General features: G+C 41.1%; 6 protein-coding genes and 1 non-coding gene across 7 annotated transcripts in view; 4 read left to right on the top strand and 3 right to left on the bottom strand.

Annotated features, from left to right (window-relative positions):
- The first annotated feature begins 337 nt into the window (after positions 1-337).
- On the top strand, positions 338-4461 carry c1qtnf2 (C1q and TNF related 2). The gene is made up of 3 exons (XM_053428928.1): positions 338-1236; positions 1548-1805; positions 2136-4461. Exons 2-3 carry the CDS (start codon positions 1556-1558, stop codon positions 2774-2776), a joined length of 891 nt encoding a protein of 296 aa, XP_053284903.1. The 5' UTR covers positions 338-1236; positions 1548-1555; the 3' UTR covers positions 2777-4461.
- Positions 4462-4945: 484 nt separating this feature from the next.
- On the top strand, positions 4946-22487 carry ccnjl (cyclin J-like). The gene is made up of 6 exons (XM_053429565.1): positions 4946-5236; positions 5975-6083; positions 9744-9954; positions 17529-17828; positions 17941-18100; positions 18530-22487. The coding sequence occupies exons 2-6, from the start codon at positions 6006-6008 to the stop codon at positions 19050-19052; spliced, it is 1272 nt and encodes a 423-aa protein (XP_053285540.1). The 5' UTR covers positions 4946-5236; positions 5975-6005; the 3' UTR covers positions 19053-22487.
- Positions 22488-26770: 4283 nt separating this feature from the next.
- LOC128446033 (gastrotropin) lies at positions 26771-27447 on the top strand. The gene is made up of 4 exons (XM_053428984.1): positions 26771-26837; positions 26916-27079; positions 27187-27276; positions 27394-27447. The coding sequence occupies exons 1-4, from the start codon at positions 26771-26773 to the stop codon at positions 27445-27447; spliced, it is 375 nt and encodes a 124-aa protein (XP_053284959.1).
- An 895-nt stretch (positions 27448-28342) lies between these two features.
- LOC128446032 (gastrotropin) lies at positions 28343-29402 on the bottom strand. The gene is made up of 4 exons (XM_053428983.1): positions 29230-29402; positions 28974-29134; positions 28800-28889; positions 28343-28673 (listed from the first exon to the last, which is right to left on the bottom strand). Exons 1-4 carry the CDS (start codon positions 29294-29296, stop codon positions 28614-28616), a joined length of 378 nt encoding a protein of 125 aa, XP_053284958.1. The 5' UTR covers positions 29297-29402; the 3' UTR covers positions 28343-28613.
- Positions 29403-31151: 1749 nt separating this feature from the next.
- Positions 31152-31223, bottom strand: trnaw-cca (transfer RNA tryptophan (anticodon CCA)). Its single transcript has one exon. It is a non-coding gene; the product is annotated as a tRNA-Trp (tRNA).
- Positions 31224-31817: 594 nt separating this feature from the next.
- LOC128446069 (alpha-1A adrenergic receptor) lies at positions 31818-43496 on the bottom strand. The gene is made up of 2 exons (XM_053429024.1): positions 42202-43496; positions 31818-33015 (listed from the first exon to the last, which is right to left on the bottom strand). The coding sequence occupies exons 1-2, from the start codon at positions 43181-43183 to the stop codon at positions 32450-32452; spliced, it is 1548 nt and encodes a 515-aa protein (XP_053284999.1). The 5' UTR covers positions 43184-43496; the 3' UTR covers positions 31818-32449.
- Positions 43497-71009: 27513 nt separating this feature from the next.
- The window catches only part of LOC128446209 (tripartite motif-containing protein 16-like), a 2432-nt gene continuing 2319 nt past the window's right edge, over positions 71010-71122 (top strand). Inside the window, exon 1 of the mRNA XM_053429201.1 lies at positions 71010-71122. This exon is cut by the window's right edge and continues 2319 nt beyond it. Coding sequence (XP_053285176.1) covers positions 71086-71122 — 37 coding nt within the window. The 5' untranslated portion in view covers positions 71010-71085.

A 71122-nucleotide genomic window follows, 5' to 3' on the forward strand; every position in this document is an offset into this window, starting at 1 on the left:
GATCAATCCAAGTTCGTCTTTTGTTGTTTCTCCGTGGAGTCGAACCAGAGACGAACCAGAGAATATGAAGGACATATTTTAATATTTGGGATAGCAGCAGAAGCATTGAGAGATTGATTGATTTCATTAAGTCATCACACATTAAACAATATGGACGGTTTAAACAAAGTTATTCAGACGACGAAGATGAGAAGAAGGAGATCGATAGATAGATAGATACTTTATTAATCCCGTGGGAAATTCAGAAGGAGAAGTTGAAGAAGGTAAAACCTGGGTTCATCTTTGTGTATCTCTGGTCTTGGCTCATTTCTGAGACTGACCTCCAACATCTTTCTCTCTGCCAGGCCCTCGAAGCAGAGGACAAACACAGAAAGGACATAGATGCGATAATGCAGATAGATGAGAGGAAGAGGCCGTACTCCAGCCTGCAGGAAGTGAAGGCGGCCACCGAGGAGGAGCTGGAGGCCTTCCGCATGAAGCGCGGCCGGTCAGATGATCCCATGTCATCCTTCCTTGCAAAGTTACCACCTCCCCTCCCTGCTGACTCTCCTAAACTCTCCCCCTGGGATTAATGCATTTTCATAAATAAAATGTATTTGACTACATTGTGTCATGAAAGAGAGTTAGTGTTAGGTGCTTATTTGCCAATATCGTCTCATAGAAACCTGCAACCCGAGAAGCGCTGATGTCATTTCTGTTCACACTGTGAACTCAGGGCACTGCCTCACCCAACAGCTGGAACATTTTTATGTCTCTCTGCTCTTGGCTCTGCATCCCTGAGATAAACATAAACACATTTCATACACTGCTGCAGACCACTGTATTGTGCTGTTAAATGTGCACTTGTAAGTTTAACACACCTCTGGTTAACTTATTATAAAAAACTTAAAAAGATTAAACTTAACTTTATTATCATATACAAGAAAACCTGTGGCTCTATTCTCTTTTTTCATAATATCTGATATGTAACATTTATTTTCCCATCGTATGAGTTTGATGCTTCATCTGTGCAAAACAGTCGCACCGACATGAATACAATGACATCATGGTGAAAAAATGTTCTGGCAGTGTACTTGCTTAAACAGGGCGGATGTTGTGGACTGTGACTGCACATTTCTCTTCAGTTCTTCTCTCAGAGACTTATCTCACCCGACACTGGAAAGTCATGTAGAGCGCCTGTGCTCTCACATGCAGAGAAAGGACTTGGATAGTGATTGGGACATAATCTCTAAACTGGTGAGTTATCTGGGGGTTTTTAAATGTCATGTGCGATCCCTGTTCTATAACATGCTGCATTCTTTGCCTTTTCTAACCCCTGCGTGATGACCATATCATTCTGCTTTGTACGCATGCAGTCGTTGCATGAAAAGACGATTAAGAAAACTGTTATTGTTAGTGCACTGGATTTCAACTGTGGATTATATGCATGTGGAGTGCAATGGTTTTTGTTTCACATTTATCTTATCTGATTGTGACCTGCACACTCACCCAAATCAAATCTCTTGTTATAAACAATGACTTTCCCTGTTCCTGTCGTGACTCCACAGTTTCCAACATGCTCCAGATGTGTGTGTTGCTCTGTTTGCTGTCAGTTGTCATCCCCCAGTCAACAAATTCCTCATCCAAGAAAGGTCGCAACATCACCATCCACTCCTCCCAGCTGGTTTGCAGTCTGCCAGGTCCAGTGGGGCCTGCGGGGAACCCAGGGGCCCATGGATCCCCAGGGGCCATGGGACCCATGGGGCCGCCGGGGAAGGATGGGCCAGATGGGAAGGATGGGGAAAAGGGAGAAAAGGGAGATGGAGGTAGTTATCTGACAACTCTTTTCTATCATAATGTTTGAATCAGTTCTTTTATTCTCTTTATTCTGGAAGAATATCTGTTCTGTATGACACACCCCATCAAAGCCCCAATTTCCAACATCCAGGGCTGAAAATTTGTTTTTGTTTGTTTCCGAGCATAAAAAATCATGATTTACAATGACAATCAGGTCCACTTTAATGATAGGAAGCAACCTGTTCCTGTCATGAGACACAGCTTGACTGATGAGCAGTTTTTCGACTTGTTATATTGATTTGTGATCAGTAAAACATGTGACTAACTTTGATTTGTCCTAATTTTGTCATGATTGTCAGGGGATGCAGGAAGGACTGGGAACCCAGGGAAACCTGGTGTCAAAGGCCGTGAAGGTTTTATCGGCAAGGCCGGACCCCGGGGGCTGAAGGGGCTTCGTGGAACACCAGGGTTGGCTGGAAAAAGGGGACCAAAGGGAGTGCTGGGTGACATGGGCCAGGAAGGGGCCCCTGGCGGCTGCAACTGTAATAGAGCGGCCCGCTCAGCTTTCTCCGTAGCCATGACAAAGAGCTACCCCAAAGAACGAATGCCCATCCGCTTCAGCCGGATCCTGCTGAATGAAGGAAATCACTACAACGTCAGCAGTGGGAAATTTGTCTGCATTATCCCTGGAGTCTATTATTTCACTTATGATATCACTTTGGCAAATAAACACCTGGCCATCGGGCTGGTGCACAATGGAAAGTACAAGATCAAGACTTTTGATGCAAACACAGGAAACCACGATGTGGCATCTGGCTCTACGGTTCTCCACCTGCAGCAGGGAGACCAGGTCTGGCTGCAGATCTTCTACTCGGGACAGAATGGACTCTTCTTTGACCCTTTCTGGACAGACAGCACCTTCACTGGCTTCCTAATCTACCCGGACCAGGACTTTCTCAATGAAGCTGACACCAAAGCAAATGCTAAGGATGACAGTTAACCCTGAACAAGGTTTTGGATTTGTTTTGATTTTATAATTGACTCTTTCCATTGACTTTATTTCATTTTTGAATGGATAGGTCCCCTGCTGAAGGCCTCAGTGACGTGTTGAGTTCTGACACTAGGGGGCACCCAGGGAAAGAAGAAACGCAACAACGTTTGGGAAACCACCCAGCAATTATGTATCACTCATGAAATCACAATTCTGTCAAAAGATCTTTTCAAAAATGTATTATTCAAGAATGGAATTAATATTTAAAATTACTTTGTTTCATTAGATTAATGCAGTTTACAGGAGCTGTGAGACTGCTGTGAGTTTTAAAAAGTGGCACAGAGCCATAGTCTCTGATGCAACCATGTTTTTATCCACTACAATAAAACTCAAATCAGTAAAAATTGTATATCCCAGTCTAGGGGGAACCTGAGCATAACAGAAAGTTGGCTTCTCTTGTTTCTCCACACTTTTAGATTTATTTTATCTTGTAGTCTGTCCATTGTTTTACCTTCTGCTCTGCATTTTTTTCACCCTTGTTTCATAGCTAGTCTCGTAAAACAGTTAGGTTTTAAGTTCCAATTAAGTACAAGCCAAAGCTGTTGTTTAAAGTTACATGATTTGATTGTCTGAAATGTAAAGTCCGCAACAAGTAAATAATTTGACATTTTAAAAACAATGAAGTATTGAATTTTCTTGTTGAACTAAACTTAATCAAAATTCGTACTCATTCAACAGCTCAACACATCAATATTTACATTGTAAATCCAATACAACACAACTCCAGGATTGTGTTGCACTTGTAGTCTGCTTTGCTCCCTCTGTCCAGTGGAGCCTGATGGGATTTAAATCTGGAGACTGTACTGCTCTTCATAGGTTAAGACTTCTTCATTGGGTTCATTAGGGCCCGAGCACTGATAGTGCAAAGCATTGCTTTTTGATTGATTATTCAGGAAAATTTATAGAATTTTTTGACAGCTTGAACATACTAAAAAAAAACACCAAACTTTGTGTGCGCATCAGGCCTGATGAAAATCTACGTATTGTTGTGTAATTCGAAATTTGGTACATACGTGTATCATGCCCGGACGAGAATTAGTTCCTGCCACCATTTGATTAAGGCAACAGGAAGTCGGCCTTTTTGGATTTTGAGGCCACTTTGGCCGTTTTCAACGAACTCCTCATTGAGCTTTCATCTGATTAACTTCAAATTTGGTGAGTGGAGATTAAAACTTACTCAAATTGTGAGTTTTCGTCACACGGCGTGACCTGGGCGGAGCGTCACAGCCCTAGTTTCTTCTTGGGATCAACCCCTGACCAACCAGTTCGTCTTCCATTGTTATCCTTTTGTGATTGCAACATACAGCCCATCTTCTTACAGTATTGTTGTTGTTACGTATCAGATGGTGTGATAACACTATTTACTTTACACAGAAGGAGTGTTTGCAATCAGCACAAATTCTTGCACTTATTGGAGCTGTTTACATAAACTAATGTCATTCATTTCCACCACGGCTGGAAAGCTGTTTATTAACCAATAGCGTAATCCCCAAAAAGGCCTATTTTCTACAGAATCCTATCTGCAATTCTGGAGGAAAAAAAATGGATCAATTTCACATTATAATGTAAAATGTATCATGTTTTAATGTGATAACTTGTGGTTTAACAATAAAACTAACAATAGAGAGTTATAACATTTTCACATGAAATTTTTTATGTTTCAAAATAAGTTATCACATTTTAACATGAAACGTTTAATGTATTGACATGACTGTTTTATGTTTTTTCATGAAACGTCTTATATTTTTTATAATAAGTTATCATATTTGAAGGTGATACTGGTCAGTTGTTTTCTTATTCTAAAGTGGCAGCAATATGCTTCTGTAATCTAGGGTCAGGGTTAGTAATGTACACAATTACATATGTTGTGACCTAACTAACCCAGTTTAGTATTGTACCATTTAAATGCAAAATGTCAATGTTTACAAATGTCAGCACAAGCCAGCAAAATGAAAAAGGAAGAGATTGGGTGTTTGTAGTTCCGGCGCTGACCTCTAAAGGACTACAACTCCCAGGCTGGAGGAGGGACCTTCACGTCGAGGCGCAGGAGCCTCGTCTCTCCGCAGCAGCAGCAGCAGCAGCTGGTGCAGCCGAGGAGGCGACTGTGTTACCGCGGAGCCACCGGAGAGGAAGCGGCGGAGCGCGAGCTCTCGGGGAAAAAGTGTCAACAGTTTGGGGGAGACGGCTCGACCCGACGCTCGGCTCCGGGACTCGGTGGTGGCAGCGGCTCAGGGAACTTGTCAGCGGCTTCTAAGTTTGCGTTTAAAACCGTGAGGTTCGTCTCAAAGTTGAGCCGAGGTGGAGTTCTCTCATTCAGGATGTCGGACTGAGACAAAGGGTCTGGGGGGACATTCCCGTCGGAGCGGTGAGCGGCACATGTGTGGACCGCGGCGGTGCAAAGTTGAGCAGGTTCGTTGAGCTGTAGCAGGGATGAGCTGAGTGTTTGTGGGGAGGTTGTGAGGTTTTACGTCGCTGTGTGTTTTTGTTCTGGAGCGAGGCTACTCTGTCTGTGTGTGTGCGTGTGTGAGAGAGGACAGTTAAGTTGTGTAGCCTCACTGTTTGTCTCGAGCTGCATGCGCCTTCTGAATGATAACCCGTATAAGATGGTGTTGGTTTTGTTCGTAAATGTGAACAATCGTGTTAAACTGGCTTCAGAGAAACGCTGCGTTGATTCATTTGACCAGTAACGTGGTCCAGCGAGTCTTTCAACTGGGCCATTTAAATTCCCGAGCAGAGAAAATGGCCTGTGCAGCCAAACAGACCTGTGTGAGATCAGCGAGATGTTAGCAAACTTTGTCAAAACCTCTAGATTTCTTTAAGTTTAGCTTCAAACCATGGCCTTGCTCTGACTAACAGAACCAACACATAGCCGATGAAATACAAATTAAAACATTTAATAAGCTATTCCATACAAAACTTAGATTCAGAATCAGAATTCCTTTTATTGCCATGTATATTTGCACATACAGGAAAATCGCCTTGGTGTGGTTGGTGCACTGTACGAACAACAATATAAAAACAACAACAATCAGTTTGGTTTTCTCAGTTATGAACTCTAAATTCTCTAACAATCCTCACATTCCTCATAAAGTCACTGAGCGGAAGTTTCTGATCTGTGTCTTGTTCTGGACTTGTCTGTCTCCACAGGGAACCAGTTGACTCTTGAACTCTCCTCTGGATGGGAAAGATGGAGAGGGAGCTGCAATGGTGGAAAGGCCAGCTAGCTGCAGATATCCACCAGTCCCTCCGCATCAAGGTGAGTGTGGCGATACAACAACAGTAATGATCTCAATATCATTTTCAACAATTGCAACACAACAAAAGTTGATTTCACATACGGAATGCTCAATGAGGAGGTATAACACATAATTGATCCACCGGTTTTTAAAGTGTTTGACATTCTCTAACCATAAAGAAGAGTTTAAAAACATTAGGAGGAAAAATTAGGCCTTTAAACTTAACACAAATAATAGTGTGACATTTATCTTGATAATTATCCATATCGATTGATATGAGAATTTTAACTTTATTATGTTTGGCCATGTTGTCCGATTTTAGCCAAACGTTTTTTCACTGTGTATGTGAAACAAAAACTGAGTTACGTGAAATTAATTTAAGGTATGACCAGCTGTACCCAACACCAACCTGATAATCAGTGTTTTTTCTGCTGTAAAGTATATTATTGTGCACCTAAACTAGACCAAGCTAAATGACGAGTGGATTAATCACTTCATTCCCCCCTGACCCCCACAGCATCCTTCGGCCTAGTTTTCTGGTAATACATTTTTTGTATTTGTGTTAAATTGTTTACAGCACACAAACAGACAGGGCTGAAAACATAACCTTTGTGGCGCAGGCGATAAAATACATCTAAATCGGATTGGTTGATTTCAAGTCAAAAGGAAAAGGATTTAATACTAATTTAATTATTCTTATATCAAAAACAAATCAAATTTCTTTGGGCTTTGGACATTTTGTTAAAATTCGTTATGGACTCTGCGAAGATTGTGATCTTTTTAATTGATTAATCCAGAACATAATTGGCTAATTATGAAATGAATCGTATCGTCATCCTATTTTCAGATTTACTATTAATCTATTAACATTTTAATGATTAATCAAGAAAACATTTGTAAGGCTGTCAAAACAACTTGGACATTGTGAAGCCAGACATCTTTGTTCCACATATACCACACAGTGTATTCAAAGTTGGGAAGTTAAAATAATTACACAGGCCTGTTGTCTACTTAAACATGGTCTAAATTAGATTACATGGAGGAGTTAAGGCTCATTAATTGAGAATGTCTTAATTAACCTCCAAGCATGATCATATTTCTTCCCATGTGTCCCCTTTTTAATGGAGACATCTGTCACTTGACTGGTATCATCTAGCTGAGGCTCCGCTGCCAGCTCAGCACACAGGGAGCTGAATACAGATCAGGTTTGAGACGTCAGGCGCCTGAACGTGCGAGAGAAGTTATGTGTATTTATGTGGAGAAAGAGAACTGTAGTGAATCAGATATTTGTGAGCCTCATAATGAATCATTCACTTACACACAGTTTGATTCATTTGTGTTCATGCTGGACAGTGTCTGACTCAGAGCGAGCTGTCAGTTAGAGTGAGGATCTGTACGCAGAGCTGGAAACTAAACAACACACCCACTCTTTCCTCCTATGGTGTAATGAAAGAGGGTGATAGTGTCAGTCTAATGTCAGGTTTGATCTCCTTATAACAGAAGTTTGGTTTAAATCCTGAGCAACAGGCTCGCGCTGCAGTTAATGCTGTGTAATGAAATCTCCTCAGTGTGAATTCTGCAAAGTTAGAAAAGAGAGCCATACGATTCATGTGGTGAAGTGAGAAATGCCAGAGACTAATTAGAGAGACAGATAAGGTTTGTTGTTTTTATTTAGGAACTGGTAGAAGACAACACACTGTATAGTTGTTTCACAACTGATTATAAAATTACACTCCGCCTAACAGAAGTTATGGCCTGTTTCTAAATAGATTTCGTTTTACTTCTAGATATAATATAAGAAGATTTTAGGAGGTTTCTGGCATTTTGTAAGTATACCTCAGATACTTCTGCCACATACTGACTTTTACTTACTTTTTTAAGCCAACGGAGCATCTTGTTTTTCTACTAAAGTCCGAAATATTTGGATTTAAGGACTGATAAACCAACGCGAACACATTTTTATTGTGTATGATACGGTTAATTAATTTGTTTTTTGATGGCAATGAAGCAGGGCTCATTTATTTAAGGTAATACAAAATGCTTTACATGGAGTAGAGAAACATGATGCAGTACGAAAAGCAACAGGATTTAAAAAGAGCAAAATAAAATACGATAAAAAAACCGGAATAAGATCAGAGAGGCCAGTGAAGGTTATTGCAGTTCATGATACGAGAAAACAATTCCAAAACTAAATTTTACTCCACATCAACTTTTCCTTCTTCTCAAATGTGAAAATTGGTCTTTTCTTTATGAATTTAAAATGGCTTTGGGTTTTGGTCCCCTCAACTCCTGTGGAATTAAGAGGAGGTGAAATGGGTGTCTCTGTTAACATTTCCTGCTTGGTGCCTGATCCCCCACTGTCTCCTCCAGCCTTAATGACGTTTGCTGGAGTGATAATGCCCTGATGTGGGAGATAGCGGTGGTGTGTAGCATGTGGCAAATTATCAGACATGCAAATCAGGCGGAGGCAGCTGTGGAATCCTTAATTATGGTGCGGGTCCCCCACAAAGGCACCTCTCCACCCACCCACCCCCTGGAGCCCCTCCAGACTTCGGCAGCAGCCCCCTCCTCCCACTGCCCTTGTACCCCGAGACAGACAGATGGACCAGAGGCAGAATCTGAATCAGTGGGAGGAGAGGAGAGTTTGGGGAGGACTGGGTGCCGTGGTCGGTTGTGGCACCGGGGGTGGAGCTACTATATGTGGATTTGGGAGTGGGGGTACTGTTTATATTTGGATTCAATTGAAGTGTCAGTCTGAGCATCTTTGTTGTCTCAGTTGCGTTCAAAATAAATAGTGTCACCCTCAAAGTGAATTGTTACACAGAGTAGTTACTGTAGCATTGAGATGTTCAGAGCCCTAAAGGCAGGGATGTTCCTCAACAACTGTCCTTACGCGATGTGTGTGTATCTGTATAACTCCTCTGATATAGGGACCCCTCCCTGTTTGATCTAAAGGAGATTAACCAGGAAATCCCCAATCTCATATTAAATCCAAATCAAAAGCCCTTTTTTTAATCCGGATTCAGAAAAACCATCATTTGAAAAAAAAACATTTTTGGAAAACAACTTTATTTTGGGGGGTTTAGCGGCTTAAGAAGTGAGTAAAGTAAGTTTGTGCGTCCATTGTTTCACGGACTGAGGCCGATTCTGAAACTGGAGCCATGTGCTCTCCTGCTCTCTCCAGCTGATTGGGGAAGAGGCTGATTCAATGCTAATGCCCCGAGTATCTTCCTTCCACTTTGAAACACATACAGCTAATTGAACATGAATAGGAGATGTGCTAGGGGTGAAACCTAATCCTATCTACTACTCAACCTCCACACCCCGCTCATCCTCCCCCCGCCTAAAAATCACACACACACACACACACCACCGCCCTCAGCCCATCGAGACCCCTGCAATGACCCAGATTAGCTCCAGTTCTATGCAGCGATGGTGAATAAAGTTTGTATTTTTTGGTGTTAAATTTAGTTTTATTCCTCACATGAGTATTTCAGCAGCTCTCCGGAAAGCAGTTTAACACAATCAGCAGGAGAGATGCATTGCTTACTATTATTATGCATATTTTTTTTACAGCCCCTGTGTTTCTTAACCGCTGCTTCCTGCCCACCCCCCCAACTGCCGTCATTTACATCCCTTCTCATTCCTCTTCTCATTCCTCTTCTCTTCTCCCTCTCCAGGAGCTGAAGTTACCGGTGTACCGGGCTCACTCGCCACAGATTGGAATGCGACGGTACTTCGCGGACTTGCTGGCCATCCTCAGTAATCGGTATCAGCTATGTCCTACAGCACGCCACCTGGCCGTCTACCTGCTGGACTTGTTCATGGACCACTATGATGTGGCCGTCAAGCAGCTCTATGTGATCGCCCTCTCCTGTCTGCTCCTAGCCAGTAAGTCCCTAAACAGCCTTCCAGCTTCTTCCTTGACTCCATCTACATGTCTGTTTTACACTTCAGGTGGTTTTTGACTGACTAACTCTTCATGTTCCTTGTTATTCCGAGACGTGTTGAAATTGTTGCTTTGGAAACTGCAGTTCTCAAATCCAAATATTGAAACAGTTCAGCGGTAGCTTAACTAAGATTAGATTTTATGTTGTCATCATAACGTGTAAATTCACAAGAGCTGCTATGTAAATACTCTGAGCTAAAGAAGGAGCCGTGGCTGTGGTTCATACCCAGATGGCACAAGGCCCCTGACAAGGCTAATTTGAGTTACAGACCATGATGATTTTCTTTTTCCGGCTACACTGTTAACGCTGCGACGTTAGTTTTCCAAAAGACTCCTTGTTAGCATTGTAGTGGAATGACTATACCATTGTTTTAGTGGAAACTGCAGAGCGTTATCAGTGTAGTTGATTCTAGCGGTGATAACATGTCTGGGGCTGCTGCTGTTATTCTAATCTTATACAGTGAATTTCAGATGAACCAGTTTCATTCGGTTAAAATATCCTCTTATTAAAACATGTTTCTTTCCCCCCCTTTTCATTTTTATTTTTTAAAACATAGTTGAATGCATTTCATCCAACCCCCACACTAATCCTCTGGTTAATTATTTATTAGCACTTTTCTTTGCGATCACTATGTTTTCATACCTAAAAGATTGATACATACCTACACTTCTGTGGAGTCTGATGTAGTGTATTCCTCTGTGTCACAGACCTCTACTGCATCAGTGTGCCACACCATTGTCCTGAATGACGTGCATTATTTGTATTTACTTTTGTGTAAACATTATACAAACATTTGCTGTGATGAAATGATTGAGCCTTTCCACATGTGTGACCAGCATCGGGGGAAACAGACAGGACGGAGAAGTTTGACAATATGATAGTTGGAATAAGGATTGGTTCAGTTAGGTCTTTTCATGGAGTTTGTTTTAGTAAAATATGTAAAGAAAAAATACCAGCGTTATCATTTAAATAACTGTCCCTGCATAAAGCATTTTACAGATCTGAATCAGTCTAGTTAAAACTTTGTATTTTACTATGTAACCTAGTTTGTAAGCCAGTTTCGATTGGTTGTTGTTGTTCTGTACTTGTAGCTTCTTTTCTCAAGCTGTCAATGTTTCTGCATGAATTTCTGTTTCACTGCTTTGGTGCGTAGACCAGTAACCATGCTTCTCTGCTGCGAAACAGAAAAAGGCTTTATTGCAAAAGCAGGTGTGTTAATCTTTGTCTGGCTGACGCATGGTGCGGCTTGCGTCTTAGTTATTAGTGTCTCTGTGTCTGTCTCGTGATTCACCGACAGAGGTTTTCTGTGCATTGATGCAGCCCTCGGCATCATGGGTAATTAGACTAATGATAACGTCAAAGAGGGAGTCTGGAACAGGGTCCGCTCACTTGGGAGGGCTCAGCATGTGTGCGTGTGTATGTATAGAGGCACAGAAGCCATCTCTGCAATCAGAGTAGTCTCTGTGGTGCAATAGATTTGAATATGACACTTGAAAGAGGTTTTATTTAAAAGCAATCTCACTAGGATCCAAGAATAGTTTTGAGAGTTGGCTCATGGAGTGATATATATATTTTCAACCTAACCTGGACAGAGGTTATTCTTTAACTCTCCTTTATGTTTTTTTTTTTGTAGAATCTTTTGATTCTGGCGTTCAGTTAGTTTGCCTCACTCCTCTTTGCTCTCCTGCCTCTGACTCCTCCAGGACTCTAGGGAGTCTCTGCCATGATGGATGAAGGCTTGAAAGGGTGTTTGATTCAAAGTTGTCTTGGGTTTTTATCTGTCCTGAGGTGCTTTGGAATCTGGCCTAGTTATTGAACGGCCTCCCCAGATCCCTCTGCCTTCCTTTGACAGGCACATACATTGTCTTTCTTCAAATATTTCTGGCTTCTGCACTCGGTTAATTAATCGCTACCTCTATTGTGCCTCTCAGCAGTCACTGCTTAATCCTGTTACTCCATTGTGGCTGTGTGTTTTTGTGGATGCTTGTGTGTGCATGTGTTTGTTCATGGATGAGCTCCTTTTCATTTGCAAGAGGAATATTTTTGTCAGGTTTTCGAACCCACAGGGACCGAGTGTTATTGACTGTTGGGTACTTATTAAGAGACCTCACTTTATTCCAGAGAACACCATTTTTCAAGGAAAGCAAAATCCTGGAAAATGAAATGTAAGCTTCAGTGAAGGCTGTTTATCTATACACTGCATATTTCCATTTGAAATCACTCTACAAACTTAAATTTCTATTGTGTTAAATTCCATGAAGTCCTGCAGTGATCACATCAGTCTTCCTGACAGATCTTGCTCCCTGGAGTCAGACCTCTGCATATTGCAGCTATTTGTTATGGTAAATGAGATTGTCGATGTCTCTGCTGCCTGCCAGCGCAATACTCCTATGGATTTTAGTTGTTGTTGCAACACTTCCTAATATATTTATGTATTTAGTGAAGTTGGTCTTTGGATCCTGATAATGAACGGTAGATGCTCTAGTGATCTAATTTGTCATGTCTCCACTGTGACTTATTATTCATGCTAGATCTCTTCTATTTTGTTCAGTGAACCTGATCCAATGAAGGTTCTCTAAAACAAAAAAGAGCATCCTGTGAAATGCACAAGAAGCTCAGTCACCAAACAGTACACTTACATAGGACTCAGAGCCTGGGGGTAGGGGAGGGGAGACTGTGTGCTGAGGGGCACCTGCCATATGCTCTCTGAGTCAGGCCTCAAACAAAAGCCTGTCAATGCAAGCAGGACAGCCAGCCAGACGCTTCCCAGAGAGGGGGAGGGGAGCAGAAACTGAGGGCTGGAGGTTGAGTGTGCAGGCGTGTGGTCGTGGTAGAGACTTGCCGTAAGCTAACCTTGCTAAATAAGGAGATGGTTGCCGTGGCAACCTTTCCTTAAACCTATGGATTTTCCCCCATCCTGATCACCCTAATTAACATATACATTCAAGTCTAAATTTATTTCCTATTTGAATGGACATTGTTTAACCACTGCACAGCAATTGAACTGACTGGGTTCTGCTTTTTCTGCGTTTAGCTGCTAGCTGTGTTTCCTCTTCGTTCTCTCACCTTGTCAGGGACAGGGGGAAAGAGCTGGTCCTGGGACAGGGCGGCCAGTAAAAGCAGCCCCACATCCCTGGGGGGTTGGGAAATGAGTGGAGCGATACTTCAAAGCCAGGTCGGCTGCTGATGTTAAACGGGGTAGAAAGGGAGGGAGAAGGGGTGGCCTGCAAAATGGGACATATTAGAAGTGAACCACTCTGCAGGGTGCCCTGAAATGTAGATGAATAGGGAACCCACTCCCACTTTTATGCCCCTCTGAGGTTTGACAGTAATTCTGATGGAACTGTTGTCATGTGCAGCCCTCGACATTAATGAAATTATGTAGAGATGTAGAGATGGGTGTGGACATATGGGTATCATAAATTATTATCAGATGCTACTAAAGCACCAGTTCATCTTTTATGTTGGGGAGCTTAGATACATTTTGAGATGTAATAATATTACTTTTCAAAATTTAATAATATTTAGTGTTTTGTTGTATAATGCATAAGGCTGTGTTTGCTCACATTCTCCCTGTCGGCAATCATCACCTATATGGCAAGACCCCCCCCCCCCCCCCCCCCCCCCCCCCCCCCCCCCAACACACGCACACAGACATAGGGCCAGTTTTCTAGGATTCTCTCTGGTCACCCAGGCATTAGCATCAAGGGTCAAGGGTCAGCCTGGGCCTACAATGCTTGAGCCGCCAGGGCCAGGGGTGGCAACACAGAGATTCTGTGAGGGAGCTGTGAGCGATTTCACACTCCCAATGCAAGATGAACCAGTAGATAAAGGGAGTTTAACAAGCAAAGGAAATTCCTCTATTGGCTGTCAAGTGAAAGAAGAGGAAAGTAAAGATTAACTTGAGTTATTACTTATGAATAAATATTTTACTTCATTTGGAACAATCAAAACTGAACTAGAAATTCTGTGTCGTTAAAATGGGGATCAGCACAAAACAATGTTCTTTGTCTCATGTGAGAACGCAGCTCTCAGGTTTCCTAACGGCCCCTATCACTCTTAACCACTCCGCACCCTCACCTCCTTCCCCAAGCAGCACACCTGGGAGGAGGCGCTGCAACCCAGGCTTACCTCTCCCTAACCCCTGACCTGTAACCCCTCCTGTGTGAGTGGGCCTCCTGTAGTGTCAGTACATGGAGAGGATAGCTTGTGTAGATACAAAATAAAAAGCGAGGCTGTTTTTGTCCGTCATCACTGTGTCTCTTCCCTGCTCGCTGACTTCAGATAGGATCATCGAGTCGCCTGCATTCCAGGTAGTCTGATCTCCCAGAGCAGGAATTCAGTGTTCACATTCAGAGGGCAGCAGAGGTGTTTGCATGTTGCTACAGGGTATCAGTGAGAGGATGGAATACATTTGAGGAAGTCCAGATTAATGACATTGAAGGAGGCTTCATATTCTTTTGAAATGGGATTATTAAAATTGTGAGACAAAGAGTGAAATTCTAAAATGAATATGTCCCTCTTTTTTTTTTTTAGCTCTAGAGATGAAACAATTAGTAGCTTATAAAAGAACACCAACAGTATTTCTGGTAATAAATAAATAATTTTAGGTGTTTTTCAAAGAAAAGCGGGAAAACAAAAATATTCTTCAGTTTCTCAGCACCTATTTCTATCAAATTCCAATGAGACCCGGCCCTGACACTGTATGATGTTGATTGTGCTTCAGGAAAAGTCGAAGCAGGAGGATTTTTTTTTGTTTTGTTTAATTGCTGGATCCCTCTATAGCTGCTCTCCGGCTGTGGCATCTCATTGAAATGAACGAGAGAACTGTTTTGTCACACAGGCTGTGATGCGCACCGGAGTCATTTATTTTTTACAGTGAGTTATACCGCTTTGTGGCTCAGACTCCTACTGTATTTCTGTTGGTTATTTTTTATTTTTCCCAGCTGCTGGGGCATCCCATGTTTCTCATGCGCCCAGGCACCCACAGTAGTAAACCAAAGGAGTAATCAAAGAGCACAATGAGGAGATTGACTTCCACTGTCTCTCTTAAGATCAAAAAAAGGCTGGGGTTGTGTGGAGATTGGGGGCATTGATGGCTTTTTATGGCAGCGTCTGTGTGGACACAGCAGTCTGGGAGCAGACAGGGGCCTGATCCAGAGGATATGAGGGTGAGAGAAAGGGGTAAGTGTGGACTGGGCCGGGCAACTAGCCCTTAACAGCCTTGTTTCACTGTGCTTCCTGTTCTGCCGGAGAGACGCCATTACTGCCTCTCTGCTAATTACCCCTCTAGCCTGTTGGGCTGCAGATCTCCCCACTCCCCTCCCCTCATGCTCTCTCAGCCATTCCCCCTCTCCTGCTTTGTTTAATGGCAGGTCGCAACATCTGTGGTAAAACTCACACATGGTGGGAAGATGAGTCCCCTTACTGAGAGGAAGGCATAAAGAGGTACGAGAGGTCCATCAAAGACAACCACTGTAGCTGTGGCATGTCAGACAGTCGTCTTTTGAAGGATTCACTAAAGTTAATGCAGGACCTATTTATAACGTTCAGTTGCCATGGTTTTAGATAAGAGGCCAAGAATTTCCTCAACAGCAGGCTTGTTGTTTTTCCCAGCTGGATTTATATTTTGAAACATAACATTTCAATCCTCGTCTGAAGATATAATCTCAAATAATTCGACAACAACCCCCGAGCAGTGTATGATGAGCTTATTTGTATATTCATGTGTGGGTTTGTTTGTATTAGGTGAATTTTCCCTGTCATTTAATATAGTCCAGCTTTCAGTATCTTTGAAAGGATACAGACCAGACTTTTTATTTATTAGAATCTAACCCTTTGAGATCTATCATCCCGAACACAACAAGTCCCCGTATTTAGTGTTTATAAATTGCGCACATATATATATTCCTTTAATGTTTTGACACATTTAGGTGAAGTATTTGTCAAAAATTTAAACATGAAGACTTCTTTTATATTGATACTTAACTGTTTATACACCAGCCTCCATATGGGGGTGTCCACAGGCAGAGTAATGGGTCTTACATATATTAATAAGCACCCATGACTACATTAGTGGTGGAATACATTTTTATTTAACGTGTATATACTGCTGGTCGAGGAGATATTGGGGCACATAGGTTAATTAAATCAAGACTAAATATTTGGTATTTTATAAAAAATGTCTATGCATCAATATTGTATTCTCCTGTATTAATGTTACTCTGAACAATTCAGTAACTGTGGAGCTACAGTTCTGGGACAGAATCAGTTCCATTGCAGGTCTACACCGTTCCCCCACTTCTTCCTACTTGAAGCTATGAGCAGTTAAGGCACATGCTTCAGAGCAAAGCCTGTATCAGTGTAACCTGACACCCAGCTCCTGCCCTCATTCTTAAAGTTTGAGCAGAGGCCTGTTGGACCTGTGGATTAAAACCAGAGTCACCCCTCTTCATTGGCCACATGGACCCCAGAGGCCTCGGGGCTGTTGCTATGGAAAGTATGTCTTGGGATGGCGATTGGGGAGGGGGCTCACCATAATGGTACTGCTGTAATGTCGGGATGTGGAGGGAGAGGGACAGAAATCTCAGGGATCGAGATTACTCGCTTTTTTCATAGAAAATAGTCAGGCTTGTGTAATCCTAAGTAAGTGCTGCATGCTCAGTAAACCTATATAGATGCTTCCCAATGCTTGTTAGTGTAATGACTTAGCTTTATGGCCAGATGTTCAATAATAGTCAACTTAATTGCTAATGCTTAGCAGGCACTTGTTAGTTTCTGTGGAAGCAGGCTCTTTAGAACTGACCATAAACCGCTTACATGAGGGTGCAGATAGTAGTTATTGTAAAAAAGAAATAAAGTAATTTAGAATGAAATATTTTTTAATATTCATCATATCAAAAATACTGGGTTTAGAGTATCCGCAGAGATGTTGGGATTGTACATCCGTCTATACAATTATGGCTTTTTTAAGCTAGGATTTTAATTGTTATATATTATCAGCTTTCAGGCTCATGAAACTCTTAACCTAACTGTCTATTTCACATCTTACTATGATTCCCAGACTTTCTCAATAATAAATATTGGCTGCAATTAATGATTATTTAACTGTCAATTGAAATAACAATTGTCAATCTGTTTTATTTTTTATGATTGTGCAGTCTTTCATTTTTTTGGAAATAGTGAAAAATCTCACCATTTCCTATACAATGAATTAATTATTGAAATTGTTGCATGTTTTGTTGGATCAATTGTTTATCAAATAAAATAATATTAATTCAAAATATTGTTTCAAAAGAGCACAGTCAATCGCTCAGGGGTTTCAAACTGATTATACAACTGCATCAATGACCTCCACGTCTGCTGCTGCTATACCATTTTTTTTTTTTAAACATCTTGCAAACCAAGTACATTCAAGGATCTAAATGTTAAATGTCAATCTTGGACAAATGGCCTTGCCGAATAATCTGTAAATTGCAGTAAACTCTAAATCCTCTGTATGTTTTTTGTTTCCAGGTAAATTTGAGGAGAAAGAGGACCGGGTTCCCAAACTGGAGCAGCTGAACTCTCTGGGTTTCATGTGCAGCCTGAACCTGGTTCTTAACAAGAAGGATCTGATCAAGATGGAGCTCCTGCTGCTGGAGACCTTTGGCTGGAATCTGTGCATGCCCACACCCGCCCACTTTATTGACTACTACCTCCACGCCTCTGTGCAGGAGGGTGACCTGTACAACGGCTGGCCCCTATCCTCCCTCTCCAAGACCAAGGCTTTCATGGACAAATACACTCATTACTTCCTGGAAGTCTCATTGCAAGGTGGGTCTAGAGGTGGAGGGTGACATTGCTTAGTTTGTTCATTAATATATTTTGCGTGTGATGTAAGTTTGAGGGAAGGATTCATAAACCTCTTGTGTCTGGACTTTTCTAGATCACGCCTTCCTGAGTTTCCGACCGTCTCAGGTCGCCTCTGCGTGTGTGGCAGCCTCTCGCATTTGTCTGCAGATTTCCCCAAGCTGGACGACAGCTCTGCATCTGCTAACAGGCTACACCTGGGACCACCTCACCCAGTGCATTGAACTTATGCTGCTGTAAGAGATAAACAAGACACACACACACATGTACATATAGAGAAAATAAATCCAAGCAGATGAGCCTCTGACTTGAAGGCCACTCTTAATAATCTAATTTAACAACTGTAATTAAGTTTGACATTTGTTGGGCAGCAGGAGGCAGTGTATGTTTGTTTGTCTGCTCCCCTATAAGTACAATTGTTTGGACATGTTCAGACTAATTGTGTGGGAGTTAAAAGGGTTGTTTCACACTGATCTCTGCTCCTGTTAATGGATTTCTCTGAGCACTGGAAATCTTTGCAGGGAAATGTCCCTGATGTGTTCACACGTTCTGTTTCTCCCTACAATACAATAATGGGATTAGTTATTTTTCATTACTTAATATAAAGTATTTATTTTTCATCTTCATGATGATGACGGAAATATTTGTCCCTCTCCCCTCCACAGTGCTCATGACAACGATGTAAAGGAGGCCAACAAAACCAAATCCACTCCTCCTCACCGTCCCTCGTCCCTGCAGTCTCAGCCCCATATCTCTCACCTCTCTCCAGTGTCAGCCATCCAGAGACCGACCTCCTCCTCGTCCTCCACCTCTTCCACACCACAGCTGCTCTTTCAACCTGATGGCTTCCCACACCTCTCCCAGCATTCCCCGTCCCTATCCCATCTGCAAGCGCTTGCTGACTCCCAGGCTCTGGGGCCCATGGGAAACATGTCTCAGGATTTCCTTCAGACCCACAGGATGGGTTTGTTAACTGGGGTTCCCTCCCTGACTCCTGGGAATGGGTTCGCCTCTTACCCAAGCCTGACCGCAGGTCTTCAGCCGGTAACACGTGCGCTGCCGCTCCAGGGCCCGATTTCTGTACAGATGGCTCTCGCAGGTGAGCCACGGCACTGTCTGAGTATGGCCTACAGCGGGGGCTACCTGGGGGCTCATCACACCTTTGCAGCCGGCTGCTTTGACAGGTGACGCCAGGAGACGGAGAGAGATCGCAAACCGCCGCGGGAGTGCACTTCTGTGCTCTCATCCCGGCTCCCGACCCTGAAATATCCACTCACAGACCTCCTCTCTCTCTCCGTCGGCACGGCAACACCGTCAGCACATCCAGCCCCCCCGCCCATCTCACAGACACGCCTCAAACGCAAGCAAAGGTCCAAAGGCAAGATGGACCCGGTGGAAGTCATCACACTGTCGTGACAAACGCTCCACTGGCTCATGAAATACTGAGGCATTGCAAAAATGTTATTGCAATACTCTGAACTGGTTTTTCTAGATCTGTGTTATTGTTGACTGTCATCACTGTGAATGAGATGAAAGCAGCAGTGTGATCGAACACCCACCTCATTCAGTGCCTGAGCTCAGTTGTGTGATAGCTGAGCCAATTTTAGAAGTGCACAGAGCAGCAGTATCTGGGATAAGGATATCTTGCTGCTTGACATGTTTTCTTTCCTTCATTTCCTAATCCAAATTTTTTTTTTACAAATGTAAGGGGACAAATTGGCTGGAATTGTGTCTTGAGCCGTCATTTAGAGGCGAGGGAAGAAGAAACAGAGGCTTGTTGCTGATTTGTCAAGAAACGAGGCTATGCACGTTACTGAAATGTTTAGGTTGCGTGTCCTCAATGTCAGCAAACATTGATCTAATGTAAGCCCTGTTTGAGCTGAAGGGCCCCTCTGGGAATTCCTCACCACATAAGACCTCAGAGGGGACGAAGAATTCATTGTTTTGTTCACAGCAGGTGACGTCCGCTGCTCGAACGTGCCTGTGGTGTGACTTCTCTCTCTCTCTCTCTCTCTCTCGTTCCTCTCCTCACTGTCATTGTCATCTCTTCTCTCCCACCTCCAAAGTCGAGCCTTGTGGCAGAGCCATCACACACATGTGTGATAATGTGGCTGGCTTGAAGCTGCAGGCTTTGTCGCACTAAAGTTTGAATTTCTCCAACATCCGCCGCTCAAAGACTTGAACACAAACCTATGTGACTGGACCAGCGCGGTGAAGGAGACGTGGACTTTGGTTGTGTATTGTACATATGAATTGCTGCTGCCTTCTTATGACCTGTTGGTTCTGTGTCTGTGTTAATGACTCCAATGTTTACATGAACCACTAAGTATCAGGGACTTTAACAAGATTACTTGAATATGATGCCATTGAAACATGCCATAGCTTTTATTTATAACGACTCTTTTTTTGATTTATTTTTGATTTGTATTCATTTTGTTTGATGTAGTGTAGCCTTTTTTATACCAACATAGAAAAAAAACATTTGTTAATAATATTTTTTGTACCTTTTCATAGTAATTGTATTTTCAGGCTCAGGTTTATGGCTGAATTCGCAGCCCACTCATTACTCTGTACTCTTATGCTTTAAAGCGGATGCTCCTGCAGCATCTGTGGGGTCTGAAATGTCCCCTTTTTCATCACTGGACCATACACTGCTGAAAACTCAGTAAATGAACGCACAAAATGGTGCGCTTTGCATGGCTGTGGAACAACCTCGTGGAACAACCTCGTGGTCACTGCGTTCACACAAAAACGTCTGTAGCCGGTGTAATTGCTTCCAAGATTTCTAAAGCTGCGATCCCCACTCTTCCACTTCCTGTCAGAGTTTAAACGCATCCAGACTCGCGGTGCCAGTAGCTCACTAGTTACCATGGCAATACTTTGAATGACTATCCCAAGTTCCGGGATGTCGTTAACTGAATTGGTTTTGTAACTAACCTTCTTTTCCGCCATGGTTATTATCTTGATTTAATGGTCTAAATCTCAAACATTTTATTAATTTACTATCATAGTCCCTAAAATAATGTAAGCATGTGAAAGTTTCAGGTGCACCTGTGATATCTGTCAGACCACAGTGCATTTCAGCTTGTTATGTTTCTGTGTGGAAATGAGAGAACAGGAGTTGGTTGACTGTGGTAAACTTGGAAAGACATTTACAGATTTTGACGTTACAGATTGATAACTAAAAAACAAAACATCCATAAAACACAAGCCAAGTCTCCTTCCAATCAGAGTATAATACACAACCAGCTACCGATTTATATCACTTTTCCAAAGTGAGAGTTGTATTCGGTCCAGGAGGAGACTGTTTATATGTGTATTGATTTGGGTGACTCTGCACTCTCCAGCATTGATCCTTATTGAATATTTTTACATGTGTTTTTGGCCGGTTGTGTACATTAATCTGATTTGAAGGAGGATTAGCTTCTGTTGTATGACAGATATCAGATGCCCAAGCAAAACTTTTTTTTCCCCCCCATGTCCCCTTATGGGCTCTGTAGAATTCTACATTCAACACTTGATAAATTTTCTCTCAGTCGACAAATCCATTAACCATTTCAGCTGGAAAATGGGTTTAAACCAGCACCTGCTAAGTGTTGTTTGCTTGTTCTGGGGGATATCATTCCACAAAATATGTTGTATATTTGTTGCAATTCCTCACAGACCTAGCTTTTCACATATACAGATCTTAAGTTGACTCTTACATTTCAAACTGTTTATTTTGTAGACTCGAGACATCTTACAGTGTCACAGCTGCCATTCACAGTCGGACCTGTGCATCTCTTAGATAACACTACATGAACCCCACTGAACACTATGACACTCTGAGTAATATTATCATTAATCGCCAGATGTTTTACAGCCAGATGTTTTTTCCCACCACTGAAAAGGACTAGCTAATCTGCTTTTCCAGTGATGGGAACTGATATACTATGCCTTTGTTTTGCTAGCTTTTCTGTACAGTTTTGTTGTATATTTTTTTAACATTCCCTTTGTTTTATTTGTACTTTTGTTAAAAGCTTTTTTCCAATTCTCTTGACAAATGATGTGGTTGTGAAATAGTTTTTTTTTTTTTTTTCGTCAGAGTTCAACTTGCTCTTTTTTCCTCATCATCCATGAGCAACTTCTCACTGAGGTGTCAAAGGTGCAATAAGTTGTTTTTGTTTTCCTGTTTAAACTGACCACAGTCATCACTGTCTCGTGTGCACCACTGGTTCATCTTTTTAAGTTATTTTTGATAATTGTGTGATTTGACTTGCTGTAGCTTGGTTTCCTCGACAGGGCAGAGGGCTCTGAACACAATGAATATGTTGCATATTGCAGCAACTTCCTTTTGAGTGATAGTTATAATTGAATGCTTTTGTCTTTTAGCTAGAGATGTACTGGGCATTTTTCCGTCCCCGAAAGGTGCTGATGTCACCCACACCAAAAAAAACCAACACTTGTCTATTGTGATAGTAATGAAACTACACCACAAACTCCCACTAATATTTTTGTATGATATTACTTTTTTTCTTTCTTTTTTTGTCAATCTGTAGTTTGGCTTTATGTGACACTGAACGATGGAAGGAATTCCTTTATCATAATGTGCCATGGAAAAATAAACCACACCAGTGAACCGAGTTTCTGAGGGGTGTGTTTTCTTGTGACGTGCCTGCAGCTTTCAGGAAAACGATGGCCGCAGTTGGCCCCAGATATGAGACCCAGCAGACTTTTGCAAACAAACCTCCAGCTGTGACCACATGCTAGGGAAACTACTATTTCATCTTAGTTTGCCACTCGTTGAATATTATACCCAGAGGGGACATCTCTCAGCCTGAAGACAAAGTTAGTATTCAATGTTTGAGAAACAAGTTCAAGTCTCTCTTCTTCTTCTTAACTCCGCCTGCACAGCTCAGTCAGGGCTTTCTATGTCTTCTGGCAGTTTGATATATAGAAATCTATTCCGTGACGATGAGGCTTTCGCTCACACACAGTGCATTAAAATTCTTGCAAACAGACCACCCTCCTTGTGTTAGACACAGCACAGTGGACTCTTAGAAATGTCTGAGCTGAGGCCTCCTCCCATGCAGCAGCATATTTGTTCTGTTATGAATTGTGTTTGAAATCTTTAGTATAATCACATGCAACTAGCCGGCTCACAGATCTTTAATTAGCAGCCCGACAGTCGCCTTGTATTCAATCTAGCTGCACCAAGTTACACAAACTTAGATGTCGGCCCCTAAACAAGTCAGATTTTTTACCATTGAGATATATGAAGTATTCTCTAGGAAAATTTATATTATCGGATCATCTTAAAATGTTAAAGAAAGAGCAAATCCTTGATCCGGTCCTCCCCCCCAAATGTAATGGCTTCTTTCCTGACCTACACCACAACTTTCCACCAAGCTTCATGGAAATGGATTCAGTAGTTTTTGTGTAATTGTTTGACAAACAAACGGATGTAAACACTAGAATGTCACAGAGTAGTGCACATTCCTCAGTCAAGGCCAAACTGTCGCCTCATGAAACCACATTTAAATTCACTACATCCAGATGCACCAAATTTCACACACTCATGAATATCAAATCCCTAAGCTTGTTTTATACATCAAGGTCCATGAGTTATTCTCTGAAAAATATTTTTATTTTTTTTAAATAAGTCATAATGAGTGTGAAAGATGAAGAAGGTCCTGGATCCGCCCCTTGATCCAAATCTGGGGTTCTTCTCTCACCCATTCCACATCCTCCCATGAAGTCCAATGGAAAAGAAAGTCCAGTTTTTTAATCCTGTTTACTAACGAACGCAAAAATATATTAAAAAACTAATTTCCTCCACGCGGGCCAGTTCCAGATGTGATTAACTTGGCGTATAGATTACAGAGGGATTTAACAGAGGTTTCACATGCACAGTATTTATATGGTTTCTACAACATTTGGTTAAGAGATGTATTATTGTTGAGATTAAAGGGCGTTTTTTAAACTCTCCTGTGTTCAGTGGCCCATCTGTAAAGCGAGGAGGAGGAGGAGGTGGAGGGAGGCTGCAGTGCTCAGGGCCGTCACTTTAATAATGGATCCTTCTAACACTCCTCCTGTAAGCTTTTGTATGTGGAGCTGAAGTCGCAGGCTGTTGGCTTCCTTCAAATGTGTCCTCGGGGAAGAATTTGGAATATTGTTGAATGGGGGGTGTAGGGTGGGCCGCTCAATTTGTGTTTGTGGTGGGGGTCTCGTTGCATGGGCCTCAACTGCCAACATTATCTTTGGGATCAGGGCTGCTGAGTGCAAATTAAAATATAAACTTAAGACTTTAACTCTCATTTACACTCAATAATAACTTAATCACGTGGCTGTATCAATGTTTGTCCTCTTTTAGTCTTAATGTAGCTGCTGCTTTATTTTCTTATTTCCCATATCTCAGGATTTCATTATTTCAGTTTGTGCTTATGTGGCACATCCTCCTAAATGAATTAGTTAAGTAAAGTGACCACACAGCAGCACACGGTCAAAGGAGTCAGGGGTTTAAAGAAACCTGGCAGGTTATTTCTGCCTCAGGCCCCACAGGAGGTTTTTCAACCTTTTCATCATTTGCATCCACTTGTTACATGCATAAAGTATTTTTGCATCAAAGATCAAAGTTCCCCTCAATTTAAAGTTTTTCATTAAATTGTAAAATTTTCATAATCAAATATCCTCTGATTAATATCTTTTATTATAATTCTCACTTGTTCTCACCATGATGAATATATGAAATTGTAGCTGTCCTTTATCACCTCACATCAACTTTAATGATCAAATACATTATTATTATTTATTTTTTAATTGAAACGTATGATACAGTTCCTATCCGTTATTACAGCATTGTGACATTAAAATGGAAATAATAAGGTATCTAAGATTAAAAACTGTATTGTTGGAGGTCATAGATTTAAAAAGACCTTTATCAATTTATTTATATTTTTACATTGTCATCATTGGTTTTCTTTTGCCTGCAACTTCTAGTATTCACTGATTATCAGCTTTGAAAAGTCTGTATCATTGAAATCCAGATTCAGTCCCCATGTGAACAAATGACAGTAAGAACGACCACTCTCCTTTTTGTGATGTGTGATGTCACACATGAAGCATTACAACCTCCGAATAACCTGGTTTTATGATCGAATAGACAGGTTTCAGATCATTTGATGAACACGTTCTTCACTTCCTCATTTGCACGAATATCAAACAGAAGCTTAGGTCACACAGAAAAGTGGAGTTAGACTTTTAACTAGAACATTAACCACTATAAACTGCAGAGTCTGGTAATATAGACTTGATCCACTTTAACAGATCAACACTGGATGTGAAGAGGAGGTGTTTTATATAGGAGTGATGGCGCCTCCCAGTGGTGACAGTGGAGAAGTGCTCCTCTTCTCCAGAAGCAGGGATCAGAGGGGAGGACGTGAAACATCAGTTAATTTAACTGATTGTTACACGGGATCAGATGTAGAAGTTTTCAAATTCAAATATGATGATTAAAGGAATGTATTCTTACTAAAATAGACTTAAAACATAAAACAGCCTTTATTTAAATCCACATACACTGTCCAGTCTCAAACTTACCAACATTTTACCCTGATAATCAAAGAGCCAATTCATTACTTCATGATTTTCTACATATCATGTGCTTCTTCATGTTATTTGTTTCATTGGATTTATAATTATTGAAGAAAATGTGGGATATTATACAGTTATTATTGACAGTGGCAGTTTTTCTCCCAGGCCTGTGGGACTGTTATAATTTACACAGGTGTTCATGATATTACCTTCACGACACCAGAAAACCTCCCGAGGCAGATTTCACGTTGATCAAATATCTATTGAAATATGTTCTGCCATCCGGGCCGAGCTGGGGCACGGCCCTGTTCGCCTCCTGCGCCTGTGGCCTTTAATGTCTATGTTTATAGTGCTGAGAAACGTCCAATATCACCGACAAATATTAGCTCACTTACATTTTAAAGAGCAGGCCACTTGAAGAAGAGTGCTATGTCTATCTGGTATTATGTCACTATGATTTGGACCTAATGCCTTAGTTCTGGTAGATCTTTTAAATCTGTATTCATAGAAATGTTAAACCAGATCACCTTCCAGGTATGACTCCATAGTTCCAGGTAGATTTTGAATATCACTCTCATCCACATCTTCTGGTTAAGTAAGAACTTTAAAATACTTGAACATAGAGGAGACAAATGGAGGTGGATTATAACAGTTTATTTATTATTGTCATCATGTTATTGCTTTCTACTGCTCTTTGAGTGTTGTAAGCCTATGGAGGCTTGGGACAAAAAAAAAATGTAATACATGACTCCCTGCAATCTATAGGGAAACCAATAGCCGTGGTAGATTAGCGGCACAGTGGTACAGTGGTTAGCAAGGTCACCTCACAGCGAGTAGGTTCTTGGTTTGTGTTCCAGCTTGGTCAGGGTGTAGAGTTTGGGTGTTCTGTCTGTGTCTGGAAATACTCCAGCTTCCTCCCACAGGCGATGGAGTTTAGGGTAAATTAAACTGTCCGTAGATTTGAATGTTCATTTGTATTGGCCCTGCAGGTTGTACCCTGCCACTCTACCCATGTCAAAGGGGATTGGTTAGCATCAAAGAATAATGACTGTCCGGTAACATGGTAACTTTATAGCACTTGGGTTTCTTGAGGGACAGGCTGGTGCTTCATAATAATCCACACATAAATGCATATGGATGCATTCTGCTACCAAGCTGCACAGCAGGTTAAATACTGACTGCAGGCCAGCAGACATTTCAATTAATTTGATTGAAGAGGGAAAACATGGAAATGGCCCAGCCCAAAAATTAGCATGAAGGGAACATAACACAGACAGCATATAAAGAGGTGCAGGTCTGTTTCTTAGTTTGAGTATCAGCAGTCAACCTTCGTTATGGCTTTCACAGGGAAATATGTGCTGGAGAGCTGCGAGAACTATGAGGAGTTCTTGGAAGCTCTTGGTGAGAAACCTGTATTTAGATAAATTAGAAAATTGTATTTGATAAAATGTGATAACGATGTTGTATTTTTCTCTTTAGGAATTACTATGCCCAAAGAACACGGAACTGGGGAAGTCATAACAGAGATCCATCAGAATGACGAGTTCAGGGTGACCAAACACATGGAGGCTAACACCTGGTGCATCAAGTTCCACATTGGGAAGGAGGCAGAGCTGGAAACTGCGGGGGGCATGAAATTCAAGGTCAGTTCATTGTCATTTTACCATGTATAAGCAGTTATATTTTAAATATCTCAACACTGGCTGTTTTCCACCTGCAGTTTGATCAATTGTGCTTTTAAAATGTTCAGACCACTGTCACCCTGGACGGAGGGAAATTGAAGATCCAGTTTCCCAATTACCTTTACACTGCTGAGGTGGTCTCTGACAAGCTCGTCGAGGTGAGCACATATGACTTTTATACTGGTGTCGCGATGAACGTTTGTGGTGTGTTATTGTGTGTGTGTGTGTGTGTGTCTGCGTGTGTGTGAACATCTTTGCGTTTTCTCTCATTTAAGGTCCAAACTGTGGCTGGAGTAACCGCCAAGATGATTAGCAAGAAAACAAAATGAGCAACAAGAAGATCTCTTTAATAAATGTCAACACTCAAATGTGTCTTTTTGTGTGATTGTGTTCGGTATTTCCTTCAACAGCACAATTTCAGAGATGTGTAAAGTTTGCCTGTCAGCCTTTCAGTCCTGCAGTGACCAGTTACTGTATATATTCACCGGCAGCTGCTCTAATTCATCCAAATTGACTGTAGATTTGTTTCAAATCTGTTAGTTGGAATCCGCAACCCTGCTGCTTCCAGTCAGACCAAAATAGTTTGAACTAGAATGCCACTCAGTAGAGAGCATTACCTTGACCAAGGCCTAACTGTTCTCTTGAATTCAAACAAGCTACACTATATTTCACACACTCATAGATATCACTTCCCTAAATATGCCTGATTCTTTCATCCAGGTCAAAGAATGATTCCGTGGGAAAACAGTGAAAATGTTAAATTTCAAAAAGGTTTGCCTGACGAAGGTCTAGAACCGAAACGTTGCAGCATAATGAATCACTGGTTGCAAGTTGGACAGTGTGTGGGAGCAGTTTTTGATCCACTCGTGCCTCTACAACACACCTTTCCGTCAAATGGAGGTGCCAAGCCTTCTCAAATTAGAAAGGGATACAAAATCTTATCTGGATCTTCCCTGACTCCACATCCTTCTACCAAGTTAGAATTTTATCCAGTTGTTTTTGCATAATCTCACTTAGCAGCAAACAAACAAGAGATTAAATAATAACCATAACAATAATGATAAATTATCTCTTCTCTTAATGTTCAGATTAGGGAACTGGCATTTGAAGCATGTTTTATAGTTTTTTTTTTATGTATATGTGTTTAAGTTAAGAATAAATATAATTAATTAAATATCACTGAGCTCAAACCAAATTTAAGAAAATATCATTACTGCTCTGAAAAACCGTTTTTTTGCATTTTTCTTCTTTATTGAATCAAAGAGGAATACTCTTCCAGTTGGACGGTTTGTAGAAATACAGCAGAAAAAAAAGCCTAGTCGGTTTGTTTTTTACATTTCTTTGGTAAAACTGAAAGTATGCACCAGGATATCCCACTGGCTGCTCCTTGATACAAATGGTGAATACATTTTTAAACTGGTGGAGACATTTTCATTATGGGTTCCTCTGCCTCCCACAGCCTCTCTTCCACTGCTGCATGTTGGGTCTCGCCACGTTAGATCCGTTTGCTGACTCTTTTGAAAGTCACACCCTTCTCTCCTGGAGTTATGCAGATCTGCGGAGCGTAGAGTGGGAAAGATAAAGTGAATATAAAACAAACTGCAGCTTATATTTCTGTCACATTAAGGTAACATGGAGGTAGTATCGGGGCGGTCACAGTTTGAGCGAGTGCTTCTCTTACCATCACTAGTTTATCTTCAATTATCTCCGCTGTGAAGTTGTACTGAGGAAACTCTATTGAAATCTTGCTGTCGGCCATCGTGACCGTGGCCTAAAGGTCACAAGGATAAAAGGTCACAGAGGGAAACGAGCGGTGCAGGTCGGGAACATGAAAACTCATCTGTTGTGAGCTTACCTTGAATTTGGGGCCCTTCATCGTCGCCAGCTCACACTCCTGGCCAATGGTGAAGCTATTGGACCAGGTCCAGTTGGGGATGGATTGCGTCCAGGTGAAGTTGTTCCCGTCCTGAACCACGTCCGTCACCACTATGTGGTCGGTCTTGGCGCTGAGAAGCCCTGTCACAGAGTGGTCGAAATCCCAAATGAAGACAGTCACACAAACAAACTTTAAGTGAATGACAGCTCGTGTTTATCCAAAGAGAAACTAATACCCAAAACTTCCAGAAACTCCTCGTAGTTCTCCTGACTCTCCAGCTCATATTTCCCGGTGAAAGCCATGATGGTGAAAGAGAGGAGCTACCGAGTGAATGAGTTCAATAAGAAGAGAGGAGTGGCCTTCAGTTCTGAATCACTGCCAAACCCTCTCTCCTACTCTCGTCGCACATGTTCTCCACTTCATCCCTCATGTGTGAGGCATGCAGGCAATGTTTTTCCAACACAGTTTGTCACCTTGTTTTAAAGACAGTGATCTAAAAGATCCCAGTTATTCCCTTGCCCCTGTCACTTTCAGGTTCTACCAGCACTTCTGTCATTGATAAGATTTCCTCTGCATGTTTGGACTTGTATTATGTAGTACAATGCTCAGAGCACAGGGCTGATGTATATGTTAAGCTTAAGTCAACTCTTCTTTCTACCTGTGAGGTTCAGGGATGGAAATCCTTGTAGTGCAGTGAGCAGCTGAAGTTGAAGCTTTGAAAGTTTCTTCTCGAGAACGGTTTGTACTAACAAGACAAAATCAACAATTGAACCAGGGCCAGTACACCACAACCACAACGAGGTGAATCACAGAATGTTCTCGAGCAATAAGTGGGGGAACTATGTGTCAGAGTGGTTCTGTCGGTCAGTGTCAGGGTCAGTGGCAACAGAAACACAGGCTGTCGCTGCTGGTATGTTATTTTAATAAATGAATGAAAAGTGGATTACAGCCAGAAGGGCAATTAAAAAAGAGAAAGAAATGAAAGCCGAACACACAAGGTGATTTGAGGAACATCAACAGGTGTGAACACTGTGAATAACACACACACACACACACACATACACACACGCATGCACGCACACATGCACGCACGCACACAAACACTGCGATATCAAATTACATATTCGTTCTTATCATGCCTTGTACTGGTTATTTTTTTAACCTTATCATTGTATATTTATTTTCTAAATACACATGTTATTCTTCCCTGTATATTCATCACATGACTATTATTATTACTATTAATACTATTATATTTTCAAATACTTATTTAAGTTTACTTATTTATTTACTCTTCAATTTTACTTTGCAAACATTCCTTTCCACCATTATACTTGTTGGACCAGTGTGGACATGTTGAATCTTAAGTAGCGGAAACAGCCAAAGAACTGAAATGAATTCTGACAGGAAATGACTCACAGGTCTGTCCATGGGCAAGAAAAAATTGTGGTGGGCGGAAGCAGAACTGAAACACTGATTGTTTGGGAGATGCTGCTTGAAATCTCAGTCTGTGTGAGATGTTGCTCCTTCACCTCGCACTGCAGCGGGCGCCTCATCCCTTGATGTAAACTGAACCGTGTAAGCGGAAGGGAAACATGTGAGAAGTGCTGTACGATGGAGTGCTCTCCTCTGAATGGAGGTTTGGACCTTTTCAGGTCAGTCTTCTCCCTTCCAGCTCAATGTGTGAGAGAAAAGAAATGCTTGTTTTGAAAATACATGCGCTCTCTCTCTATATATAGAGAGTATATATATACATATATATACAAGTGTTGCAACCTTGCCCCACTGAACCATTCTGCACATCCTGAACTCCTTTATCTGTCATAGAAACCTGCTGTTAATACACTTTGTGCAGCAGAGATCAGATGAACTGTCTGTATGTTCCAAATACATCTGGAATGAACTAATACATCGAACTACTCAGGAGGTGCTGACAGTTACACCTGAGTGCCTGCAGTGTCAGGTCTTTCAGGGGGAGTCCCAGATAAAGAGGAAAATTTAACCTCATTTCAGGAAGTTGCTTTTGTGTTGAAAACACACAAACCACTTACCTGGAGTCACATGACATTTGCTTCTATTGCTCGGTGTTGGTTTCATAGTTTGATTCAGGACATCATTCCAGTTACTGACTGGCACCATCACAATAAAGAGATCACATGACCCTGACGTGATTTGAACACGCAACCTTCTGATCTGGAGTCAGACGCGCTACCGTTGCGCCACAGAGTCTGGTGAACCACTCAAAACACTCCCATGATCCATTGAGCTCTTCTCTTTCTCCCTCTCCCTGCTCTTTATTTTACTACATGTCACTGACTTTGTGTTTTTTATTTCTCTCTCTCTCTCTCTCTCTCTCTCTCTCTCTCTCTCTCTCTCTCTCTCTCTCTCTCTCTCTCTCTCTCCATTCTTAATTCAGATGTGACACCACTTAACAATTAATGTTAATATTACTATTTTTATTAATTAATTGTTGCTGCTATCATTAATAACGTCATTACTTTAAATTGGACAAAGCTGTGATGGTTAAACCACTGTTCCTGGTATCTCTCTCTCTCTCTCTCTCTCTCTCTCTTTGTCTCTCTCTCTCTCTCTCTCTCTCTCTCTCTCTCTCTCTCTCTCACTGATCTTGGTGCTGCTATAGAGGTTTTTCCAGGAAATATTGAGTTTTTCAGTAATGTCTCCATCTTACTGTCTAACGTGAGATCTATTTTGTGATTGGTTGCTATGCAAATAAAAATGCAATGAATCACCTATGGGAATAAATTATGTTTTTTTTTTTTTTTCTTCATCCACAAAGTATAAAGAGAGATTAAGAGTTTGAGATACAGTCATACTTAAGTTTATTTACGTATCAATCACATTCCCAATACTGATATTCAGAACGTTTTGTAAATCAAATATACAAATACGCTGACGTCTGATGATTGTGCGCACAACAGATAAACCAGGTTATACTTTATTTCCACAACATACCACAAAGATATCAAGTTACTGGACGGCAAAGGTCATCATTGGTCTCATCACGTCAGTTTTTCTTTTTTGTGATGTCCATTCTTTTAACAGAACTGAGAACGTTGTGTTACAGTTCTTTTCTGGAATTATGTCCTTTTTCTTTTGGATGATGTTGTTGTTAAATCAAATTGCATGCACAGCTGTCTCTCCAGTCCCAACAGTGGTTCTGATGATCTGTCTTTAATTTCTTACTGTCCATTGAAAGAAACCCATATGTCAACCGCAGATACACTAAAATAGAAGACAAATATCTGTGACACAGCAGCATAGTCAATACTAAGTTAACTTCACCTTACATTGACCACTAATGATAAAGAAAATTCACTGACGGATGGACCATATACAGTGACTGCAGCAAACCTGTGTGAAATTCTACTTCCACACATTGTAGGAGACTTTCCCAACGAAGACTGAAAGAGTCACAGCTCAATGAGGCCCCACAGTCACACCTTGTCCTCCGGCACGAAGCTGTCCTGGTTCAGCCCCCTCTTGTCTCGGTTCTTCACAAAGGAGAAAGAGAAAAAACCACCGGTGGTCTCCTCTTCACGTTTTCCTCCTCTGACCTCCCCCCTCAGTGCTTTCTGCTGGTGGTCTGCGGCGCTGCCGGGCAGCAGATTAGGCGTGGAGGGAGTTGGGGTGGTCTCCCCCCAGATGTACAGTGTCTCCCCCTCTGGGCAAGGCGGCAGCCCCTTGCTCAGGTGGCTGGGACTCGGACTGGCAGAGGATGGCAGAGTACGCTGGCTGCTGTTCAAGCAGCTGGAATTGTGGTCAGCTGAGCCTTTGCGCGAGTTTCCACAGGAGCTGATGTTGGAGGAGCGGTAGTTGTAGGCTCTCCAGCCGGGATGTTTGCGCGGATGAAACTGGCACCTCAGGATGCGAATGAAAGCCAGCTTGAACTCACGACTGTAGTAGGGGTAGATGATGGGGTTCAGGCAGCTGTTGAAGTAGCCCAACCAGAAGATGACTTTGAAGAGGACCTCAGGTGGGCGCAGGTTCACATTAAAAGACCCTGGAGAAAGGACAGTGGGGAGAGGGGAAACATTGATTCAAAGGTTAATGTCCAGCTTTGTGACAACTCAAATGAACTCCGTAAAGGTTCAGCGGGAAGAATTTAGTGACATCTAGTGGTGAAGGTGCATGTTGCAGCTGAACATCCCTCACCTCATTCTCCCCTGCCAAACATTAAAGAGAACCTGTGGAAACCTTTAGTTGTCATAAAAAATGTGTTTAGTTTGTCGGGTCTTGGCTACTGTAAAAAACATGATGGCCTCTGAAGAGAGGACCAGCTCATTCTAGGGTTGAGAAAACAGCAATTTGTGCGATTTAGATGAAAAACACTATTGAAAACATCACTAGGATTATTTTAAAGTGAATTTCTGCCAATAGATAATTTCACCTAAATCTAACATACTGAACATTTAAAGCAATACTTCAACATTTGGAGAAATATACTTGTCTGCTCTGATGCCAAGGGTTTAATGAGAAAACCAATGCCACTTGCAAGACGCTGAAAATGGTTATATAGTGTTGGAAATACTTAAAACGTTAAAATGACATAGATGAATAATCTGTATTCAATGTGCTTCATCAGGGCCGTGTTATTTAAGTGCAGCCTATTGATCCTGTCTGTGATTGATTGTATCCAGTAGGTGGCAGCATTTATCAAGAATAACAGAGTACCACAGCGACATGAAGCAGCAGAATAAATGGCCAGAGGGGAATGTGGGCTCCAGACATCATTTATCATTACAGCAGAGACCTTGTGAGCATCTTCATTAGCAGATAAAGTGCCTCCTTGTCAAAAAGCATGTGTAGCTGCCCTTTCACGGTTCATTTGAATGAGATGGATGGATGTTGGTGCAAAAACAAGTAAACTGCTACACAGCTGAAGTTGTGTGTGCATATGGATTCAGATAAGGAGTTAGAGACAATAAATAACAACACTGCAAAGTATCTAAAAACAGGTTAGTCCCTTATGCTAGAGGGGGAGCTTAGCCTGCACTCGCTAAATTGCATGAATCCGTCCGTGTGGGGCCTTTTCCTGTAGCCAAGCTGAAATAGAGGAAGAATATCTAACTGGCTAATGAGGTAAGAGGGAGATGCCTGAGGATAAAGGGGATTAACAACCAAGTGTGATATTATTGTGGAAGAATAAAAGAATCAAAGAAAAAAGGACTGTGTGTTTGTGTGCGTGGGCAGATTTAAGTTGAAGTTTGTTTCTTGACACCAACCCACATTCTTAAATTAATATCCGGTTCCTGAAGAGATTGACGATGCTCCGTAATCTCAGGATTTTAAGTGTGAAATTACCTCTTGTATGATATTATGGGCTCACAGACACCGCCCCTCTTCATGAAAATCAGATCACAAGCTTTAACAATTATCTTAAGCGGGCCAAGGTGCATCGTTTAGTTCATAGCCTTGGGGGGAAATGTTAGAGACAGGGACGGGGATTGCTTCCACGTTATTAGTGGAAAATAAAATATGAAAAATCACACTGTTTCTATTTGATGCCGCAAAACAAAGCCTGTTTGTATACCGCCAACTTATGAGGTTTTTCCCTATCTGTGTGTCTTTCAGTTTGAGAACAGGACTTAATGATTTTACGTTAAGATTTTGTGATGTTTTCACTCACAACCCTGCGCTTGCACTCAAACCCCTGTTTGTGCTTAGATTTGCTCTGCTTGTGCTAAAACTGGTATAGGGTTACATCAGGTGTCAACAGGTGTCTTACTGGTTTGAGAATTTGGACAAGAGCAGAAGAAAAAAAATCAGAGAGCAGAGAAAAAATCTGCAGGAAATCTATCCGAGCAACAAAACATGAGTTTAAGCGTACAAGTTTGAGCAGAAGCGGAGCAGTTCTAAGCACATGCAGCTGCTATCTGAGTGCAAGCGCAGGGTTCTTAGTGAAAACATCACAAAATAGGGGCGTGAATGCCCAGCTCTCAAACTGCAAAACCACGCTCATGAATAAAGATAGGGAAAAACTCCCATTGCAACTATGGATAACATCAGAGAAGATATCTAATAGTCATGGTACAGAGACAACACACACACACACACACACACTTCAGTCACTTGGTTAACCTCAATGAAATTGGTTGTACGACAACATGACAAAATACACGTTCAGTTAACTCAGTGGCTCATAAATGACATAGATACAGCTGTGTGTGTTTGTGTGTCTGTGTGTGTGTGTCTGCATGCGTGTGTGTGTATGTGTGTGTGTGTGCTCTAGCTGTAGACTGAGAGGAAACTGCTGTCTGGTTGTGTCTTGGCCTCCTGTACTGTAGATAAATGGGCCTCTTCTCAGTGGCTGGCATTTTCACATCATGTTATTTTCTCTTCTGGAGCGCCTCTTTAATGTGATTACATAACTGTATGACTTAAACTTGGTCATTCTCGACTCACCCTTTGACTGCCTGCCTGTGGTGGCAGTAACTGGTAGAAAACATTAATAACTTCATTATAACTTCATTATAAATTACCATAATTTTTCTTGTGTCTTATTCTATTGAAACTTAACAAAAACACTATACAAACAGAAGCTGAACTCAAAATGAAATACAGATTCATCTTTTAATTATTTTATACATTAAATACTTAAAAATGCAAAAGACGCCTTCAAGATTTGGCACAAATTACATATGACATCCTGCAGACTATCTATGCAGAGATAGCTGTTGCTTCACAAATTTAGTTGCTGCCTCTAAACAGTGTGGCGGCAGTGAAAGTAACTTCCCTGCTAGTTGCTCATTACGGTCACCGCTATCAATTGCCAATCACACTGTGATCATTTTATGTAAATTGAAAAATAGTTGTAAAACAAAGCTTATTTCCTGTTGCCAGTAGGTGGCACAAACAGTATTATTACATACAGACTAATAGATCTGTTCAAGTAGGGGCTCTGATGTAGCGTGAGCAATTTTGTGTCAATTGGACAATGTTACAACTTCATTTTCACACTGATCAGTAGGTGGCACTATGACCCTGAGGAAATATTGATACATAGAGCTGTTCAGGCTTGGACTCTGATCATGAGACGGAAGTTTGGTGGTGATAGGACAATGCACATTTATCGTTTTATCTATCTGTCTGTCTGTCTGTCTGTCTGTCTGTCTTTCTATCTATAACATGGCTTTCAGCATTTTCTACAACAAACACAGCAGTGTTGCTCTACCTGGCTCCCAGGAAAGGTCCCTGAACAGCTGGAGACCCCTACATAAAAGAAAAGGTACCTGTTTTCTACACCAACACCAGATGAAAGAGCAGGAAATCGGATTGACATCTCCCTGTCGACAGATATGACACATGTTTGTATGCTTTGGTCCTGTGTGAATGCGCTCCATTTTTGTCGCGTGAAGAGTGTTTATGTTGAAAGGACATAGTATAAACCGAGGATGCAAGAATCTCGGCTGAAAGACAAACGTGTGGAGATAGCGGTGGGAGAGTTATTATTGGTAGTCTCACCACTTCTGCTAAGAGAAATGTTTGTACCTCCTTCCTGAGGACGCACACACACACACACACACACATGTACACAACGCACACAAGCACATCTCACAGTCGAACGCAGGAACATCTTAACTAAGCAAGGCATCCTGTTATTGTCACTGTTGGAAGAAGCGATACCTATTTTGTGCCATGGAACGAGCACACACACACACACACAAATACACACACACACACACACACACACACACACACACACACACACGAACACACACACCATGCACACAGTCGTTTCTCCATGAGGACATTAAATTAACATACTTTGATATAATGTACACTTAACTATAATAACTACTTACCCTTACTCTAACCATTACCTTAGCCTTAAACCTAAACCTAAACCTTAACCTTATCTTAAGACATCATCTTAGCATTTATTTATTTATGCTATATAGTCTTGCTTTTTGTCCTCACGAGGAGGACAAGTCTCCATAATGTGACTGTATAAACAGATGATGTCCCCACAACATGAGTAAAACCTGTACCACACACACACACACCACCTGTTTCATAACAAAGCCATAAATATGATTAATATGTCTTGATCTAAAAGGACAGAAGTGTTATTACCCTTGCAGATTGCTTTCAATGAAACCATAGCATGAAGCTATTTTTAGGGGAATTGGGTTGACGTTGCAGGGTCCCTGGCGCTCACCCCACTGCCCTGTGGCCCCTCGAGCTCAGCTCTGCCACTTACTCTGTCTTCCATTGCTTTGACACTTAGCACTCTCATTATGTTCCCCCTTCAAAAACTATTTCAATTGCCCCCGGAGCACAAGGGCCGACCAGCTCGTGGCAAACCACAAAATAAAAGTGCACCATACACACATAGCAAGCAGACATTCACACAGTCCCAGAATTTCTTCCAGAAAACACATACATGGAAACAATTGGTTAACACCTCCAAGTGTTGGTTTCTCTCACATTTGAGCTCACTGCCTGCACCAGTTGCTAAATGTGAGCCCTTCACAGGACATTAGTGGCTGTGTTGGGTGTTAAAGAGCTGCGGGAAAATGTGTGCAATGAAATAACATGCTGCATCCCCCTGAGCACTAATGATTTCCCGTTGGTTGAGTAAGGAGATGAGAACGAAGGAAAAGACAATAACTTAAAGGTTATGACAAAAAACAGACTGGTTCCACCTTCTTAAAGATGAATATTTGCTCCAGCAATCAGCAGATTAACAGTGTATTAGAAAATGAGTTATGTTAAGTAAAGGTTTGTTGTGTACCCCCTTTTATTCAGACTATTCCTCAATTGCCTTTTCCATTGATCAATGATAAAGCCGCTTGCAGACATGCACTAAGCTCTGAAATCATCCAGAGCGGCTGTATGTGAAGACAGTGTCATGACGAATTGCGGAACTTTTTTCTCCTTGTAGAATGTCCGGAAAATGTCACAGTGAGCCCATGTGAGAATAGAGCAGAAAATGTCCAAAGAAATTCAAGGCGAGCGAGTAGGAGTGTAGAAGATGTTTCTAACACGCGATTGGAGCAAAACTGAACAAAACACAACTAAAAGACTATAAATATCTCAGGATGAAAAATAGGCACCAAACACGAAGATGCTGACGGGAACGTGGGAGGACAATACGATTCGAGAGCTTTTGGTGATATGGTTCCGCGCCGGGGTTGATGTGCTTTAAAAAAACTCGTGATATCCACAGTGGAATTTATATGACATGTCCGTCCTCCTGCATGCTCGACCCAGACGCCAGCCCTTCCCTGAACGTTCCGGACATTTTCCTGTTCCTGTGAATGCGTCTGACCCAGACAATCTGCTGCTGCGTTCCACACATGTCAAATACAAATTCCAGAAAATATCTGGGCCCAGTTCTCAGAGCTCATGTTGGAAAAACAGCTTAAGTTACTAATTTGAATGCACTATAGACCGAATACAAACATTTCACATTGTCAATATCAGGTTAACACAAACACAAAATAGATGTTGTCTGGCAAGAATTTTAAATAAACCTCTGTGTGCTTTAACTATCTTTAGCTGCTCTGTGAGACCACAATCCACTATTGTGATATTTACAGGGACATCTACACAGGATTTTGACATTAACAGTGTTTTGGTATATTTTATATTCACCAGATTACTGCTTAATGTACTAAAAGAGACTAATAGAGATCTGCTTGATGCAGTTTGAGAGCTTATTAAAAGTGTTTGGTTGCTTTAATGACCTGGAAAGTATCCGCTTCTTAAAAAGCCTGCTTTATCCACTGTCTGCACTCGTTTGTAATTATTACTGTAATCCGGTGTTAATGGTGCCACTTTTTCATAATGTGAATGTTTTATGAATTAAGTTATGGTTTAGTTGTATCGCCTGCATTGACAAAATAAGTCAAGCTGGAAACGCTGTGTGTGTGTGTGTGTGTGTGTGTGTGTGTTTGGGATGCTATTTGTCTGAAGTACCGACACTAATTTAAAATCATTGATGTAGTGTTTATAGTCATGGGGTCTGTATATATTTCTTTGCTCCAAATTAAAGGCGTAAAAGGAGACATGATAACTCGAAACCTGAAAAACAATCACTCATACTCTGGCCACATGCTTGCCATTTACACAAATAAATGTATATACAAAAAGCAAGGTATTCATAGAATTAAAATCAGTTTTATGTGAAGATATTTATTTAAGCTGCACGTGAGTAGCTCTTGGGGGCAGCATCACTTTAATCTTCAATCTTTTTTAAATCAGCGACTGGAGAGAAGCAGCTGCTGCCTCACTGACACAATCGCTGAAAACATACATGGCCGTACGTGCATATAGGCACATAAACAAACATTAACAGTTCATCACCCCTCCACACGCACAACACATCAACCGCCACCAGCACACGCACAGAAACTCCCTCATACATTACATATTAGTGACAGTATGCAGAGGAAGTAGCAGCTTAATAACAAGTGTGAGGCAGGAAATCCCAATCTGTGGGCGGAGGCCAATGGATGCTGAGGGAGCAACATGAGGAGAGTGTTGCTGCCCTCTCAGGCTGCTCAGCTCCGACGTGAGTCACAGCAGTGAGCAGGGGCACAAACTTCAACTAAGAAACCACAGTTTGAGAGGAGGCTTCAGTGTGAGAGCAGTGTCACTGGCCTGCTGTGATATCGTGGATGACCAATAGCTGCATTGTCCCCAGATCCCTGTTGAACTTGTTTGCATGCTTTTCCTAAATGCATCTCTGATTCCAGTTACAACCCCCCCCCCCCAAAAAAAACAAAACATGCAATAAGGTTTATGGTGCATCAGTATGCTACAGCAGAGGTTGAATAGTGAAATGTAACCTTGGGAGCTTTCCTGGCACTTTGTTGATTAATGTTATGTAAAGACGTCCCTCCCTCCTGAACCCCTGCTCTCTTGAGACCTCTGCAAATCACAAAACGGAAAATTGCAAATGTTGGGTGCTCATGGTATGTTACTGAGAAAGTTAATCTCGCTATGTGACACTGCATTGTGATCCTGCCCCAGGGACGTCTGTGTTTATGTGTGTACATGTGAGGATGTGATGAGCTGCAGCTTAAAGCCAGAGGCATCAACACATTCATGTTTCCACAATAAATGCAAACAAGCAGTCACAGCCCCGAGTGCCACAAGGGATTGTGGCAATCAGGCAAAACCATGATTTGAAATACTGCAGCCATGCATGTAGTTGACTTATCCCTTTGGTCCAACCTTCATCAACAAAGACTGTTTTCTTAACGTCCTCCCCCTAATACAGCATGGCACAACCATTTTGGTTAAAATTTTCTCTGCAGGTTTTTAAACAGCCATGTCAGTGGAGTGTTGAACACTTGCCAGGCTCCCTGAAGCCACTGCTCCTGGCTTCAGACTAACCATGTGCATACGGCCCTGTGATCGCCCAGGGGCCCCGATGTGCCCGACCCATGCTCTTTTCTCCCCGGGTTGTATATTATGAAAGTTTTTAACTAAAAACAAGTATACTTTGGTACAGACATTATCTGACTAATAACTTTAGGCACAGGCTATCCACCATGATGCTGGCTAATTTCACTTGAGTGAAAAATGACTACACAACGAGCTAACATCAGTTACATCCAACCAATGTAAGATAAACTTGGGAGAAAAAGATGAATTAATTAATCCTTATATCTCAATTTATCACAAGGATTGAATTGCATGTTTAAAATAAGGAGCCCATACCGTATGTTTATTTTAATTATATGTTGTATATTGTACATTTATTGTATTCCTTATAGATTACCCCAGCGGGGGCAGTTCAATTTTATTATTGCTAATACACATGACACTGTACCTGTGTTTGCTTTCTTCAACAACACGGATGAAAATGAGAGGACAAGATGAAGGGATAGATAAAGGAAGGAGAGAGGAAGAGTAGGTGCTGCCCACTGTGGCCAGTGGAGGATTAGCATGATGTCCCTGTGCTGCACAGATAGCGACTAACCAGATCACATTCAAACTGTCTAGGACTAATTAGCACAGACACATGTAATATAATATAATATAATATAATATAATATAATATGATATTCTTTATAGCTATAATTATGGATTTTTTTTAATTGAGCATCTTAAAATATATATACACTATTTAGATCAGGTAAATCACTATAGATTTGGATCATATTCCTCTGAATGTTCCACAACATTTTTTATCATGTGCTTTCTCCAAGGTCAAATATGAAGTCACTTCAACTGATATGCTTTAAGTTTGTTAGCATTTGTGACAATAGCTGATTAAGCCAGTGTAGCTGATGTAAAATAATTTATCATAACACCACTCATAGAAAGATATGCAATCTTGGGGATGATATGTTATTTAAGGTCTCATTTACATGTAAATTAAATATGATGCAGATTTGGCACGTATTCATGAAAAATAAATAATGTGGCCACCCCTACACAAGATTAAGCATAGGGCCCCCAAAAATCTAAAAGCGGCCCTGCCTACAGGCTCTTGATAAATTGAGCAGGGAGGGGGGGGGGGGGGGACCTTGTCCTCACTTGGCACACAAAGACTGTTTGTTGCATCGGGAGAGATTAACTGTGACTCAGTGACTAATGCAACAATAACACTAATAATGTTTGGATAAGCTTGAGAAAAATTCCTCCTCAGACTCTTAAAAACATGTTTTATCCCTTATAACAGGACCTGAATCCAGAGACTACACAGTCAGCAGTGTTTTAGATTTACTGAGTAAATGGTGCAGAACTGCAGAATGTCACAGTGTATCCAAGTTAAAGTCTGCGTAATTAACGATGATGCATACTAACTTAATCACATTAACAGACACTGGGAAGTCGGGGGAAATACTGAAGCATTTTGAATGCTGCACTACTATATGGCTGATGCAATTTTTTTTATCCGTGCAGTATAAAACGACCACTCCAGTATATCAAAGCCAACACAGAGGTTTGGTGGTAATTCAGGGCAGTAAATGTTGCCCAGGAGACTTTCCCAGTGACAGCTATAGATATGATTTACAAGGCCTGCAGCAGACTTTCACTGCCTCAGATTAACTTCTATACAGACATCCAGACTGTCGTAGATTATCTGCAAGATGCGTTTTAACTAGTTGAATATTATCACGTTTTGTTTAATGGAGTGGGCTGTGAGGAAAAAGATTTTTATAAATGGCCAAACATGAGTTTCATTATTGAAAGAATAACAGAGTCAGAGAGGATCCAAGGAACCTACCTATGGGTAAGGCGAGAAAGAAGGGCAGCCAGCAGAGAGTAAACATGCCGACCACAACTCCCAAAGTTTTTGCTGCTTTCTTCTCCCGGGAGAATTTCAGAAGTTTCACCGTCAGGGAACTCCTTGCTTGTTGCGCTCTTCCCTTGCCGGGGCCAGAAGAGGCTCCGGGGTCCTGCTCCTGCACCTGGGACCCCTTGTGGATCCTGAGGGTCAGCTCGCTGGAGTTCATCCTCTCGCGCATCACACCTGCCTCCAGGTTCTTAGTGGTTCGTTTGGCGACTATGTACACGCGACAGTACATCACCAGTATGACCACGAGCGGGATGTAAAAGGAGCCGAGCGAGGAGAAGAGCGCGTAAAACGGCTCCTCGGTGATGGGGCACACCGTGTCGTCCGGCGACGGCGGCTGCTTCCAGCCGAACAGAGGCCCGATGGAGATGACCACCGACAGCACCCACACGCCGAGCATGGCCAGCAGAGCCCGCTTCTCCGTCACGATGCCCGGGTACTGCAGCGGGTGGCTCACCCCGATGTACCGGTCGATGGATATTACGCACAGGCTCATGATGGACGCGGTGCAGCACAGCACGTCCACCGCCGCCCAAATGTCACAGAAGATCCTGCCGAACACCCAGTAGTCTAGGATCTCCAGGGTGGCGGACACCGGCAGCACCGTGGTGCCCAGCAGCAGGTCCGCGATGGCCAGGTTGATGATGAAGTAGTTCGTCGGGGTGCGCAGGTGCCTGTTGCACACAACCGCGAGGATGACGAGGATGTTGCCCGCGATGGCGAACACGATGAAAGCCCCGAGCACCAGAGCGAGCGGGATGGCCCGGCTGAGGTGCACCTCGCTGGGCTCCGTGTGGTTTCCCCCAGAGCCGTTGGTGGAGTTGACCTGGGAGAACAAGCCCGGAGTCCCGTCGAGATCCGACGAGGAACTATTTTTCCAAAATGCTGTGACATTGTCAGTGCTCAGACTCATTTTGACTCAAGAGGTCCTCCATAGCAGGCTTCAGATGACTTGGAACCGCAACTCGCACGAAGAGCTTCACCAAACATAAATAAACTTGGTCTATAAGGCGCAGCTCTGCATGGTTTAACCTCGCGTTTCCAAATTAGTGGTTTGAAATGGTGAACTCCGCACACTGGTTTAGGAGGAATGCCCATGCGGTCCCTCTCCCTCCACTCTCCTGTGGGCTCAGAGGAGATGTGAGGGGGGCAGCAGCAGTCGTCCCCTGCCTCCTCGCCTGTCCACCTCTTACAGCTCTGCCATACACTGACTGGACATACTTCAATACGAGTCTATGAAGCGCAGATGACGCGTCATTACATGAACAGTGACCCCACAGTCACATTTTACGCACAACTTTGTGAGATGGAGAAGGTTTTAGGGGACGCGCCTCCCTGGTCTTTAGTATTCCCCCCCCCTCTCTGTTGGAGGGTAATAACTGGACAACGTGAATTCAATTACTTCTCTGCCAGAAACATTAACTGTATTTTTGGTTAGCTTGAGGTCCCTTAAAATAGGCTTTATTGGCAGGAGAATAAACAGGTTATTAGAAAAACCTAACTGAAGGTATGCCTAGCTATATACAGTATGTCCCAGTGTAAATAAACACTGAAATAAGATCTACTCATGTTACTTCTGTGCGATTCTTGAAATACTTAACAATGTAAATAATGTGTCCAGACAGGCAACCTGAAGGTTTAAGCCAAAAAGGTATAAGTAGATAAGAAAATCACATAAAACTGCCCCTCCTAAAACAGGTATTTCTCCTGAAGTACATTCCTATTATGGTAAAGCACAGGAGCTTCTCAAAGTAATCTCATTTTGGACTTGAGCTCACTTAGTAAGGAGTGACTGATTTAATGGGCTGAGTTCAGACACATGCACATTCCTCCTAGAGCTGTGGTTCCTCCTATTTAAGAGCATTTTAACCTTCTTATGATGTAACAGTGGTCTACGAAAGCGTGGAAAAAAACGAATCCTCCCAAAACCTGCAGAGAAGCGAAACTTTTATGATTCAAGGCAATAAAACAGAAGACATTCAGTTTCATTGGGAATCTTTCAAACTCTTTGAGTGTGATTTTATTTACCCACTGCGCTGCAAGTTTGAGATTTACAACATTTTGTTGGAAACATACTCTGCAGTGACTCTTTCTCCTCAGGTCTGTTTATGACCTCAGGTTTTCGTTTCAACCATGAAGGTCTGGGATGTTGAATTTGAACGAGTGTATTAAACATAAACATTTGCTCTGAATATTTATCCTTTATTCTCAAGTATTAAAAATCTCTTCTCTTTTTCATGCATTATATTTTTTATCAGACCAAAAGTGCAAAGTCTTAACTTTATATTTTTTTTATATCTCATCCTTGACTTTTTTTTATCCAGAAAGTAAATGTGCTGTTCTTTGTGTTTGTCGTTGATCACTGATAATGTAACTGTGTGATTAAAGCAACGCGTTCATAAATTTAACAGCATCTTCACAGCTCAGAAGTGTAATTTAACAGATTCCACTCTGGCACATTCAAATGTCTTAACCAGCATTCATTTCCATAAAAACTCAAAGAAAAACCCAGATTCAAAACAGAGAAGAGAGGGCGGATGTTGGTTTTGGATAGGGCAACTCGAATGGTCTGTAAGAAAGAGCCACAGTCTCAATTAAATAGCTGGTCAGCAAGCAAAGAAGTAAAAGAAACAGAAGCAAAACTAGATCTGCACTCCGCAGAGCACATACCTCCTCTGAGGTCCAACAATCCTACACAGGATGATGACTTCTTACCATTGACATTTACATGGAGAAAGGATGTGGTCTGATAAAAACAGAGATGATTTATTTGTCATTAAACATAGTTATAAAGAAACATAAACAAATTCTGCCCCCTAATCCGCATCTTGCCAAAATGTAAAAGGTCCCTCTCAGGTCCAGGCCTCATCCTTCCACCAAGTGTGATGGGAATTGGTTCTGTAGTTTTTGTCGGAACCTGCTCAGAAATAAACCAACAAAAACACACAGGTGAAAACACAACCTCCATGGCTTGGGTGGAAATAGTTACCGGTTGTGTTGCTTTCCAAAGTTGTATTGTGAGAAAAATATCATTACAAAGATCTGTGTTCACACAGATTTGTGAATCAGTTGTATTTTAACAGTGCTGGTGTCAGTATTTGGTCTCATCTCATCAACTCATTTGAAAATAGCCAATTTTATTAAACTGGACTTGAAAATCATCTCAGGATGACCAATTATTTGTGTTCTGCAGGTGTTCCATCTTCTCATATGAGGGATGTTGTTTGGTCAAACCGGGAGCACTGCTGGAAAACGACATAAAAAAAGGTCTTTCATCAAACTGTTATACTGAACAATGTGCAAAAAGAAATATATATATTTAGCAAAAAAACGAATATATATGATTTCAAATAAGATTATTGTCATAATTTATGTTTTGGTGCGTTAAATTTTTATCCTAAGTATTTAAGGTGGACTCCAGGAAGCCTTGCTGCACTTGAACTATTTCTTAATAAGCAAATCATAATTTCAGTTACATGAAAAGTGCTTTGGAGATCAACTTAAAACAGCTGAGTGAAATAAATAACTCAACGCACTAAACGTAGTTTTCAAACAGACAGCATGAGAATCTCCAGAGCTCAGTGAGACGTGCGGCTGTTAATCAAGACATCCCTGAAACGTGACAGTGTGGGGCAGTATTCCTTCACTGCGTCTCAATCCTTACATGTACACACTCAGGTATTATGTTCATCTTTCTTAAAAGATTAACCGCCTGGAAGTATCTCAGTTCAGATCTGTGTCTGGACGTTAGTGCCGCGATGAACTGCCTCTCACTGCCCATTTGATCTGATTGAATAGACTGAGCTTTCTAATATCATAAAAGCTTGTGCTTCTCAGCGCGCTGCCAAGTGCCCTGAACAGTCTCATATCGCTCGCTGGAAACTCAACTTGAGCGGGAGCGTCCACTGTCTGTCGGTTCGCTTCAGTGGTGGGGATTTGCCTTAAATTCAAGAGGATCAACTTTTTTTCTTGGCAGGGAAAGCAAAAATAAATCTTAAATTACATAAGACGCGGAGCAATTTCTTTTTGAAGACATGACTCCACGTTTTGAGCCTTGATTTGTCATTATCTTTATCCATTTTAACATTAATCTGGGATTTAGAAAGAAGATGTTTTTCTCCTAAACGGTAGAAAAAGACATATCCAAATTTAGAGTACTTTGTTTTAGTGATGCCAGAGATTTATTTATTCTTAGTATGATCTCATTTCAGAAAAAAAACTGTACATTTCATTTCATCTGGCCTGATCTTTATTCATTAAACTGTTTGAGTTCAGTCATCTGGGTAAAATAGTTTTACTCCTGCAAAGAGTTTAGAGGTGAGAGGTGAGAGGTCCGAGTCTCACTTCGACCTTATGCTCCTGTTCAAGGCCGGGACGCCGTCTGGCCCGGTCATGGTTCTACTCTGCTCATTGACTCCACATGTTCACCATTATTCAGTTCACCAAGGGAGACAAATGCATTTATTACCACACTGAACAAACAGAACAGATTTAGGAGCAGCTTGATCTGTGGCAAAATTAATAAATGATTTGACTGAGCTTTAGACAGGGTTGACTGCTCATCAGCTCTGAAGCACATGATGATCAACCGGTGTTGTTTTCAGATCCTTAGCTAAAGGTAATTTCAAATTATTTTCAATATTATTTGTATAGCCAATAACATACATTACCTCAAGGCACTTTATAGTTAGGTCTATAGAGATACCACACAGTTCCCACAATGAAAAACGTTGGAAAAAATGTTTTCTCCCTTTTAACAAGAGGAAACTTCTAGTAATAATAATAATAATAGCTTCATTTGTATAGCACTTATCTAAACAAGGTTACAAAGTGCTTCCCAGAATAATCCATGGCAAAAAGAGGAATGAATTATAATAAAAGGTATTAAGAGAGAGACCAGGAACATCTCATTTGAACTCTGTAAGACTGGTTGTTGTTATGGAAATAATATTGATAGTATAATCATACAACTACTTCTGATGATAATAATAATAATAATAATAATAATAATAATAATAATAATAATAATAATAATAATGATTTTACATGTTAAAGTTAAACTCCTGTTATGGTTTTGTTCCATCAATAGGCAGAGAAGCACTTGTGAAGCCCACTCCAACCCAATCTATGGCGGCCCACCTGGACGAGCAGGCTCCCGCTGCCTTGTGTAGCTTCTCCCACACCATACATGGATGTTGTGTAATATGCCACAACCCAGAGAATACTGGCATATCTACTGGGTTCAGTAATACAATTTTGTCCGGGCCATAAATAGACTCAAGGAGCCGAGATACAAGGATAGAGAACACAATTAGCTCTTCCAGGTTTCTTTCTCTCAATACGTTTGGGCACTTGTCTTGGAGAGAATAACAGTTCACGCTGCATCGCGGCCTGTACGTTTTCTATCCATCACCACGAGGAAGTTTCATTTCGGCGAGTTTAGAGTCTGCAAAAATAGCTTCTATTACCTGCAGTTACATAAGAGAACACATCTCTCATTGGTAAGGTTACATTCCCCAAAACACTAGTTGGCAAAAACAATGTGTAGTGAACCACATGGGTTGCTAGTAAGCTCCATCTCTATCACTGAGCTCTGGATTCTCAACCTCAGGGCTGGTGTGTTAAAGATATAACATGAAACAATTCCTCATTCAAATGTCTAAAAACGATTAGACCTATGTTGCGTATTTTGTTGACTTATTTACCCACATTATCCAAAATGTTTCCAACAATTTTCAAACGCAGAGAAATCCATGTTTTTATTCAAGATAACAGGACGTTTAATTTTAGTCGCATTTTAAATGTGCCATCGCCACTTTGTCATCTCGCAAATGTTGTACGATGAAGGGAAAACACTGAGTTAGCTGGTTAGCCAGTCGGCTGTTCTTTCCTTCCGCTGTCTCTGTATAGTTCACTTGTAATGGATCATGATTATTGTTTGCTTCGTGCTGTGTGTTCTGTTGTCGAAGTTCTCCCAGTAAATGGTAAGTTGTCATGGTGGTGAGGATTTAAACTCCCATGATCCCTCACAATGTCATCAAACCAGGGGGCTGTACTTCGAACCGGGAGTAGCGCCTATTGGGGTAAATCACATGGTAAACTTCCCAGTATAAAAGCACTGCCCACTGACCAATCAATTCCTTTGAAAGGTGACATCGCCGTTCTGGGAATAAACCTCTGTTCACGTTAATGTTGGTCTTATAAAACGTACATTATGTAACTTTGGCCACGAGAGGGCTCTCAATTTAAAAAACAGCACAATACCTTGTTGATGACGCATGAAGCAGTTGGATCATGGGAGTTCGGTTACTGGTAAGGCAGATAGGATGCAATTAAAAGGCGACACAAACAAAATGTCCTTTTACATTGGATACAATTGTGGGATTCCCTGTGTTTTAACATTGTTGGAAACAAGTCAACAAAATCTACAACATAGGTCTAGTTGTTTATAGACACTTTAATAAAGAATTGTTACTTACTTTATCTTTAACTTTAGAATGAGATAACAACTCGTTGGACACAATTAACTGTTACAAATAATTACCTTATAATAACCCAAACCCTAACCCTTGTATTTTTACAATCTAATCAATAGCATCTAAAAATTGTTTTATGCATATCAGGTTACTGGTGATGAATAAATCTTTCCATAAGTGTTATACTTGACTATGTTCCCTTCAGTCTTCAAATTCCTGCCTCTCCCTTATAAAAACAAGGGAGATCCCATCTGGTTTCCTCTGAACCAGCTCACGATTCACACTTCAGCTCATGGATGTGACAGGCTCCGCCACCTGCTTGCACATTTCCCCAAAACCACAACACAGACACCAGACGGAGGCCGACAGAAGCCGAGCTAATATTTTTGTTTCCCAGACAACAGACATTGGACTCTTGCTTAGTGGTTCGTATTTGGGATATCATGAAATATCTTGGACAAGAAAGCCACATAGCCGTCCAAGTCTCCAATGACTGTCATTGAAAAGCCGAAAGGAAGTTAAACTCTCCTCTGGGACTCTGCTGGGATTTGCTGGGCAACATCTCTGCATTCAGAGCGACTGACCAGCTACCGACTCTGCTTTATTTGTTTATTTTACATTAAACAAAAACTTCAATAAACTTGGATGTTAGAATCTTTCCTTCCCATTGACGTTATTGTTGTCGTCTGGCAGCTGTGACAGATTCCACAGCACTGGGCTGATTATTGCGATGGAAGAATCCCAAAGCTTTTCAGCTGAAATGTAGATGAGGTGAATAGAAACTATTTCCCCTCTTTTCACCACAAGTCAGACTGCTGATTTTAGCATTTTGCTAATAGTTTATGAAGCTGCTTCTACTGCACTGCAAATGCGCTCTGCTGCAAATGGGAATACGTGTCGGTTGATATCATGTACACTGCTATCATTTTAATATACTGTATATATATATATATATATCTATAATACGTGAACTACCTCCTTTATCCCTTAAGTTCTTTTGAATTTGCATTTGGACAGCAATCACACAATTTTCTTACATTTCTCACTCCCTGTCCTCCCTGTGAACGAGTGCAGTGATAAAGAGGATATCTGATTTTAAATATCAGAGAGAGATGAATTATTTTCTTAGCAGGAGCAGTTTTGATTTTTTTTTTAATTATCAGCTGAATAGAGTCATTTTGCTTTTAGTAATCTTGTTGATAATTAGACAAAGGCTGTTTTTCACATTACCTTCTCTGTACCACGGTGGGAGGGAGAATCAAGCAAAGGTTTCTCACTTTCTTAATTTTATTTTCCCCTTTTCAAAATATTTCATAGATAAGCAACAATTTTACATTAAAATGTCCCCAAAAAATAGACCTATGTTATTTATGTGGTCCACACTACCCACATTATCCAGTATGTTTACAACAATCTTCAAACCATGAGAAATCCACAACTTCATTCACAGTGTCATCCAACTATGTCTTTTGTTATCGTTTTGATTAAGAGACCCCCCAGAAGCCAACGTTATATTGTACATTTAATAATGATGCATTGCATTTTCTGTTCCTGCAGTTTGTTCCGTTATTGCTCTCAGTTGTGGGTTGTTGTGTTATGTGTTGATTACACCGTAATACATCCCTCTGGTAATGCTGGGCAACACATTCAAACTTAGAAATTTGCAGCAACAGTCTTGTTGACACAGTGACTACATCTGTCTGATCGGATCATGTAATGTGATTTGGTCCGATCCGAATCTTCGGAGTTTGAAAATGACTCTTGTGTTTGTGGATCTTGGACCAGAGTGCTACAATTATTTAAGGACAACTCGATCCTGGTGATTACATGACAGCTTGGGGGAGGCTCAGCAGCACACATCACTCAGTAAAGACTTATGAAAGGAGAAGAAAACGGATTTCATCAATGCTGCTCGGCTGCCAGTGTGCTAGAGGAGACCAAACGGTTTTGGCTACACAAAAGAGCAGATGAATAGTCTTTCTCTTGCCTGTTACATGCCTGGGGCATGATTGAGATTATCTGGTAGGATATATCTCGAAAACAATATCTTTTAACTCAGCCTCTGTGTGGGTTTCAGTTTGTCTGCTTCGACTTCTGCTTCCCATCTCTTCACATCACTGCCCCTCCAGGATAAGTTCTCATATCTGCCCACACCATCACGATGGCTGCCTGTACTGTTATATACACCATGCAATGGGGCATTCACTGCCGCACATTGATGTGATACCTGCCTGGCTGGAATGAACAGCTGGCAAAGAGGTGATTTCCTCCAATAGTGGGGAAACTGCAAGTCCAGCATTTTCCTGCAGCCACTATTCATAATTGACAACAAGGAGTCGGAAGCAGTGAGCGTACTACCACTTAAATTTGATAAATATCTCGTATGGTTCTTGGCTGACCCCATCAGAAATGCTCATGGCTGCGGAACCAGTCTGTAAGCACAGGTTGTTGGACATAGACAAAAAGAAGGTGTGCGTGTGTGTGTGTGTGTGTGTGTGTGTGTGTGTGTGTGTGTGTGTGTGCAGTTGGGGTTGTAGGACGGTGTGCTCATCAGAGGGGATTCTTGGCTGCTGATGCTTGAGGCTGTAAATGGCCTGGCACCGGCCCAGGCTATACATTCGCAGCGAGCTGCTGAGTTGACACTTCAGCAGTGTGGTGAGCCCCAACCATTACATGATTGCCTCAGAGGTTTTTTGAGGAAAGTGAGACTTGTTATATCTTCAGCATTTGCTCGGCAGGATGGTGGCGATAACTGTCCTCTGCAGGTTCTTGTGACAAACTCAGCAGATGATTGTCAGGTTTATGCACTGAAATGAAACCGCACCTTTTGTCCTCGCGGGCAGGGGCGGTTCTGGGTAATTGGAGGCCCTGGGCAAAGAACAATTTTGAGGCCCCCCCCCCCCCCCAAACAAAAAATCTATTTTGACTATGTGTGTGTGTATGTGTGTGAGAGAGAGAGAGAAAGAGAAAGAGAGAGAAAGTGATTAAATAAGTGTGTGAGAAAGGGAGACATGTGAGTTAGTGTTTGTGTCATACTAACCCAGGGGTAGTCAACCTTTACTATCGAAAGAGACATTTTGCCCCCTCTTCCCCCAAATTAAATCTGCCTGGAGCCAAACAAATATTTGATAACACAGGTTATAAAGTTATATATATAGTTATACAATATATATAAAAACTATAGATTGTTGCATTTATTAAATTATAGAACGACAATAAAAAAACTGTTTAACTGCTATTTCAACCTGTTACAAAAAAGGAAAACACCAAACTCTTATGAAGAGGAGAACATAATACATGTGTAGGCCTACTTTGAATTAAATGAAACACAGAACTCTGCTTTTTTTGCTCATCTCCAGCTTGGTACTTTTCAGCAGATGCTGTGTGCTCGCTCTGGAAATGTCTTTCAACATGACATTTCATATTGTTTGCTAATTCCTCGCCACATATCAAGCATACAGGTGTATGACAATGTATGGTGAATTGTCATACACCTGCATCGTTGCATCGTTGGCAGTGAAAGCAAATTAATCTGTCCACGCAGAATTAAACTCTCTATTTACCTCATCTTCCATCCAGTCTGCATCTGAGAGCTCTGGGCTGTCCTTGACTTTCTTTTCACAAAACTCTTGAATCTCTGCTCTCAGGTCCCATACTGTTTTAAGCACTTTGTCCAGACTGAGCCATCTGACAGCTGTGTGGGAGCCTATGTCCCCATGTTCAGTCTCATGCTCCTCCAAAAGTGCAACAAACTGTCTGTGATTCAGCTCCTGCCCTGATAAAGTTAACTAATTTAGTTACAACATCAGTAACATGATTCATTTTTAGCACTGACTTACACAACACCTCCTGATGTATAATACACAGGGTTCATACATATTTTTAACCCATGGATTTCCATGACTTTTCCATGACTTTCCATATCTTTAAACCAACTTTCCATGACCAAACATTTTGTGAGATCTCAGTGTATACATGCAAAAGAGACTAAATTTAGTATTTAAGCTAACAATGAGAATTTCAAAGCATACAGTAAACCTTGAATTACACAAATGAGTGAAACAATAGTTTGATTGACGTCTGTTGGCATGTACTTTTCCATTTGTAGCCAAGCATGGTTAAATCTACACTTCCCTGGCGTAGTGCATTATCTCACCTGCTTCCCCACCGAACATTTCAATTAGTATGAGATAGTATGCCTACTTATATTTTGAGCGTATTTCTTTTAAAAGCATTTGAATTAATTAAAACTCAGTGTAAATGAACGACATGAAAATATGAATATAACAAATCTCCATGACTTCTCCAAAACTTTTGGGATTTTTTTCAAGCACTTTTCCAGGACTGGAAAATAAACATTTAACAATTCAATGACTTTTCCAGGTTTTTCATGACCGATGTCCTCGATCCTTCTCGTTACGTTTCGTCCGTAAAAGTCTCTCCGTGCTTTGTCTCGTAGTGGCGGTTCAAATTGCAATCCTTAAAAACAGCGATCTTTTCTCCACAAACTAAGCACACGGCTTTCCCATTGACTTCAGTAAATAAATACTTAGCAGTCCATGTCTCGTTGAAAACTCTATCTTTCTTCTCTTAACGTGGGCTGACATTTTTGCGGACTTTAGTAACTCAAATCTCTTCTTAACTCCATTCGCCAACACATCATCCGCTCGCGGCATTCAGGATGTACGTCAGGTAAATGTTAAAAAAAGGCACCTTCAAAATAAAAGAAATGTTGTTGTATTCTCTGCATGAATTTCACTTATTTACATGTGATTCCTAATATTCCGTTGACCTCACGCGGGCCGGTCACAGACAGCCAAAGGGCCGGATGCGGCCCGGGGGCCATACAATGCCCAGGTCTGCTGTACAGTGTTGTGCGGGCGAGTGTGTGCGTGTGTGTCCCCAGACATCACACACAAACAGGCCCCGGGGCTCCGCCCTCTCACATCCGCTCAGAGACACAGAGTGAGATCAGAGCTCGTTCCTGTTAAGCAGCCGGTCAGTGACAAACAAGACACAGTGTTCAAAAACCAAGTTGAAAAGAAAATACGATGAAGCCTGTCTTGCTATTGGGTTCATATTGAATGAAGGAGGACATGAGGAGTGATTTATTTGAAAAATAAAGAAAAAAATCATAAATACGACGAGGCCCCCTGGTGGCCGAGGCCCTGGGCAACTGCCCGACTTGCCCAATGGGACGCGCCGCGCCTGCTCGCGGGGCTAACAACCTGCCTCCTCCAGTGACAGGTTGTTAGCTCCATCATCAGATGCTCTATCAGATTGCATGTTGGTGGCAACCTCCCTCTGTTATATGTACAGTAAATATTGTAGAAATTTTGCTCCACATGCAAGACTCTGCTGAGTTGCCTGTAACTCTACATTTCAATACCAACAATATTTTTGAACGCCATCTTATTCCATCTGGATGTAACCAGCAGTTGGTGACATATTGTGGCTATATTCAAAGGAATGTGTGTGTGTGTGTGTGTGTTTGAGCCGCTTTCTGTCTTCAGAACTGAAGATTGATTGTCACTTTTGGCACAGGTTGTGATAAAAGAGTGTGTAGTGCGGAGATGTGCGCCTGGGAGTGTGAGAGTGTGTACTTCGTGGAACAAACGGAGCTGACAAACTAAAATACTCAACTATTGACATGAGAATAAGAAGAGTACAGATAAATTATAGCAATTATGACTAATAACTTTCTTTGTTCATCTTTCCATGACAACAAACCTTAAACTGATTTGATTGAAGTTTCAACAATCATGGACTTAGTTTTTTTATGGACTAACACAGTTTAATTCAGTTCCACTGCTTATATCTTTTCCGGCCTGTGTCTTAGCCCATCAACAAAATTGAAAAAATGGAGAATGCAGACGCTTGTCAGTCGATGGTTGAACGATAAGCACATCTCTGTATGCTAATCAATGCTGTGCAACAAAATAAATTGAATATTGGCGCTGTGCCGCCAGAGTTAAATGAATTAGTGAAAGCCAATCGTTCAAATTATGCACTCACAATATATCAAGGAAATGTTTTCCTGATTGTCTTGTTTAGACAAAGTAGGATGAATAAACTTGAGGCTGAGGGAGGAAGAGAAAGACAGAGAGAAAGTACATCAACACATTATTGCTGAGTTACAAACAAACTGCATCCGACACATTATAGATCACTGGTTTCAGTTAAGACCACACAGACTGAAATATCTCAATAACAATTGGATGATATACAGCTAAAGTTGTATATGTTTTGTAATAACATTCACAGTCCCTAAATGATTAATCCTTATGACAAAGATACTACTATTACTTCTACTACTGCTACTACTACTACTAAGACTACCACTACTACTACTAATAATAATAATAATAATAACCATAATACATTCATAACAGATCACATTACCAGCATCTCAGTTGTACCATGTTAAACTACGAGCTGATAATTAGCTGTACATCAGAGCTGTTAGTATGACTCTGGACACTTTATGAAGTTTCAGCTCAACTGAATAAACACTTTTTTCCCCTGATGGTTTTAATAGTGGCATTTATGTATTTGTGGATTTTGTTTGTGGGTTTCATCTGATGTTCTGTGTTGGTCGTCTGCTCGAGGATATTTGTTGTGGTTACACTGAGAAAGCCAAACTTGTCAGTTGTCTGTCCTCTCTGTCACGTGCCATGGATCTTGATCAAATTTGGCTGTTGACATTTTTGGATTTGGTGAAACTCAAGCAACAGTCGTCTGTCATGTTAAAAATAAAGTTATTTTTGGTTCTGTTTCAACGAAATGCTGATTAATCTTCATAAGGTTGGTCATGGGTAACTTCACATTCTTAATTAGTTGTTTGATCTTGAACTATGACTAAAACAAGACGCAACAAGAAGTTAGCACGTAAGTTATATCCTAATCCTTCCAGATAAAGTTTTTTCTCCGCAATGTTTGTTTCTCTACAAAAGAAGAACATGAAATCCTAATTGTACGCATAGACAGCCTGTTGACAGTTGCTGTGATGCATTGCTTGCTTCTCTGGATGAAATAAAGCGAGCAGACCCATTTTTGTTCATTGATCCAAAAGAACAGTGCCAAGACGGGTAACATGACCTCAGCATTGAAGCATTGATGAAAACCTATTGAGTTAGGGTGAGGAGAGGGTGAGGAGAGGGTGAGTCAGCCTGTGCCAATGTTTCTGCGTTTCTCAGAATATCCTGTGAAGACTGATAAATATGTCCCTGAGACTGAGGTACTAAACGTGGCCACACAAATATCCAAACGTAACAATGGCTCCTCGGGAGAAGGATAGAAAGGTCGAGACATATGAGCGATGACCTGCTGGAGCTGTCTATTCACATCGATTTTTTTAACTCAAGAGGTCATGATGTCCTTCAGATACAGGTGCACTGTGCTCATTGCTCATCCCACTCTCACTTTTCTTTTCTCATATGAATTGGTTCAAAGGGACGCTTGCCGGCAGAAACCCATCGCAGGCTGTTGGGTCTGTGGAGAACAGTTTGTACATTTGTACTTATAGATAGATGTGTTCAGAAGACACAGCACGTGAGTCACATCATTTTCGTTTTCATCAAACCATCGAGGGACCCCTTGTTTCATATGGATGAGGTCACTGTAATCATTGGAAGAGACCACTCACATCAAGATGTTTCATCATCAAATTAAGAACAACGTTCTATTGATTTATGCTTCCGTGGAAACGATACAAGCAGAGTGACCCCCACAGCACAACAGAGCCTGCATGCATTCAGGCCTGTGTTGTTGCACTATTGGTTTTTGCACCACTGAACCCTCAAATGAGCATTGATCTCTGTGTTCTGTCTTCTCTGGGTTGTTTAAAAACTACTGTTTTAAGTAGATTTTTCAGTTATCTTTCCATTTACTCCCTACATTTTAACATGAATAGTTATACTTTCTACAAGTCAGTTGCATGTCATAGTGACTGAAGCTGTTTGAGCCGGAGTATACGAACAAAGAGCTCCCACAAATTGAAGAAAAATGAGGCGAGAGAGGCAGCAAGCGAAGGAGGGACAACTAGCTGCTGCATACTTGCCTGTGAGACTTCTCTTCAAGTGAGACAATGTAATGTTGCCAGACCCAGAATAACAATTTGACAATAAGTGGCATTCATTTACTCAGCCACATTTATTAACATAGGGCTCAGGTTGAAAAACACCAGCATTACTCTTTAATCTAATCAAGTTCCCCTGATTGGAAGAATCTACATTAGTCAAGTCATGTTTTTCCTCTCATTTATTCAGTAACAAACACCAACTACCTCAGATGAACAGGTCAAGCAATAATTGGTTGATCGTGATGCTTTGGAACCAACTGGAAGGTTTTCCTGTAGAGAAAACATGTTTATAGAAAATAATTGGATATTTTCTATGGGAATAGACACAGATCTTTCCCATAGTCTGTTTGGTTAGCCTTTGTTTGGTCATCTGACATTAGAAAAGGTCTTTGAAAGGGAGCAAGAGGTTTGTGATGCGGGGACCCCGGGCCCAGACTAACTGAGGTCACACCAGGCCCCCTGTAGAGAAAGAAAAGCTGTCAGTACATAAAACTGGCTTTTCTTCATCAAAACATGATTATCTTCTCAACCCCTGCTGCCTTGACTGTATTCAAAGAAAATATCTACAGCACAGCTGTGGTTCAGCTGGTATGTGCTTAAGTTGAAGGTCATTGCCCTTTCTGCGGTTTTCCATCACATCCTCAAGAAGCCTGAACATACTTCATGAGTTCAATCTTAAATTAGTAACTGTTGAGAATAAAATCATGCATCCTGTCAAGGACAACTTTGGTCACTCTTGAAACCGGGTCTTATTCTCTGATTGTGTTTGTTCTTTTGATCCATTTTGGACACCGATGTTTCTTTACCTCTCAAAGTATAATTATGTTAAAGGCATGAATCTATGTTAAACTATTGTAGATGAACAGGAAGACTACTAGCTGGCTTTGTTTTCATGAGATTTATGTAATATTTTATGAATGTTTTCAATAAAATTGTAATCTGTAAAAATACATTTTTTTAGGTCACTCGTATGAAACAAGCTGTAAACACTACAGTCACTTTTAAGTTGATGGGCCAAAGTTATTCTCAGCTGCTTAGACTGAACATGAAGAATGACGACATGACTGCTCCTCAAAAGTGAAGCCAAAGCATGTTTTTTTCTATAATTATTCTCACGCAGATGAATGTTCAAGTGTTAATTTTTATTGTAAGTTTGCTATTAATTGTTTTTTTTTATTGTATTAAAATGGGGTGAAACATAAGGATTGATGGCTGAGACTAACTTCTGATTGGTCGACACTTCAGCTCCAACCCTAGTCCCTACTGTGAAGACTCTGGGTCCAAATCGGTAAGATGGCGGCGTTCCGCAATATATTTTGGCTTCATTTCTAGAAGGAAGTGGAGATGTGTGGTCCATTCTGTTTTGGTGGTGTACATGTGGTTTACAGCTGCCATGAGAGTGGTAAAGCCTATTCATATTTATTTTCATCAATATAATCATAAATAATTCATTAAATGTTTTGTAAATGTTTTGTTATTAGAGCTTTAGTCTTGATGACCCTCTACAGTAACGTTTTTGTCATGAATAAACTTGAGGCTGAGAGAGGACGACAAAGACAGAGGGAAAGTACAGCAACACATTCTTGTTGAGTTACACAAAAACTGCATGAAACACTATGTAGATCACATAGTCCCAATATGATAAACCCCAATGACAGTACTGATAATAATAAACATTTTCAGAACAGATGGCATTTCCATTAGTTGTTAAATGTTAAACTAAGAACTGATAAACATTAGTTGTACATCAGAGCTGCTAGTGTGACTCTGGACACTTTATGAAGTTTCAACTCAACTGAATAAACACTTTTTTTCACGAATGGCTTTAATAGTTGCATTTATGTACTTGTGGATTTAGTTTGGGGATTTCCTCTGATGTTCTGTGTTGGTTGCCTGTTTGAGGATATTTGTTGTGGTTACACTGAGAAAGACAAACGCGTCAGTTGTCTGTCCTCTCTGTCATGTGCCAAGTATCTTGATCAAGTTTGCTGTTGACATTTTTGGATTTGGTGAAACAGTCGTCTGCCATGTTAAAAATGAAGTGATCTGTGAAATGAAATGCTGATGAATCATTCATACACACATTCATACAATCCACTTATGGGTCGCACCTCTATTTTCAATGAGCATCAATTTGGGGCTGAGTATCTTCCCCAAGGACACTTAAGCACGCAGATGGGAGGACTGGGATTGCACCGCCGGCCTTCTGGTTATAGGACTACCACTCTACCCCCCAGCCTATGCTGCCCAAGCTCCTCAGAGCTGATTGAATCTACAAGGTCGGTTAATAATGTGCTACAAAGAGCAACCTTTTTTTCCACATCACATATTCCTTCATTGCTAATATTAACATACAACCCCTCTTGCCCCAAAATATTCTTATTAGAATAAAAACACCAGTTTCCCCTTGATTCCATTAATCTGATTTGCCAAGGGCCACAGGATGTAAATTTAATAACTCTTATCTGCATCTCTGGAATAAATGTTTCCCATCTTTGCCTGACTGAAATGTGTCACACAAGGTCACCATTGATTCACCTTGCTGGGGTTTTTATCTGTTAAAGTAGCAAAGAGGCTGCACGGTATTCTAATTTTCCATAACCACCAGCTGGTCCCGTTACATCTGAGTAGAGAGATGTTTTCCTCGCCGGACAGAGTTATCCTTCCCAAAGGTAGATGGTGTATTTATAGGGTCATATATTTTTGCTGCCGCTATAAATCTCAGCTCCCAGGATCCTTCACAGTGTGTGGACGTCCAGTGCATCCGCTCAGTCAATAACTGGCAACAGATAGCGTGGATTTGCTGATGTGAGTAATCATGAGCTGAGGTCATACGTGAGTGATTTGTTGTCGTTCCAACAAACTGTGGAAAACCTCCTGTGCTGCACTCACTATGAGAGCTTCACATTATATGCAAAAGATATTTTTCGGTGCACAACATGAACAACAAGAAAGTTTCTTCATGGCATTGTGTTCATCTTTTTCACAGGACTTGCCAAAATGGAAAAAGTACATGAGTCAAAATAAACTTTGCGTGGAAGTTTGTAAATAAGTCCCAAAATAAGGCTTCACAGAGAGCTCTCTTGACATTGAGCATAGCCAAATCTCCATAAGGAGGGAGATATTTTCATCCTGAGAATTGCTGTAGACCATGAGATCCTCCAGCAGTGATGAGGACCAGGGACTTGGAGTATTTCTGTGGATGTCTGTACTCAGTCAACGCCGGTGAGAGAGCGAGTTGGATTACCAGCGTTTGCTGAATTCCAAATTGTCAGATATGCAGCAAAGTTTCTCAATGCAGCTCAAAGTGTGAAGTCATTTCAGGGGCTTTTTCTTGCCAGTGAACGAACGCAGATATCAAAACCACTTCTGTTTAGTGTCATTCATCGCACTTCATCCCAGGAGGCAGTGAGAAGAAAAGTGCTCAGGCCAAGATAAAGTTATTCTTTGTCACCATTTCAGGAGCAGCATTAATATCTGCTCATAGAAGCCGGTGCATTTTGCCTTCGGGACATTATCAGCAGTGTAACCCGATAAAAATCGAATCTGAGTTGTGAAACTGTGAGAGAGCAGCCACTTGGAGCACATTCATCTTTAGGAGCAGCTCATATGCTGTGAACACATGGTTGCAGTTAGTGCTGGGGGAGATATTAGACAGTGACAAATGTTTGAATCGGTGTGTTATTATTTGAGCCTGAGTTTGTCTAATGTGTGTGTGTAGAATGTGGACGCGTAACCATGTAGCATAGGGACGTTGAAGTGAGCCTGAAGCAACTCACATGTAAAATAGCAGATGCGGCCCAATTACTAAAACTCAAGTGTTTGCCTTTTTTGGTCAAGATGTTGTGCTCAATGTAAGACTTGGGCCAGTCCTGGTATATTTGATTCATTCTTGGCTGACATTTGGTATTGCTCTGCCTTGCTTGTGGCTCAGATCCGGCAAACAGGAGCCGACTGTCCAAGTGGCATCAGTGCTTGTGGTATTCGGGTTGAATGGAAGTGTTGAGTGTGGTGGGTGTGGGCCGATCTGAGCCACAGTTATGTTGCTAACTTGTTGTACATTTAATTACTGCACAGAATAAACAAACAAGATGTAAGGAGTTAATTACCGAGCTCCAGAGGTGCTTCTGGGTAATATTTTATAATCGTTGTACAGAGCGAGGCTTGCTGTGTCCCCCTGTTTCTATCATAGACTGTTTATAAAGATGGATGACAGAAATGCTCCCTAAGAGTGAAGCCAATGCGTATCGATCGCCACCTGGTGGGGGTCTGCAGTAAACATCATAAACCCTGCCTCCTCCATGTTAGTGGCTGGGACAGGGATCAAAATAAAAGTAAAAGTAACTGTCATTTAAGGTGGTTTCTTTTCACACTGATGTTGAGGTGGAACAACGTGATTGACAGCTGAGACTAAGTAATGATTGGTCGAGCATGTGAATGAGCAAGAGCTGGAGACTGTGGCTCCAGCTCCTGATCGCTATTACAGACTCGCAAGATGGTGGTGTTTGTATCAAGGCTATTTTGGCTTCATTTCGTGGTAATGAGAGGAAGTGAAGACACAGCCGTCTGTGGTTTCTAGTTAGCTCACCAGCTTCATATTTACTGTACAGGCATCGAAGAAAGTGAATTGTGTAGTAAGTTATAAAATGTCAAACTATTCATTTAATAAATGCTGCTTTGTTTGGCGTAACAGCATTTAGTTTAATCAGTTTATTCCCATATGTATTTTCATTGTTACCATTTTGGCTAAGAAAAGTTTTTCCAATTTTAGGTATTTCTTAAGTGATCCTTAGATTAGCACCAGAAAGAACTTTGTTTGCAGAACACTGACTTGCTCTGACTACTAACGCATGCTTATGAAGCTCTTTTTTTAATTGGAGTGAAAGGTGCCATTCGATTTTTTAGCTCAGGTAATGGATGAGTGCTCTGGATGATAATGATGAGAAATAGCTAATTTCAAGGAACATTGGTTTTCGAAGAGCTGGCAGTGTGAGCTTGAATAACTGGAAATTCATTTTCATTAACAACATATTAGTGTTGAGTTTGAGTGAAGCACATATTGCTTTCTTCAAATGTTGAGGAAAAGAGATATTCAATACATTTAGCCATGTCTCACTGTGATTGACCAAACAATGAAAAATATACTTAATTCAGGAGATAAAGTGATAACCAGTGGCTTTGTGAGAAAGGAGACCAGAGGATCAGGGTTAAGTTGAGAAGCTTTGCACTGATCTGACCTCTGACCTCTGAACTCCACAGAAGAAACCAGAGAAATGAATCCCAATTTGAAAAGATTAGCTTTCAAACTGTTGCTTCATTGTTCAGGGTCCTGCTATTGTCCTGATTATTATCTGACATGTACTCTGACTTTTTAGTTTACTCCATGTCCCATCCTCGAACATGGAGGAGACAGGGTTTATAACCTATATTGCAACCAGCCACCAGGGGGATATCAAGATGCTTTGGCTTTTATGTCGTCCATTACGCCAGAGATCAAGTCAACAGCAACATTAAACCATCTCCTAATAGTCACAAAGCAGCAATGAATGGAAACAACTGAATTTATTCACGTTTTCTTGTGCAAACAGTTTTCTGTGTGCTGCGTTTGGATGGAAACCTGGCTAATGTGGCGACTTACTGTAACTCCTGATTAAACTCAAACAGAGCCATCTGCTGCTCTCTTCTACTGATATCCAACAGCACAATTAACTCACACAATCACTGATCCAGCAGGTGACAAATGAGTGGAAAAACTAGAGTAAATGACTGGAGGGATGGAATGAATGCAGAGGCTTCCACATGAGGGGTCACTGTACGGTTTGATGCCTTCACACTCACCAGATCGAAACCAAGCAGAGCTACAATGAGTGATTTTGGACAAAGGTGTCAGTGCTCTCCGACCCCATCCTCTTAGTAATCCTTAAGAAAACACCTTTTTTTATAGATTCCCGCAGACTTGTGTAACATGGAGCACGGCCGCGGTTCTGGCGGCTGAACCAACCCCAAAACACTCAATGTTTTTATTTTTTACAATAATTTGCCTCTCTTGGAGTTCACACTTTATATGATTAAAGAGTATTTTATAGAATCTCCAAGGCCTTACAAACATATTTAAACACAAATATTCTGAATATAAGTCCATCATCTGTCACCTTTGGATTTATCTCTTTGACATTGGTCAGAATCAATCGAAAGGCGCAAACTTAATTACAAAATCGACCAGGACTCACTGTGTGTCACTGTGAGTCCGGAGTATTTGCTTCCAGACAACAACTACTGAAGTTGACATGAGCTCACCAGACCTGGGGCAGCGGCTGCAGATCTGCAGATTGTTGTTTGGATTTTTCCTCTGTTCACCGACTTGATCATTATCTCAGTCTTTGGTCCTGATCCCTAAGAGGAAGCTCTTGTTTAACCTAAACTTACAAAATTTCTAGGAAATCACAAACATTATTGTGTAGTTTTCGGGCTAGGCTTTCAAGAAGAACATTTTCAGATTTACTTTCCAACACCGTTTAAACCTCCCTGGCTGCTGTTAGAGTGATAAAGTAACACAGCCCCGGGGGATATATCAGCTCTGCTTCCCTAAGGAGCAAGATATACTGGAATAGCATCCGGCCCCAAACTACGGAAATTCTTAAGCTTTGGTTCATGTTATGAAGCTGAATGTGACGTCGCAGGGATGAAATACGCTCTGGTCTGTTCAGAGGTCCATGCTTGTGCTTGAAAAGGGCAGAGAACATGCACTTCAACTTCCTCTCCACAGAGCTCCAAGCTGTAAAAGAAGCTCTTTGGCCCGGGCCTGACCTGTGCAGCATCAATCTGTCCATGTAGAAATGTTGCTCCAGAGGGGAAATTACACTGTGGAATGACCTCAGATGTAATCTGCTTCACTACAATGTTTCCTCAGGCCACTGCTTGTCTTTTCAACCCTTACCCCCCATAACTGTTTTTTTTCAAACAGGAGAGATTTTTCTTTACATAAACTGCAAAAGGCCTCCAGGGCAATACTGTGCTTTGGGCTCATTTCGTTTTATTTCACCTGCAGAGAGAGAGTATGTGTGTTTTAGCACAAAAGCAGCAGTCATTACATTATTTGGGGATTTGTTTACATGCACAACAGTGGTCCATGGCCCAAGGGCATCTGACCACTTGCCCTGAGGGTGAACCAAACATGTACATGGACAGTCTGGTATGCACGAGGCAATATAAACAGCTTTTGTTCTCATTTGTGGCTTCCTGTCTCTCTCCCCACCATGAGTCCCAACGAGACACTGCTGTGACCAGCTTCCCATGTGAAAACTGAACTGGGCCATGTGGATACACAGGTGTTTGTATCCACGGGCCACGCTGGATACACACACCCCCTCCAGGTTTCTTCAGGTCAGTACGAATTGATACTAAGAATAGTAACAAAGGCATTACAGGATCTAGACTTAATTATGAGTGGTAGAAAATGGATGAATAGATGGATTTTTAATTTTGCTTAAAAAAATCGCCAACACATCATTAAAGGGATAGTTCACAGAAAAAACAAAATAGTAGATATAAGCTAGACTTATTTAATGCATGAAACTCTTGGGAGCGATCGGATCAACTCCATTAGATACATGACAGTGGAGAGATGACAGGAAATGAGAGGAGAAGGAGATGAGGAAGGACATACAACAAAGGTCTTCGTCCGGAACGTGAACCGGGGAAGTTGTAGCTTAACCCTGAGGCCACCATGGGACCCAGAGACTGCAGCTGTTAAACAAAAAGTCTGTGCTACAGACTGAGAGAGGGACTGTCTACAGCAGGGTACAAATATCTCACGATGAAAAAGAGGTGTTATACAAATAGAAGACGCTGATAAATCACTATAAAAAAAAAGAAGAGATTTGAGTGCTTGGATAAATGAGGGTCGATTTACTGTCAACAGAAACAGGTCACACCGGTCACACCAACAAGAAGGTTGGCGGTACAATCCCCACTCTTCCCCATCTACATGCCGAAGTTTCCTTGGGCAAGATACCGAGCCCCTAAATGGCCCCTCATAGATGTTGAATGCATTAATCGTAAGTTGCTTTGGATAAAAGCGTCTGCCAAATGACATGTAATGTAAATGTAATGTCATTTCCATGGCAGAATTTACACATCATGCCCTGCCTCTTCATGCTCTACCCAGGCTCCACCACTCACCTCACCTGAGTTTGTTAAAGTTCAATGCTGGATTGCTTGAGTTTCCCTTTAATAGGAGCAACTTTGTCTTTTCACTGGTCACTGAGGACTGAACAACAATGGCTGCAGAACAACAGGAATTCTAATCTCCGCTGTGTCCCCTTCGGTCTCGTTTTTGGGGTTGGAAGTAAAATAGGGCATTCAAAGGTGACAATAATTTACTCCCAACTGGAATTACCCTGTAAGCAGGGACACTGGCTGTGGGAAATCAGGACAAAGCACAGCAAGAGGCTTTTCTTTGTTTTCTTGCCTGTACTCTCCAACAGTGTAAGGTCACAGAGGACCCTGGAAGTACATAACGAGGGATTAATGTGGGCCATAAAACATCAGAAACACATGGGCCTTTGTAAACACTCAGCTTATTAGGAATGCAGCACTGAGCAGTCAGATCCTGCAACGTTTAGGAGGCAAAAGTGATTTGTTATTGAAGATAATAACATTTCAGTCAGAAAACTCACGTTCAAACGTAAGTTTTATTAGAGCAGCGCAGCTCGAGTTCAACTCTTCTATCACCAAATTCTCCCAGATGACTTTATTACACTAATAAAATAGCCACATTTACGCAATTTAAAAATAATAACTTTGATTTTAAAATAGATATAATACAGTGTGAATGGCATTTTAATAAAAGTTTTTAAACTTTGTTGCTTGAAAATATATTTCTTCACAGTTTATTAGCCTGAGAGGTATTCTATAAAGCTACGATGGAATGAATACTAGACCCTTCTCTCCCATAAAGCTATGAATTGTGCATATAACTCATGTGTTGAGAGCTTTGTGCTTAAAGTTGCTACCACTTGAATTTGAACTCTGACTTCTTGAGAGTCTGAGAGGAAATGTTTCACATCAGTGCTGATTAAATCCCAGACAGACAGGTCTCCATATCATCAAGTTTCTGGTGGTTTGGAGAAAATATCAATAATTGTAATATTCTCAAAATGAGTAAGAAGGGGATTTCAAAACACACATCTGTAGGTTCAGGATCTGATGTTGGTTCTCAATACAATACTTTGAGTGTTGTTTACATATGTATCTAAAATATCTTTAGAACGATACATGCATCACAGCTCAAGAAGTTATAAATGATTTGCTAACTTGGGATTAATTGCTGAATATCTTAAAGTGATACGTGCTATGTTGTTTTATGTTTCATTACCTGTCTTATTTACTAACATTTTCTGTCAATACATTTACTTCAATCAAAGTATGTTTTTGAACTCACTCACTAATCACTATACAGTTCACTATGTAGGTATAGTTCATGTGAAATTTCCCATTAGTCAAAATCTTTTTTAGATTTTTCTGACACAATGGGAATCCGATTTACTTTGAAATGTAACAGAGATTGTTACCAGATGACACCGGACATTTACTTGGAAAGCCAATTTTTTGTTGGGATTTTCAAATCGGATTCAGTTCTTCCTCATTATATTGGGCGAAAATCCGGAACCAAATAGATAAGCTGAAAACAACTGTTGGTGAGAAAATGTGGAGTCTTTGTTGACGTGTGTTGTTGTACTTTAGATTCTGTCATTTCAGCCACTGAAAACTCTTGAATGTTCTTCAGAGGCTGTTGAGTCAGCAGACGTCACCCTGTTCTCAGGCGACACTAAACGACGGACCACTGCTTGTAACTGTTACAGTGAGTTGCAGGGAATCGGGTCCTCAGTGTGTGTAAAGTGAACTAGGCTAATAATGTGATTCCATTTCAGTTTGCACTGGCTGAAAGACAGTCTCAGTTGTTTTGGAACAAGATGCCTGTCGCTCTTGAGCTCTGTGAAAACTGGATGGAAACAAATGCAGGAATCTACTTGGCAGATACACACTGGCTAATCGACAGGACAGCTTGGTGACCATTTATCACATTAATGATTAAAAGCAGTCATGAATGTCTGAGTGCTTATTTCTCAAGTAAATTTAAGAACTGACCATTGCAGTTGTGCACCAGTGTGTGTGAGGGTGTTTGTGTGTGTATGTGTGTATACATAAATCTATGTTATGCTGCTTCATACTTCTCAGTTGAATTTCAAAGGCAAACATTTTACCTAAGTACATATAACCTCTGAAATGTAATCATTATATCATAATAACTATGTTATTTATGTTATTAATACAAAATATAATCAAGTAATAAAATATCATTGTTTACAGGCCAGAGCTCTTTGGCCGTCCGATTCAACTACTCAGCAATAAGTAAATTCAATTAGCCCCACACTTTTACATACATACTGACAGTGATGTTACATACATTAATGATTCAGTAATCAAGAAGTCAATTTTATATTAAAGTTATTACATGATGTAGTAATCTAACAGTGTATTATTACCTCAACCATTGAGGTTATGTTTTTGTCTGCATTTGTTTATCTGTTATTAAGCAGGTTTGTGTTAAAACTACTAAATGGATTACTTGGTTGAAGGAAGTATGGATCAGGGAAGAGAACATTTGGTTTTGTAGCAGATCTGTTCAGGGGGCAGAAAAAGATTTTGAGTTTCGGGACATTTTAATTTTTTTCTCACTATTGGGCCGAGGCAAAGAAGTCCATTCTGCTATTTTTACTTTTGGTATTTAAAGAATATTTGATACTAGTTCGTTCTTTTTATTTGACTGAATTTTCAAATGATATTGATAATGATATTTACTTGAAGCAGAGTATTTCTACATTGAGGTATTAGTCTACCAGATTTAAATAAGCAAAGGTTCAAGTAAAGGACAAATGATTAACAGTAAAAAAAAATCACTGCGTATTTACATAATTACATGCTGTGAAGCAAGACAAACATTTTACATATACACTGTATAATTTTCATGGTCATAATACAGTAATAGAAAAAGTAATTAATACAAACATTTTTACATTTGTGAGTGTGAAATGTTATGTTTTGGTGGCTTAGAGAGTTGGGGAGATGGTTGTTTATTTACATATCTTAGAAGCTGTTGTTGTCACATAAGGAAGTCAGGGCATCAGCGACATGCATTCCTCACAGACAGACACACAACGTGCTCTAGTTATTCCTCCATTTATTTTCCCTTGCATGTCCGCAGCTTGTAATCCAGGAAACAAACCACCACAATCCCAGATTCAAACAAATCATGTGCTTGTGTTGTGGTTGTCATGGTTCACCAGAAACACGGTTGATGATGGCTCCCCATTCAAGGGAGGTTTAAATTTGGGGGTGGCTCTGGATCAGGGGTTAGAGTGGTCGCCCTCTAACCAGAAGGTTCGGCAGTTTGATCCCAGTAATCCCCTTTCCAAATGCCCAAGTGTCCTTGGGCAAGATACTGAACCCCAAATTGCCCCTTCTCGTATGGAAAATAGCTGCACAAGGATGCACTGTATGAATGTTTGTGAATGAGTGAGTGTAAAAACTGTACTATAAAGCGCTTTGAGTGGTCATAAACACTAGAAAAGCGCTACACAAATATATACCATTAATCATTTATACTTGCAGTTTGCCTCCCAAAATACACAGAGCAAAACTGTACCTCTACATTTTGGCTATTAGTGAGGAGAAGTTTTTCCCCAGCTGTCTTAGTCAGTTTGTCTCCAGACTTTTGTGAGGCTACTGTAATCCACAGAGACCACTTATATAAACAAGCAACGCTGGCATTGTAGCAAGATTGTTTTTAAAGGAATATCAAAATGTAAAAAAAGATGCTATTTATAAGTCAGTGTACGTGAGATACGAGTACAGAACATAATTAGTTTGACAATACAATTCAATGTTGTCTCTCGGCTTTCAACCACGTCACACTGTCTAAATCACTTGCATGGAATTCGTCTGTTGTCATGATGTCAATCTAAGCTACTTTCAACGCCGGCTGCTCTGGGCCAGCAAACTGAATTCACTGACCATGTCATGTGCCTGAAAATAAGTTAATAGGCGGACTTTAGTTGGCATTGTTTGAAGGGCACATATTCTGCTCATATTCAGGTTGATCTTACAAATTTTGGGTATTATCTAAATAGGTTTACATGCTCTAATGCTCAGAAAACTCAGCTCTCCTCATACTGTCGTTCGTTGCAGCTCCTTGTTTCAGCCTCTGTCCGTAACGCTTGGCTCAAAATGTGCTCAATGTTACAATCTCTGCTTTTACAACTGAAGAATTCTAAGAATCCTTTGCATGCACTGCCTTTTTAATGAGAGAAAACGTCCCTCAAAGCCCGTTGCAAACCGTTTCGAGATTGAACATTCCCATGCCGTAAGGACTGGTCCGACCAACCCTTCCTTGCCAAAATGTTGATTTGCCTTATGATATCATCACTACAGCTGACTCTTGTTTATTTTTTAATTCTCTTTTGGAAAGTTACCCGTGCCTGAACGCTGCTTCAGGATCTCCTGCTCATCCTGCTCTGTTGGTCACAGTCAGCCATCTTCCTCACTCACAGTGGTCCCTGGATCCCATTTCTTGCACACACTGGACTCCCCTTTGGCACCTGGCCCTTGTTTGGAACTAGGTCTTGTTGTTTTCCATAGTAACCTGTTTTTTTGTACACAGTTACAATAAATAGTTTATCATCTACCCCTACCTTCATATACATGCAACACAACCAGAGAGACAAATGCACAACAAATATACAGCAGAGTCCAAATGGGCTGAAGGATTCTCTTAAGATAGAAGGATGCAAGCTTCATCATTTCTTTTATTCCAAGAGCAGTGGGTCATTCAAGACCTCCAGGGGCTAAGTTTAACTTGGCATGCAGGCAGTGAAACTTGGCAGAGATTTAGACCATCAGTAATATAGCATATAAATTCCCTACAGGACAAAACAAAACTAAATCACAACATAAATTCCACCCACAAGACTCTGCCCTCTCTAAATATAACAACAAGCTGCTGCTGTCATCATATTTTTGTTATTTCTGACAGGCCTCAAATAAACTTAACATCGACAGTTATACTGATATAGAATTAAATTAAAACACTATTCTCTGAGCATTATTAAAAGTTTTTCAGTAGAAAGATGCACTGAACAAACCAAGAAAAAGTACATAACATTAGAACAACAATAAAAAGCATCAGTGTTTGTGTACAAAGTGGTCATATGTTGTACATATTGTGTTAGTACGCTTGAAATGTGTTACCGTAGGCTAATGAGAGCCTGAGGCTTTATTTATTACCTATACATGACAACATTTCTCTGGTGATCTTGTGAGTGGATGCTATCATATCTTATTATCAGTCCTTCTCCCCTGTCCCTATTTGAACTAATTGTTCCAGGACTGAAGGAACAGGAACTTAAATTAAACAAAATGGTTTGTGACATCACTGAACATTATAAGAAATGTTCCACCTTTCTCTAACACTAAATCCTGAAATAGTTCTTGTGGTGAGAACAATTTATTACAGGTACAAAATGGCACTTCTGCTGGAGGGATTAAAAAAGGTTTGGATGAATAAGACATGATAGTTTATACTGGAAAATAAGAATTAAGTAAAACAAGTTATCAGTGTTAATAAAACACACCCTGAACATCCTGGAATGAAGCAAAGCTTGTAATTGGCTCCTCTGTTAAGCTTTGTTGTTATGTTGGACCCCAAAGCAGACACTGATTGTCAGATTTGATTAGAGGGCTAGTGGACACTGGCTTGAGGAGTGAAACATGGAATGCAGAGTGGACATTTAACGAGGGGAGAAGCTTAAGCTTCACCTAACAGGGATTATTGATGCGATCAATATCATAAGGACCAATTTACCTGGGTGTCAGCTTCCGGGACTCAGTCTGGAGTGGCAAGTCATGGGAGGATACTTGGAATAATGTGAATATTACAACCTGTGCTGTTGTGAGCTGAATTTGACAGTTCCCAGTGCAACTATTCACTGTGATAACACAGATAAAAACTCACAACCTCCCAGTCAGGATATGTCTGTGTCTCCTCCCTTCACAAGTGTGTAAGTGTAAGGACCAATGAACAACAAGCTGTGACCTGTGGGAGATGAGTCACTGCAGCAAGTGAACGAGAGGGGGAGGAGCAGAGATCTGTTTCTGTTCAGAGGAAGTGAAACTGTTCTACAGTCATTGGCACCAGCTGAAATGGCGCAGCAAGAAAATCAACTGGACAGAGATAGAT

This window comes from Pleuronectes platessa, chromosome 8 (assembly GCF_947347685.1).
Source record: "Pleuronectes platessa chromosome 8, fPlePla1.1, whole genome shotgun sequence".
Lineage (NCBI taxonomy): Eukaryota > Metazoa > Chordata > Actinopteri > Pleuronectiformes > Pleuronectidae > Pleuronectes > Pleuronectes platessa.

What these genes read in the sequence shown, in the direction of transcription:
- LOC128446032 (XM_053428983.1), bottom strand. Translation starts at nt 29,296, where the DNA reads ATGGCTTTCACCGGGAAATATGAGCTGGAGAGTCAGGAGAACTACGAG. An exon ending in GGAGTTTCTGGAAGTTTTGG is followed by an intron (nt 29,135 to 29,229) that starts GTATTAGTTTCT and finishes ACTCTGTGACAG; the next exon opens with GGCTTCTCAGCGCCAAGACC. An exon ending in TTGAAGATAAACTAGTGATG is followed by an intron (nt 28,674 to 28,799) that starts GTAAGAGAAGCA and finishes TACGCTCCGCAG; the next exon opens with ATCTGCATAACTCCAGGAGA.
- c1qtnf2 (XM_053428928.1), top strand. Translation starts at nt 1,556, where the DNA reads ATGCTCCAGATGTGTGTGTTGCTCTGTTTGCTGTCAGTTGTCATCCCC. An exon ending in GGGAGAAAAGGGAGATGGAG is followed by an intron (nt 1,806 to 2,135) that starts GTAGTTATCTGA and finishes CATGATTGTCAG; the next exon opens with GGGATGCAGGAAGGACTGGG.
- ccnjl (XM_053429565.1), top strand. Translation starts at nt 6,006, where the DNA reads ATGGGAAAGATGGAGAGGGAGCTGCAATGGTGGAAAGGCCAGCTAGCT. An exon ending in CCTGGAAGTCTCATTGCAAG is followed by an intron (nt 17,829 to 17,940) that starts GTGGGTCTAGAG and finishes GGACTTTTCTAG; the next exon opens with ATCACGCCTTCCTGAGTTTC. An exon ending in TGCATTGAACTTATGCTGCT is followed by an intron (nt 18,101 to 18,529) that starts GTAAGAGATAAA and finishes TCCCCTCCACAG; the next exon opens with TGCTCATGACAACGATGTAA.
- LOC128446069 (XM_053429024.1), bottom strand. Translation starts at nt 43,183, where the DNA reads ATGAGTCTGAGCACTGACAATGTCACAGCATTTTGGAAAAATAGTTCC. An exon ending in CTTTCTCGCCTTACCCATAG is followed by an intron (nt 33,016 to 42,201) that starts GTAGGTTCCTTG and finishes TCCTTTCTCCAG; the next exon opens with GGTCTTTTAATGTGAACCTG.
- LOC128446033 (XM_053428984.1), top strand. Translation starts at nt 26,771, where the DNA reads ATGGCTTTCACAGGGAAATATGTGCTGGAGAGCTGCGAGAACTATGAG. An exon ending in CGGGGGGCATGAAATTCAAG is followed by an intron (nt 27,080 to 27,186) that starts GTCAGTTCATTG and finishes TAAAATGTTCAG; the next exon opens with ACCACTGTCACCCTGGACGG. An exon ending in TCTCTGACAAGCTCGTCGAG is followed by an intron (nt 27,277 to 27,393) that starts GTGAGCACATAT and finishes CTCTCATTTAAG; the next exon opens with GTCCAAACTGTGGCTGGAGT.